Below are 60948 nucleotides of genomic sequence, written 5' to 3'. Positions count from 1 at the left end.
CGTATGAGCAGAGCAGACCGTTATTGGTGATTTTTAAATGTTTTTTTGGTTGGATATTAATAGTAACACATGAACTGAACAAATTGGGGTACTGAGAAGAAAAAATAAATGATACTAAACATAATAAGAGGTGTTTTATTTCATTATAAATATATATGTATATTTACGTTTGAGCATTATAATATAGCCGCTATTTCTTAGTTATATTGCATGAAAAACATTGGGATAAAATAAACTCACAAGGTATAGAAAAAAGTTATTAAGCAAACATTCTTTTGGATAAATCAAATTTGTTTCACAGGATGTCGTCATATAGTCGTATTAAACCATTTGACGTTACAGCGGAAGCTAGCAGTCTTCCAGCTTTGTGGGAAACGTGGAAAAGTGACTTGGAGTGTTTTTTCCTGGCACATAATATCGAGGCACAGCGGGACAAACGGGCCCAGTTGGCCTACCTTGGTGGTCCGGCCCTTCAAGAACTGCTACGGCATTTGCCTGGGACAAATCAAGTACCTCATGTGGCTGTCGACCCACCGTACTATGATGTGGCCATCAAATGCCTGGATGACTATTTTGAGCCATTTCGCCGTAAGACGTATGAGCGGCATATCTTCCATCAGATTGTTCAACAACCGGAAGAAAGATTTGCGGATTTTGTTTTGCGGTTGCGGAAGCAGATTGCTAGATGCAATTACGACGCATGTGTAACAGATGAGTTGATTGCCGACCGCATCACACAAGGCTGCAAGTCACAGGAGTTAAGAACAAGACTTCTGCAGAAAGACCGGTCACTTGAAGAGATTATCGCGTTGGGTACAAGTTTGGCCGAATCGCAGGACCAATCGAAAAAATTGTCGAAACCCAACATCCAAAGCAGGCCGGAATTCGAAGTGAACGCTGTTGCAAAACCACCGTTTCGTCCTTTCCAGAAACGTAGGGCATACATTTCTCCAGGAAACCAGAATCGTACACAGCTTGGTCAACAGCCGAATAATCGCTTCACTTGCTACGGATGTGGACGCCGTGGACACGTGCAGGGAAGCAACGATTGCCCGGCGAAAGAAACAAAATGCGCGGCTTGTGGAAAACAAGGACACTGGGCGAAGAGATGTTATGGTACAAGGCAGGGATTCAAACGCCGGCCCATCGACAGTATTTCAGAACCAAAGGTCAAACGTATCCGGGCGATTCAGGAAGAAACCGAGGAAGGTCAAAGCACAGATTTCGTATTCTACGCGATGGGTCGGAACGTTTTCACGTTCAAGGTTGGAGGAGTTGACATACCGATGACGATTGATTCTGGCGCGGATGCCAACATTATAACAAGGAATGTCTGGGACCAAATGAAGGAGGCTGGAGTAAAGGTGATGAATGCCACAACTAAAATTGACAGGTCGCTGATCGCGTATGGAGCCGGAGAACCATTGAAGATGGCGGGAATGTTCCAAGCAGAGATTAAGGCAGTAAACAACAAAGTCGAAGCAAAGTTTTATGTCGTCGAAAACGGTCAGCGCTGCTTGTTGGGTGATCGCACCGCCAAGGATCTGCAGGTTCTCAAGGTTGGATACGACATTGAAGCGATCGAAACCAAGCGCCGTATTCCCTTTCCGAAGATTCGGGGAGTGAAGGTTGAAATACCTATCAACCAAGAAGTGCAACCAGTACAACAAGCGTATAGACGACCACCGATTGCGATGGAAGAAAAGATCGAAGAGAAGTTGCGATCACTTCTTGAGCTAGATATTATCGAGCGGGCTCCAGGTCCGTCACCGTGGGTGTCGCCAGTAGTACCCGTCCTCAAGGATTCTGGAGAAGTCCGACTGTGCATTGACATGCGTCGGGCCAATCAAGCGGTGCTCCGTGAAACTCATCCCTTACCGTTAGTGGATGAGCTCTTGTCATCGGTCTCCGGCGCAGTGCTCTTTTCGAAACTGGACATTAAGGAAGCGTACCATCAGGTCGAGTTGTCCGAAAGATCAAGACCCATAACGACTTTCATCACCAAGTATGGTCTCTACAGGTAGATGAGAACATATTGATTTTCTTTTGTTTTGTTGAATAAACTTGAATTTCCAAAGATAAGATCTTATTGAATTGTTTCTCTTAAAATGCGTAGGTACAAACGTCTAATGTTCGGGGTCAGCTGTGCACCTGAGCTATTTCAGAAAACAATGGAAACTATAACAGCTGGTCTCGATGGAGTTATTGTATACCTCGATGACGCTATTGTGTTTGGCTCAAATAAGACCGAGCATGATAGAAGACTCGCAGCGTTGCTGAAGCGTTTTTCGGAATACGATATTCTTCTTAACGAAAAAAAGTGCATCTATGGAGTTGAAAGCCTGGAATTCCTGGGTCACCAGCTTTCATCCGCAGGAGTTCGCCCAACTGAGAGCAGACTGTCCGTCATCCAGAAATTTCGGGAGCCGCAAAATGTTTCAGAACTTCGAAGTTTCCTCGGATTGATTTGTTATGTTGGCAAGTTCATTCCAAACCTCGCGTCTAAAACTGAACCACTCAGACATTTACTTCGATCAGGGGTACAATTCAGATGGACTACGACAGAAAGCTCCGTATTCCAGTCCATCAAGTCGGATATTTTCAAAATACATCATCTCGGATTCTTCAACCCCAAGGATCGAACCAAGTTAATGACAGATGCAAGTCCAACGGGGTTGGGTGCTGTACTCCTACAGGAAGATTCACAGGGAAGAAGTCGTGTGATTGCTTACGCCAGCAAAGCACTCACGGAGCTGGAAAAGAAGTACTTCCAAACAGAGCGGGAAGCTTTGTCGCTTGTTTGGGGCGTAGAAAAGTTTCGCTTATATCTGCTTGGAATAAAATTCACGTTGTTGAACGACTGCAAAGCGCTGAAATTCCTGTTCAACCCCAAGTCTCGCCCTTGCGCTCGGATCGAGAGGTGGGTTCTCAAGCTGCAGAACTACACATACGATGTTGAGTATATTCCAGGATCTGCTAATCTAGCAGACGTCTTCTCGCGGCTTTGCGAATTACCACCAGAACCTTTTGATGAAAAGGGAGAAAAGTGCATTCAAAGCATTGTAGCACAGTCTATTCCAAAAGCGATCACGTTGCAGGAAATCAAGGAAGAAACGACAAAAGATGAAGAACTTACGCAGATAATGGAATGTCTTCGGTCCGGTATAATGGATTGCATGTTCAAGGAGTACAAACCTTATGTGGACGAGCTTTGCAGTGCAGAAGGGGTTCTGTTAAGAGGCAATCGACTGGTAGTTCCTACGAAGTTACGTGAACGAGTGCTGGCGGTGGCACACGAAGCGCATCCGGGAATGGCCGCAATGAAGCGTCGTCTTCGCACGAAGGTCTGGTGGCCAGCGATGGACAAACAGGTTGAGATGAATGTGAAGAAATGTAAGGACTGCATCCTAGTATCTTCCTTGGGTCCACCGGAGCCAGTGAGAAGTACAACGATGCCTGATAAGCCATGGACCGACATAGCGGTTGACTTCATGGGTCCGCTACCCACGGGACACACGCTTTTTGTGATGGTGGACTACTTCAGTAGATTTACTGAGGCTATTGTCATGAAGCAAATAACGGCAAGGCGTACAGTTCAGGCGCTTCACGAAACGTTTAGTAGGTTTGGGATTCCTGAATCTATCAGGTCTGATAATGGACCTCAGTTTGTAAGTGAGGAAATGCGAGCATATTGTGATGAATACGGTATTATTCTACGGAAAACAACACCGTATTGGCCGCAAGCAAACGGCGAAGTCGAGCGAGCGAACAAGACGATTTTGAAACATCTGAAAATAAGCCAGCAATCGTCGAGCGCAGACTGGATGTGGGATCTTAGGTCGTTTCTGCTTATGTACAATTCCACTCCACATGCCACAACTGGGGTGGCTCCTTCTATTTTGATGTTCAAGCGTCTGTTGAGAGACAAGCTGCCATGTTTTGGCGAGCAGGCTTCATCAAAGGAAGAGGAGGAAGTAATGGATAGAGATAGAGCGAGAAAGGATAAGTATGCGGATTATGCCAACTGCAGGCGACACGCTAAGGTAACAGAAATAAGAGAAGGAGATACTGTTGTAGTTAAACGAACAGTTAAAGACAATAAACTGTCGACAACTTTCGCGCCTGAGGAATACACAGTGATCAAGCTTGTGGGGTCAGATGAAAACCCTCCATTCCAGGATCAATCAGCCATGCTGCCACTCCGGGACATGGACATCACGAATGAATCAGAGGAAGCGGGACCGCAGGAAACACAAGCGGACCAGAGCACAAGCCGATCAATGCGGATGTCGCGCAAACCAGCATACCTCAAGGATTACCATACTGACGCAGTTTTCGACGTTTAAAGTAGAGGGGGGATGTCAGGATCGGATTCGCCCTTTGCGAAAGAGCAGCAACACTGATCACCCCTATCAGAGAGAATCCAACGTGAACGCCGCCAGCGTCGCCGTCGGAGGACAGTGAGAACGGTAGAGGAATAGAAGATGGAGTACTGTTAGACTCGCTGTTAGAGAACGGGAAATAAAAGTGATTTGTATAAAAGTGCGTTTCTTGCGTTTAGGTTTTATTCTGAGATCCGACAATGTTTATGCTAGCGAAATTTACTAATATATTACACTACCGCAATGAAGGGAATAATTACCCTAAGCATAATTCACTATTTGTGATTAAAAAATTAATCAGCGTTCACAAACGCTAACAAAAGTTATATAGTATTTTCTATGTCCAAATTTCATCGAATACAGTCTTGATCTAACGCAAGGCAACTGAAAACAGGGCTGGGTGTAATGTGAGTGGTAGACTGCTATATCAGAATCAACTGTATCAACTTCCATTCACGCCGAAATCAATGGGACCAACAGGATGAAACAACTAGAACGAGCTATCCGATTTCCGAAAAGATTTCACGCGTGTGTTGTAATAATTGCAAGGATTCTCCACGAGCCGTCACATAATCGAATTGTGATGTTTGTTCTACTATAGCTGTTTCATCATGTGCACCGTTGATTCACAGAGAACAGACATCCAAGCTAGTACAAATTGTCTTTCGAACATTGTGTAAAAAGTCAAATATGTTTAGCGTTGAGAACACTAGCGTCACCTAAGCAGCATGTTGCTGCTTGTTGTCAGTGGTGAATACGCATTAGTATGGGACACGCTTGTATGGAAAAAATAAATCCTCGTTCCAGTCGACTTTTTAGATCCCATTTAGGTCCCATATGAGCTGTACAAAATTTCAGCGCAATCGGTGAAACTATAATTTAGCGCAAGTGGTTTAAAGTTTGCATAGGATTTACTATGGGAAAAGTTACACTTTCAGATAAAAAATCCCAGAGGTCGCCCTTTGTCTCCTTAATTCAAATCGATCAACGTTTCTTGTAGAAATAGTTATTTATGCAACAAGTTGCAAAATGATGATTTTTTCAGCACGAGTCGTACATTTATCCAACGAGGCTTGCCGAGTTGGATAAATACGACGAGTGCTGAAAAAATCGAGTTTTGCAACGAGTTGCATACAAAGTTTTTTGTAATTACAAAAAATACCCATTTAGTGCTATCTTTTCTAGCTACACAAACATGAACCTATTAGTAGTAACCACGTGCGCGCGCTAATGCTTGTCGGCGTAGTTTTTTGTTTGATCAGGTAGGCTCTGGTGTAGTAGGCGTCACCATGATCGAACTCCCGTTGTCAAACAGTTGTGTACAGGCAAAAGCAAAAGCAGATTTAGTAGCTGCCTCTACACTTGATTTGTAGATCGAATCCGAATTGAAATTGTCCTGATTCGGATTTGAGCTGCTCAGTAGATGTAGAGGCGGAGGTTGAATCTACGGAAGGCATGGTGGTAAGTAAAAAGTGCGTACGAGCAAAAGTGCCGAAAAGTGGTACTTTTCAGCACTCTTTAAGAGTGCCGAAAAGTAGTACTTTTCGGCACACTTGCATTGGGATTGAAAAGTAGGCCATTTCAGCATACTTCAGCCAACTGTAATGTTCTACTTTTCACAACGTAATTACAAAAAATCATTTATGAAACTTTCCTTCGAAGACCGCAAAACAATTGGATGATTGTGGAAAAAGTTATTGATTTATTACCGATTAGTGATCCAACGAACGGCTTTTTGTTTTGTTTTATCAGCAGCACTGCTGCTGCCGTTGTTGCATGGGGTGGCGGGAGGCATCACCACCCCCAGAAACAGCAGCAGCCAAGGCAGCAGCTACAGTGCTGCTAATAAAACAAAACAAAAAGCCGTTTGTTGGATCACTAATCGGTAATAAATCAATATCTTTTTTCAAAAGCATCCAATTGTTTTGCGGTCTTCGAAGGAAAGTTTCATAAATGATTTTTCTACAAGAAACGTTGATCGATTTGAATTAAGGAGACAAGGGGCGACCTCTGGGATTTTTTGTTTGAAAGTGTAACTTTTCCCATAGTAAATCCTATGCAAACTTTGAAACGCTTGCGCTAAATTATAGTTTCACCGATTGCGCTGATATTTTGCACAGTTCATATGGGACCTAAATGGAATCAAAAAAGTCGACTGGAGCGAGAATTTGATGTGTGTCCCATACTAATACGCATATCTAGATAAGTGTTTTTATATTCTCCACTGACAGTAGCGTGGGAACTTTGCGATAGCAGCGCCATCACGATGTTGCCACTTGTGTTGCCATTTCAAATGACCGTTAAGTTCCTTACACAGGTTTGGAACTAGACTTGGATGTCTGTTCTCTGTGGTTGACTGAAAGCCGTTGAACAATGGGCATCGTCATCATGATATAATGAAGTTGATTGAAAATGATATCGAATCAATACGTTAGTTTTCACATTTCCACTCAATTTCGGCATGCGATAATGGGCCAGATTTGATTGTAGCGCTGAATTTACAGGACACGGTAAATGGAATGGAATGGTGTGTTGTGGTTGATAGTAAAACGTTATTTTCATGCAACAATGTACATCCGTTTCAATCACATGGGATGGGTGATTGGATGGTCTTCACTCGAAAAGATACTGATGGCTTCTATTTCTTTTTAATATTTTTTTTTCTAAAAACAATAAATCACATTTATTTATTTTAACTTATTTTATTCTTACTCACAATTCTCAGCGTAAAAATGAGGCATTAAATTGTGTTTACTTAATCGATAAACGAGATTCAAGACAATGAACTGTTTGCTTTAATAATGTTGTGTTGTGCAGCGGAAAATGCTAATTTACAAGTAGCATGGATGCGAAACACCGAGCGCGGGATGACTTCCGAGAAGCTTAGCGCTGCCAACATAAAATTCAATTCAGTGTTGAACGAGGTGGGTGGAGATGTTGTTGGCAATGATCGTTAGGTTGCTATTGGTTGAACGTTCTATTGATATACCTAATTTGGCACTTTTAAATATCGTAAATTGTTTCCAGAAATTTGCGTTACAGGTGCCAATCAAACTTTACGTGTTCTTTATATGAGACAACGTGCAGTTTGTTTGATTCCGTTGGAATTTAGCGAAGACTAGAAATCATAGTGAGAAGAAGAGATTCGGGCAAGTGTGATTTGTTTTCTTCCCGTATTCGCCGGTGTCATGGGCCTTTTTCTTCTCGATTTCCGCGTGTAGTTCTGGGTGTTTGGCTCATGGCTTGGCTAGTTATTTTCCCACACTGGGGCAGGGCTGAAAATACATGGAAAAAACCTCTAGCTCGTCGAGATGTCGAGATCCTCATTTGGTGTCTTGTACTCATTTACCTAAACAGTTTTTTTCTTAAAAACAATTTTAAGTTAGTCAAACGTTTTGTCGTGAATGTCATGAATGGTCAAAATTGCATTCGGTTCATTAAATCCGGAGATATAACAGCTCAAATTTGGCTATCGGATGATTAGCGTTAGCGTTAGCGTAGTTACGGTGTACTTCGTAGATTGGATACTAACAACATTCATGTACTTTTTGCTAATCTTGCTCGGATTACTTTTCGGAACAAGGCCGGTGAGTTAACTTTGCTCCAATCTTATGCAAGAATACCAAAAGCACAAATGTCATTATTCCCGACCACGCCCATCTTTACCGTAACTTGGGATAGGGGAAGGAAATGTTGATGTAGCACTTATTTAACACCCAAAAGGCCAACGTCGTTTTTGGCATCAAATTTTTACATTGAAAAATTCATAACTCTGTTGAATTTTAACCAATCGTAATGAAATTTTGTGACAAGATCCAGTTTTTATTCTAGTTTTGATAAAATGGGACAAACAATTCAAAATCCGGATTGTTCCGGAATTATTCCGGATTCCCTTGGGGTACCAACGTTATGCCATTTGGGGTATTTGTACCAAAACTATTTTTTTCTCTATGAAACTACTTTGAAACATTGAGAAAAATTAAAACCTTATCGAAGCTGATTCGATCAGTAATTTTTTTGAATATTTGGAGTTCCTCTGGATGTTCCTAGACTCTCTGGAAGGTCTCCGGGGAACCTGTAGTAGAGGCCACTTGCAATTTCACTCCAAACCATATCATGCGACAGCTCTTTCTTCATGATTTTCCGTGAATAGGCTACTCATGGCTATAAAAAGGGTCATAGAACCAATGAACTTGTTGACCAGCTTACAGTAAAAAAATGAGAATTTTTGATGCATTTTTGAAAAGTTACAGCAAGTTGACCATTTTTTGAAAAGTGAAAATTTTGCCTGTCCCGATCATTTTGTCTGATTTTTAAAGGATTTTTTTTACCATGTTTTAGTCAAAATTTATGGTTTTCACAGCTGTAATCATCATATTAGGATCCACTCTTAAAAAATAAATTTATTCCGATTTGGATCGCAACAGGCTGAATAACGAACTATGGCCAAAATACCTGACTCCTGACTGGCCAAAACTGATGCTTCTACCCTATTTTTTTATCTGTATGAACGAGATTTTTAGCCCTAGGCTAGTTCATCCCGGGACCCACGCTTTACTTCCCTTCCGAAGGAAGAACTCACATTTTGCGAGTTTGTCGGGAGTGGGATTCGATCCCAGGTCCTCGGCGTGATAGTCAAGTGTTCTAACCATCACACCAGGTCCGCTCCTTCTACCCTATTTTGACTTACAACCTTTTCTCTTCATTTCATTTTTTTCACATATCAAGTTGAAGATTTCTGTATGTATGTACATAGTCCATCCTCCCCTAACTGATTTTCAGATTTTCCCGACGAAAACACAACAAATATGTACGGACACCGTGACGGCTAGCTGGATCCTGGAACTCATGTTTCAACGTGCACCCGATTGCATTTCTGGAGCTCGATTTGAAAAGGTCGTATGTGCTTTTGTCGATTAAAAATTCGATCAGTTGGATTCGCTTATTATATCAAAAACCGTTGAAATTGAACGAAGTTGATACATACAGCAGAATCATCACAAAACAGGCTTTCCGTTCCATCATTAAAAGTCTCCAAAATATCTTCCATATTGCTACAATAACTTAAATAAACTGATCGAATTTTATATCGAAAAATGTACATACGACCTTTTCAAATCGAGCTCCAGATTTAACACTTGTTTAATACACTTCAAAACTATGCACTTTTCACGAAAAGCTTCACCGTCCACGAGCCGAATAACGATTTAGTCGGCAAAATAAAATACATCGCGGAACTAAGAAAAAACAGTGGCAGCGATTTTAAAACGCAGCCGCTCGCGCGCACAGCTAGCTGCGATCTTTACGTGACAGATAATGTTTAATATGAAATTAAAGTGGTATGTGTGCATGGGGAAATTTTATTTATGTAATTGAATGCGAACGGCGTAAATTTTTGACCTTTGCGAAGCATAAACATTTGATAGGTCACAGTTCGTTTAAATTGTATGCTACTGAAGGGTAAATAGGTTAAATATTATTTTCCATGTTTGGCTTTTGCCTCCGCAATTGAGTGATAAATTTTCTCAAAATGCGCCATCGATTGCACATTTACACCTGCTGTCCCATGCTGGTCCTTGCTTCTGTGCACCTCCTGCAGTTGCCTCCGTAGATTGGGCTTGACCACACGGCTCACACTCAACAGCGGTGGTTTGGGGATTAATTCATCACACCGGTCCATCGCCACTGCTCGGTTACAAGATATGCACCGTAAATCTGTTATCGGTTTCAGCTTTGTTCCTGCAGCCTTTTCCGGTTCCACCGGGTGCGCTATTTTTAAGGTTTCAAACTGAACATGAAGCTGTTTTATTTTTTCGGCGTTTGTGTTGATTGTAGCTAGCAAGTTGTCCTGATTGGTCATCGATTGGATGGTTTCGCGTAGCATCAATACTTCCTCCTGAGTAGATTTGAGTTGGTTCTTCACGGCAGCCAAACTATCATTGCGATCATCACGTCGACGATGAGGAAGCTCATCCAATGGAATAAAACTGGCCCTATTGATGGCATCCGAACTGAAACGCATCGACTGGCGAATACGGGACTCAATGGCCACATCATCGGCTTTCTCTTGAAACAGTCGTTTAATTGAGTGCTCTATTTGGTCAAATCTAGTGCCAAATGTTTGCTCAATCAGAGCCATCCGGGCAGCTAATTGGGGCAACTCCTGAGTTACTACATTTGCATCTGCCGTCAAATCAAACGTTCTGTTCGGGGAATTAATTTCTTCTACCAGTGACTGATGTTTGAGTTCCAGCTCGTGCAGATTGGATTCGATGGAATTAATCTTTGCTGCCATATGGGAGTCCGTTGGCGGTACTACAGCGTCTGCTTCCTGTTTGTCGTAAGAGCTGAAAATATATGATACACATATTATTTAAAACAATGATTTCGGTAGGTGTTTTGTAAAAAATAGCAAATCAGTATAAATTGCAAGTTCAAAGAAAATAATTGAACATTAGTATCATAATAAATCAGTGAGAAAAAAATACTTCATACTATTATTGAAGAAAGTTTTAGAAAGTTGAATTTATTGCGTTTGTAATTGAAATTACACAGAGTCCGCACCTTGGTCAGCCACAATCAGCCCATCTTCTACTCTTCAGCCAGTCTCCTTCGCTCTTATACCCTACACCGCATTGGTGCAAAGGGATTTTTCACAGCCATACGCTGGAGAAATCAGTGCCAACTCAACAATAATTGTCATATATCAAAAAGCGGATAGGATGAGGCACAACATAACAGGTTAGTTTGCAGAGTTTGTATTTACTGTTTTAATTAGTTTTCTCAACTACAGCATTACCTCTATCATTTGGGATAATACTTCTCATGATGACCACGGGATGAATTACCCATAAAAGGTTAAAATCCCTGGTAATGAACAAACAACAACAACTTCTCATGATTGCGAAATTTTATTGGAAAAAGCGCAATCATTGCTTGTACGGATGAGACAATCCTTCGAGGTTAATTTAATAGGTTTATGAAGATTTGAAAAATGTGTATCATAAACCTATTTTACTTCACTACTGCTTTTTGTGCTTTTAGTAAAACTTTTTTCACTTAAACACTAGTTAAATTAAGAAAAAATACTTCACGGTTACTTGACTTTTCACGATCACGATCACGATCAATTCTGACTATACATGTCATTGGTTGCTCCTCCGTGATTGATCTGAACTGATACCAGTTGCACTGAGATCCAACTGAATAAGGTGCTGGGACATTCCACTTATTCTCAAAGTGCAATTTTAGTAGCTCATGCATATTTGATCAATAACGGCGCCGGCCAAGTCCTTATAGTCAGCTGGGAAGGGAAAGGAATGTTAGAGTGTACTGGTTGTTGCTACTAGAGACCGAGAGCACTCTGCGTCCCACAACCCGCACGGACTGGGGTATTTGTTAGACGGAAAGGATGGGAGATCTGGGAGTCACCGTTGGGTCGGTGATGCGATCCATGGATAGGGCTATTTATAGTGTTCGTGATAGATTGTGTGGTGAATAAGGTGAATAAGGTCAAGCGGCACAGCACGCTTTGGTTGCATAACTTATAGGCGTTATATATACACTGTGCTGTGAGTGGAAGTTGGAAGGGAGGGAAACGGCTTTTTTTTCAATTCGTTTCTGGTTCTAGCGATGGCTATGAACATATGAATATACATGAGTTGTATAGTGAGAGTGAGAGTGAGAGAAAGTGGATAGAAATATACAAAGTAGGATGAAAAGGACGGGCCAGGGATTGAACCCATGACCTTCTGCATACGAATCAGAAGCGGTAGCCACTAGACCACCAAGCCCGTCACACTTCACGGTTACTTGACTTTTGCAAACGAAAAATTAAAAATGAATAACTCCTTAAGAAATACTGGAATGGACGATTCCTTTCAATTCCTCTATACTTACCTGATACTATAATGTTCACAAAATCGATCACTTTACAACCTGACATACATGCACCAATGCGCGAACCAGTATAGGGTATTGGTTCCCTTATTAAGCATGTGGCTTCCATTTTCATCCTAAGAAAAGCAAAGGATTGAAGCGCGGTTTGTTTTGTTTCTTATTTTTGTATTTTTTGTTGGAAGTGAGCACCCATGAAAACAAAAAGAACGGAGTCAATCGGTGCCGTAATCGCTTGTTTTCGAATAGGATGAATATGGGAGCGTGAGATTACTGATGGCACGCATACCCTACCAAACCTGAATGTTTCCCTGCAACACACCGACCTAGATTTGTGCAGGGGCAGAGGACTCAACTGCAACAAGCGATTGCAATCGTCATTTCCTGTGTAGCTGGCCTGGCGATACTGGAGTAGCAACTACATGCGGATTCTCGAGTTTCGATTTTCGATATTCTTCTAAGAACTTATGTAGTAACTACTCCTAAAATGACTCCAATAAGTCTTTTAAGATTTTAGCCAAATATTCATGCAGGGGTTTTTAATGCATTCTCTTAGAATTCTTGGAAATTCTTCTCCATTTCCTAGTAGAAAATATTTTTCAGTTTTACAGAAACCATTTTCAAAACGAAATTTCGAGAAAAGGGTTTCTGGAAAAATTAATAACATTCTCCACATTTTCCAGGAAACAATTCAGAAGATACCTTTATCCTATCTCTCAATATGTATGGAAACCGATTTTGGAAATATTGTTCCGTAAAAAAATCCAAAAACCACAAAGTGAGAAAATGAATCCAGTTTCGTCCAGTTCATCGCTCTAGTTTTTCCTCCAGATATGATCAAGGATCAGCATGACCATGCTGAGAGTGACGGGTTCGATTCCCGGTCGGTTCAGGATCTTTTCGAAAAAGGAAATTTCCTTGACTTCCTTGGGCATAGAGTATCTTGGTGCCTCGTGTTCATGGCGATGGCACAAATTTCCCGAATGGAGGAGAACGTGCCTCTAGAGCCGACCTACTGATACCTGATACCTGATCTTGGTGCCTACCACACGGTATACACATGCAAAATGGTCATTGGCAGAGGAAGCTCTCAGTTAATAATAACTGTGGAAGTGCTCATTAGAGTGGGTCATCGTTTATATGGAAAGGTGAAAAATTCAATGGTATCCCGTCAGATCAAAGCTTTTTTGATACCATTTCAGGACCCAAATAAGTGTGCAAAATTTGGGCACGATCGGTTATGTCTACGTTTTGCGCATCGCGATTGAAGTTTGTATGGGGTTTTACATGGGAAAACACACTTTTTTACATTTCTCTCATAACAATCTCGAATTTTTGTAAAATCGTGTAACCGTTTAAGTGAAAATATAGCCTGGGGTGTCCTGAAAAACTTTGTCGAAGACCGCGAAGTGATCTGATGCTTATGAAAAAAGTTATAGCGTTGGCATTGCTTGCTGAAACAGTATGATTTTGTTGCTATTGTTATTCCTTAACATGTTAAAACATAAACACATGTATGTGGTTCGTTGGTTATAACTATTTTCACAAGCATCGGATCGCTTTGCGGTCTTCAACAAAGTTCTTCAGAACATCCTAGGCTATCAATTTACAGTATCGGTTAAAAAGTTTCAGACAAACTTTTTCAACTTATGGCTAAAATGCAAAAAAAGTATGTTTTCTCATACAAAATCCCATACAAATTTGAATAGCAATGCGCAAAGTGTAGACGCAACCGATCGGGCTCAAATTTTGCACAGATACTCAAGACCCGAAACGGAACGAAAAAAGCTTTGATCTGAGAAAACGAGAGATGAGAAGCATTCCTGGTGATGTTTCTCCAGAAGTTCATCGTACATAGTACATGTTGAATTTTCAAAATAATTATTCGGGGATCTTAGATGACTTCTTTAAGAAACTTCTCCTAGGATTTCTACATAAGAGCCGTCGCATTAAGACAGCAGTAGTGGAGTTTCGCCAAACACTCGCGTCTAGGGTTGTGCTATTTTAGTGATTCTTCGTTTCAGGAATTCTTCCGATCTTTTCCCCAACAATTGTTTGGGGGTTTCTCAAAGAATTTGTTCCATTCACTTCCAAAAATTCTATCTGACATCGATTCTTTCGTGATTTTTTCCAGCATGTAGTATCACCTTCCAGGAAACATATTCTAAAGAAATTTTTGGAAGTTTTTCAGAAAGGTAATCCTGGAGAATTACTTCAAAGATTTCATGAAAAAACATTAGGAGCTTAAACAATTTGCGTATAAATCCTTGTAAGAATTTCTTAATGATCCCTTGATAAAATCCTGGATGAATCCCTTGCAGATTTTTTGGAACTAATAGTAGATTTTTTGGACAAATTGTTGGAGGAATCCATGGAAGATGTTTTGGGTGAATCATTGGAAGAATTCCTGAAAGAATCATTCGATAATTTCCAGGACGAATCCTTTGAAATATTCTGGAAGAAACATTGGAAGAATTCCTGCAGAAACCCTTGGATGAATTCCTGGAGTAATCCTTGAAGGAATTGCTAGATGAATCCTTGAGGAATCCTTGTAAGAATTCCTGGCGAAATTCTTGGTGGATTTCTTGGAGAAATCCTTGAATCCTTAAATCCTTGAAGGAATTCCTAGAGGAATCCTTGAAAGAATCTCTGGACCAATCCTGAACAGAATTCCTGGAGTAATTTCTAATGAAATTTCTGCAAAAGGCTTTGCAGTAATTGTGAAGGAATCCTGGAGGAATCCGTGATGAAATGCCTGGAAGAACCCATGGAAGAATTCCTAGTGGAATCCTTGGAGGAATTTTCAGAGGAATCCTTGGAAGAATCCTTGAAAGAATCTGTTGAAAAATTCTTGAAGAAACCCGTGGAAGAATTCCTGGAGGAATCCTTGAAGGATTTTATGGAAAAATCCTTGGAGGAATTCCTGAAGGAATTCTTGAAAGGATTCTTGAAGGAATCTTTAATGAGCTCCTGGAGGAATCCTTGGAAGAAACTTAGGAGGAATTCCTGAAGAAATCCTTGCAGAAATTCCTGATGGATTACTTGAAAGATTTCCTGGATAAATCCGTGAAGGAATGTCTTGAAGAATCCTTGGAGGGATTTCTAGAGAAACTCCAAGAAGAGTCCGTGGAGGAATTCTTGAAGGAATCTATGGAGACATTTTTAGAGGAATCATTGAATCCTTGAGAAATCCTTTAGGAGGAATTTTTGGAGGAATTCCTAGAGAAATTTTTGATGGGATTCCTAAAGGAACCCAAGCAGCACACATGTCAGAAAGAAGTAGCGACAGCGCAGGTTTTTAGTTGTACAGGAGCTACAATTTTAACTCAAAAGCAGAATAACTTGTAAATGACTGATGTACAACCGAAAACCTGCGCTGTCGACACTCCTTTGTGACATGTGTGCTGCTTGGGATTTCTTAGAGGAATTCCTAGAGGAATCCTTGGAGGAATTCCTAGAGGAAGCCTTGTAAGAATTCCCGGAGGAGTGCTTGGAGGAATTCTTAGAGGAATCCTTAGAATTTCTACAACTTCTAGAGAAACCCTTGGAGGAATTCCTAGAGGAATCCGATATAGAATTCGTGGAGGAATTCTTGGGAAATTTTCAGGACGAATCCTAGGAAGAATTTTAGGAAAAATCTTTGGAAGAATTCCTTGAGAAAATCCTTATCAGAATTCCTCGAGGAGTCTTTCGAAGAGTTTCTGGAAGAGTTTTTGGGGGGAATTGCTGGAGTAACCCTTGAGGAATTTCTGCAAAAAAAAACTTTGGAGGAATTTCTGGTGGAATCCTTGAAAGATTTCCATAAAGAATCCTTGGAGGTATTCATGAAGGAATGCTTGAAAGAAATCCTGGACGCATCTTTAAAGGAGCTCCTGGAGGAATCCTTAAAGCAGGGATTCCCGAAGGAATTCTTGAAGGATTTCCTGGATTAATCCTTGGAGGAATTCATGTAGGGATACTTGAAGGAATTCCAGGATAAATCCTTGGAGAAATTCCTAGAGAAATCATTGGAGGAATTTCTAGAGGAATTCTTAAAGGAATTCTTGAAGAAATCCGTGGAGTCCGAGGTGGAATTCCGGGAGAAATCCATTAATGATTTCTTGCAGGAATCCTTGGAGGCATTTCTGGAATACTTGGAGGAATCCTTAATCCTTCAGCACGTACAACACTATCAAAAAACCTTGAAGGATTTTTTTGGAGAAATCCTTGAAAAAAAATCCTTGGAGGAATCGTTGAAAGGATTCCTGAAGAAATCCTTGAAGGGATTCCTGGAGGAATCCTTGAAGGGATTCCTGGAGGAATCCTTGAAGGGATTCCTGGAGGAATCCTTGAAGGGATTCCTGGAGGAATCCTTGAAGGGATTCCTGGAGGAATCCTTGAAGGGATTCCTGGAGGAATCCTTGAAGGGATTCCTGGAGGAATCCTTGAAGGGATTCCTGGAGGAATCCTTGAAGGGAGTCCTGGAGGAATCCTTGAAGGGATTCCTGGAGGAATCCTTGAAGGGAGTCCTGGAGGAATCCTTGAAGGGATTCCTGGAGGATTTCTTCAAGGGATTCCTGGAGGAACCCTTGAATAGATTCCGGCAGAAATCCTTGAAGAAATTCCTAGAGGAATCCTTGAAGGCATTCCTGCAGAAATCCTTGAAGGCATTCCTGGAGGAATCCTTCAAGGCATTCCTGGAAGAATCCTTGAAGGGATTCCTGGAGGAATCCTTGATGGCATTCCTGGAGGAATCCTTGAAGGCATTCCTGGAGGAATCCTTGAAGGCATTCCTGGAGGAATCCTTGAAGGAATTCCTGGAGGAATCCTTGAAGAGATTCTTGGAAGAATCCTTGAAGAGATTCTTGGAGGAATTCATGGAGCGATTCCTGGAGGAATCCTTGAAGAGATTCCTGGAGGAATCCTTGAAGAGATTCCTGGAGGAATCCTTGAAGGGATTCCTGGAGGAATCCTTGAAGGGATTCCTGGAGGAATACTTGAAGGGATTCGTGGAGAAATACGTGAAGGGATTCCTGGAGGAATACTTAAAGGGATTCCTGGAGGAATCCTTGAAGGGATTACTGGAGGAATACTTGAAGGGATTCCTGGAGGAATACTTGAAGGGATCCTGGAGCACTTCTTGAAGGAATTCCTGGGGGAATCCTTGAAGGGATTCCTGGAGGAACCCTTGAAGGGATTCCTGGAGAAATCCTTGAAAAAAATCCCTGGAGGAATCCTTGATGAGATTCCGGCAGAAATCCTTAAAGAAATTACTAAAGGAATCCTTGAAGGCATTCCTGGAGGATTCCTTGAAGGCATTCCTGGAGGAATCCTTGAAGGCATTCCTGGAGGAATCCTTGAAGGCATTCCTGGAGGAATCCTTGAAGGCATTCCTGGAGGAATCCTTGAAGGCATTTCTGGAGGAATCCTTGAAGAGATTCTTGGAAGAATCCTTGAAGAGATTCTTGGAGGAATTCATGGAGCGATTCCTGGAGGAATCCTTGAAGAGATTCCTGGAGGAATCCTTGAAGGGATTCCTGGAGGAATCCTTGAAGGGATTCCTGGAGGAATACTTGAAGGGATTCGTGGAGAAATACGTGAAGGGATTCCTGGAGGAATCCTTGAAGGCATTTCTGGAGGAATCCTTGAAGGCATTTCTGGAGCAATCTTTGAACGGGATTGCTAGAGAAATCCTTGAAGAGATTTTTGGAGGAATTCTTGAAGAGATTCTTGGAGGAATCCTTGAAGTGATTCTTGGAAGAATCCTAGAAGAGATTCTTGGAGGTGTTATAACCAAAAAAAAAGCAACGAGACGACTTCTAAATAAAACACATCTGTTTCGGTTAACAGTTAAAACGATACAGATTTATTTCACCTATTCGGGTACATCGCTAGTTCTGCCCTACTATTCTCTCACATAGAACTCATTTCTCTGAAAGGTGGTATTACACCACAACACCTCTTCCCTTTAGACAAAACTACATATATTCTGAAAGCTAAATGTTGACATTTAACTATATACACAAAGTTAACTAAGTCCTATCATTTATTTATTATGTCTTGCATAATCAGATCGCAAAATCAAATTCTAATATCCAAATATTAAAGAGTAGTTGTTGTTAAGTTATGTTTCACAATTAGAAGCTAATTATGTATACATTTTTTTTTACTTTTCACAACAAATCATGAATAAAATAAGCGCAATGTCTATGGATCGAGTAACACTTGGTGCAACTACCCTAGCAATGGAAATAAAGGAGCAAACAAAATACAATTACAAACTACGACACTTGCAACCACAAAACACACTGAATAACTACTATGTGCAGGTCCTTTGGTTTATGTGGGTGTCTAAAACCGTCTAAAACTGTCATCCAAAAGCAGCGGTGGTAATTGTTAATGAGTTTTTTTTTCGATATGCACTTCAAAACAGGTCGAATACTTCCACAATTTCAGCTTCGTTGAAAACGTTGAAACCAGACGAGGATGCACTTCGCACACAGTTGTCGTTCCGCTGCTGATCGGTCCACTCTCCTTTCATCTAAAGTCGCAGCTCTCACATCACTCTGAGCTTCGTGAGAACATGTAGGCTTTAGGGCCGATTTCTTCACCTCGGCTTAACTCGTAAGCCAAGCTTACCCATATAGTTAAACCTGGCTTAACGCCTAAGCCAGGGTGAAGAAATCGACCCTTAGTGTTGCACCCAAAGCTCATCATCTTTATCAAAGTCGGGTGTCGTTTGCACTCGGTTCGACGGCGTCGACGTCGTGCTAATACTCTGAGATTTCATTTCAGGTACTCATGCTCACCGCAAATAAATACAGCACATCAAAAGGCAAAATCCAGTAGACAAAAAATACTGCACAAATGGGAATCATTAGCGATTCAAAATGGCCTAGCAAGATGAAATGCAGAAATGCAAAAAATCTCACAAAACAGTCAATTAAAAAATTGTGCCTTTTTTACTCAAACCGAAACATAAATGCAGTCAGGGAAAAAAAGTAAATTGATGATTCAAATCAACCACCTGACCATCACAAAAAGGCTGAGCAATAAATAAAAGAAACATAAATAGATGCCGTCTTAAAATTAGGTAAACCGTATACCTCAATGTAAAACAAATAGCCCAAAAAAGACGCGAATAAAATCACACACAAAAAATGCAAAAAATAAAGTATTTGCACATACACACGCGTTAGTTTTACGAAAATAAAATAGGCTTAAAACTTTGGCTACTTGAAAAAAAAAACGTAACACCGTACAAAAATAAATTAAAAAAAAAATGTTGCTCACAAAACAATTGCACAAATTAAACAAAGCACGCTTTCCAAATGAATTAAAAAATGAGGATTTGGTGGCCAAGCCATCATTTTGATGGCAAATTTATTCTCGTACGCCACTGTTATAACCAAAAGAAGGAGCAACGAGACGACTTCTAAATAAAACACATCTGTTTCGTTTAACAGTTAAAACGATACAGATTTATTTCACCTATTCGGGTACATCGCTAGTTCTGCCCTACTATTCTCTCACATAGAACTCATTTCTCTGAAAGGTGGTATTACACCACAACAGGAGGAATCCTTGAAGAGATTCCTGGAGATATCCTTGAAGAGATTCTTGGACGAATCCTTGAATAAATACCTGGAAGGATCATTGAAGGGATTCCTGGAGGAATCCTTGAAGGGATTTCTGGAGGAATCCTTGAAGGGATTCCTGGAGGAATCCTTGAAGGGACTCCTGGAGGAATCCTTGAAGGGATTCCTGGAGGAATCCTTGAAGGGATTCCTGGAGGAATCCTTGAAGGGATTCCTGGAGGAATCCTTGAAGGGATTCCTGGAGGAATCCTTGAAGGGATTCCTGGAGGAATCCTTGAAGGGATTCCTGGAGGAATCCTTGAAGGGATTCCTGGAGGAATCCTTGAAGGGATTCCTGGAGGAATCCTTGAAGGGATTCCTGGAGGAATCCTTGAAGGGATTCCTGGAGGAATCCTTGAAGGGATTCCTGGAGGAATCCTTGAAGGGATTCCTGGAGGAATCCTTGAAGGGATTCCTGGAGGAATCCTTGAAGGGATTCCTGGAGGAATCCTTGAAGGGATTCCTGGAGGAATCCTTGAAGGGATTCCTGGAGGAATCCTTGAAGGGATTCCTGGAGGAATCCTTGAAGGGATTCCTGGAGGAATCCTTGAAGGGATTCCTGGAGGAATCCTTGAAGGGATTCCTGGAGGAATCCTTGAAGGGATTCCTGGAGGAATCCTTGAAGGGATTCCTGGAGGAATCCTTGAAGGGATTCCTGGAGGAATCCTTGAAGGGATTCCTGGAGGAATCCTTGAAGGGATTCCTGGAGGAATCCTTGAAGGGATTCCTGGAGGAATCCTTGAAGGGATTCCTGGAGGAATCCTTGAAGGGATTCCTGGAGGAATCCTTGAAGGGATTCCTGGAGGAATCCTTGAAGGGATTCCTGGAGGAATCCTTTAAGGGATTCCTGGAGGAATCCTTGAAGGGATTCCTGGAGGAATCCTTGAAGGGATTCCTGGAGGTATCCTTGAAGGGATTCCTGGAGGAATCCTTGAAGGGATTCCTGGAGGAATCCTTGAAGGGATTCCTGGAGGAATCCTTGAAGGGATTCCTGGAGGAATCCTTGAAGGGATTCCTGGAGGAATCCCTGAAGGGATTCCTGGAGGAATCCTTGAAGGGATTCCTGGAGGAATGCTTGAAGGGATTCCTGGAGGAATCCTTGAAGGGATTCCTGGAGGAATCCTTGAAGGGATTCCTGGAGGAATCCTTGAAGGGATTCCTGGAGGAATCCTTGAAGGGATTATTCCTGGAGGAATCCTTGAAGGGATTATTCCTGGAGGAATCCTTGAAGGGATTATTCCTGGAGGAATCCTTGAAGGGATTATTCCTGGAGGAATCCTTGAAGGGATTATTCCTGGAGGAATCCTTGAAGGGATTATTCCTGGAGGAATCCTTGAAGGGATTATTCCTGGAGGAATCCTTGAAGGGATTATTCCTGGAGGAATCCTTGAAGGGATTATTCCTGGAGGAATCCTTGAAGGGATTATTCCTGGAGGAATCCTTGAAGGGATTATTCCTGGAGGAATCCTTGAAGGGATTATTCCTGGAGGAATCCTTGAAGGGATTATTCCTGGAGGAATCCTTGAAGGGATTATTCCTGGAGGAATCCTTGAAGGGATTATTCCTGGAGGAATCCTTGAAGGGATTCCTGGAGGAATCCTTGAAAGGATTATTCCTGGAGGAATCCTTGAAGGGATTCCTGGAGGAATCCTTGAAGGGATTCCTGGAGGAATCCTTGAAGGGATTCCTGGAGGAATCCTTGAAGGGATTCCTGGAGGAATTCTTGAAGGGATTCCTGGAGGAATCCTTGAAGGGATTCCTGGAGGAATCCTTGAAGGGATTCCTGGAGGAATCCTTGAAGGGATTCCTGGAGGAATCCTTGAAGGGATTCCTGGAGGAATCCTTGAAGGGATTCCTGGAGGAATCCTTGAAGGGATTCCTGGAGGAATCCTTGAAGGGATTCCTGGAGGAATCCTTGAAGGGATTCCTGGAGGAATCCTTGAAGGGATTCCTGGAGGAATCCTTGAAGGGATTCCTGGAGGAATCCTTGAAGGGATTCCTGGAGGAATCCTTGAAGGGATTCCTGGAGGAATCCTTGAAGGGATTCCTGGAGGAATCCTTGAAGGGATTCCTGGAGGAATCCTTGAAGGGATTCCTGGAGGAATCCTTGAGGGGATTCCTGGAGGAATCCTTGAAGGGATTCCTGGAGGAATCCTTGAAGGGATTCCTGGAGGAATCCTTGAAGGGATTCCTGGAGGAATCCTTGAAGGGATTCCTGGAGGAATCCTTGAAGGGATTCCTGGAGGAATCCTTGAAGGGATTCCTGGAGGAATCCTTGAAGGGATTCCTGAAGGGATTCCTGGAGGAATCCTTGAAGGGATTCCTGGAGGAATCCTTGAAGGGATTCCTGGAGGAATCCTTGAAGGGATTCCTGGAGGAATCCTTGAAGGGATTATTCCTGGAGGAATCCTTGAAGGGATTATTCCTGGAGGAATCCTTGAAGGGATTATTCCTGGAGGAATCCTTGAAGGGATTATTCCTGGAGGAATCCTTGAAGGGATTCCTGGAGGAATCCTTGAAGGGATTCCTGGAGGAATCCTTGAAGGGATTCCTGGAGGAATCCTTGAAGGGATTATTCCTGGAGGAATCCTTGAAGGGATTCCTGGAGGAATCCTTGAAGGGATTCCTGGAGGAATCCTTGAAGGGATTCCTGGAGGAATCCTTGAAGGGATTCCTGGAGGAATCCTTGAAGGGATTCCTGGAGGAATCCTTGAAGGGATTCCTGGAGGAATCCTTGAAGGGATTCCTGGAGGAATCCTTGAAGGGATTCCTGGAGGAATCCTTGAAGGGATTCCTGGAGGTATCCTTGAAGGGATTCCCGGAGGAATCCTTGAAGGGATTCCCGGAGGAATCCTTGAAGGGATTCCCGGAGGAATCCTTGAAGGGATTCCTGGAGGAATCCTTGAAGGGATTCCTGGAGGCAAGGGCGTAGCCAGCTTTTCGGCCAGGGGGGGGGCGAGCACCCTTACACTGAAAACCACTTTGCAGTAACAAGGAGTTCAAATACTTCATCATTCAAAAAATAAAAAATAAAAGTGAAGTATGAAATATGGGTGATTAACAGGAATGGTGCAATGGAAGAATCGTATATGATTATAATCCTGAGGAATTCCTCAAGATATTGCTTAAGGAATTTCTTAACAAATGCCATCATGAAATTGAATTTATCCAGCAGTTTCTCCAGAAATTTCTTTAATATTTTTCCAGGTTATTTTAATGTAGATATTCCAGCAGAAATTACCTTCGGAAAACTTGTAGTAATTCCGTTGGGAATACCTTCAGAAATTTCTTCAATAATTCCTCCAGAAGATTTATTACGAATTTCACCATGCATTCTTTTGGGAATTTCCCCAGTAATTCTTTACAAATATCATTCTCAATTCCACCAGAAATCCGTTTGAGAAGCTCTAGAAAATACTTTAAGAATTTCTCCGGGAATTCTTTCAAAAATTCCAATCAAACTAAGATTCCTTTCCTTGAGGAATGCCCTAAGAAATTTTTGGAGAAATTTCTTCGAAAAATCCTTTAATGAATTCCTTCGGAATTACCGGAAAAAATTCTTTGAAAATTTCTAAAGGAATTCCTTTGGAAATTCCTGGAGGAATGTCTTTGGAAGTTGCTAGAGGAATGCGTTCGGAAATTTTTGAAGGAATCAATTAAAAAATAATTTCAGGTATTTATTTCGAAAATCCTTGAGGAATTCAACCGGAAATTCCTTGACACATTATTCAGAAATTTCTGGAGGAATTCCTTCATTTCTAAAGCTACTTGAGAAATTCCATAAGACATTCGAGAGTTCTTCTACGATTTCCTTAAGAAGATTCTTCGGGAAATCCTTGAGGAATTTCTTTGAAATAGATTTAGAATATTCCTTGAGGAACTCCATCGGAGTTTTCGTGAGGAATTCTTCCGAAAATTCTTTGAGGAATACCTTCAAAAATTCTTGGGGGAATTCATCCGGAAATTTCAGTGAAAACTGATTCCCAAATTCCTGAAGCAATTCTTTCGAAAATATTGAAAAAATTCCACTAAAAGTCTCATGAGATATCCCTTCTGAAATTCCACAAGAAATTTCTTTAAAAATCTTTCAAAACTTCCTTGAAAAAATATTTCGGAAATTCCTGAAGAATTGCTTTTTGTGATTTTTTATTTCCTAGAGGAACTCATTCGGAAATTCTTTGAAGAATTCCTTTAAAAATGCCTTGATAAGGAAAATTCGGAAATTGTTAAAGGAGTTCGTTTGGAAATTTTTTTGACATATGTCTGAAATGTCTTATGGAATATCTTCGGAAATTTCGTGAGCAATTGTTTGATAAGTTCGTTGAGGAATTTTTTCGTTTTTTTTTATAAATCTTTACGAAATTCCTTAAGGAATTCCAGTGAAAGATCCTTGAGAAGTTTCTTCGGAAATTCCTCAAGAAATTCCTTCAAAAATGTATTGCGGAACTCCTACGAAAACTTGAGAAACTTCTTCAAACATTCCTTCAGAAACACGTTTGGGGATTATGTGAGAAAATCCTAAGGAAATTTTTTGAGGACAACCGTCAACATTTTTTGGAGGAATTCATTCGGAAATTTTTGGAGGTATTTCAAGGCAAATCCATAAGAAATTTCTTTGGAAATTCCGGGAGGGATTTCTTTGGAAATTCGTAGAGGAATTCCTTCGGAAATTCAGGAGAAAATCCTTTGAAAATTCCAGAAGAAATTCCTTTGAAAATTCCTGGAGGAATTCCTACGGAAATTCCTGGACAAACTCCTCCGGAAAATCATGGAGGAATTCTTCGGGAAAATCCTGGAGGAATTCCCTCGGAAATTCTTGGAGGAATTCCTTCGAGAATTCGTGGAGGATTTCCTTTGGGAATTCCTGGAGATTTTTTTTCGGAAATTCCTGGAGTGATTCCTTCGGAAATACCTGGAGAAATTCCTTCCTGAAATTTCTGGAGGAATTCCTTCGGAAATTTATGAAGGAATTTCTTCAGAAAATCCTTGAGCGATTCCTTCGCAAAAGTCTTGGAGGAATTCCTTCTGAAATTTATGGAGGAACTCTTTCGGAAATTCGTGAAGGAATTCCTGGAAAAATTCTTTTGAAAATTCCTGGTGAAATTCTTTCGGACATTCATGAAAGAATTCCTTCGGAAATTCCGGCAGGAAATCCCTTGAAAATTCCAGGTGAATTCCTTTGAAAATCCCTGGAGGAATTCCACCGGAAATTACTGCAGGAATTCCCTCGGAAATTCCAGAAGGAATTCCTTCGGAAATTGCTGGAAAATTTCCTTCGGAAATTCCTGAAGGAATTCCTTCGAAAATTTATGAAGGAATTCCTTCGGAAATTGCAGAAGGAATTTCTTTGAAAATTCCTGGAGGAACTCCTTCGGAAATTCCTGGAGAAATGCCTTTGAAAATTCGTGGAAGAATTTCTTCAGAAATTCGTGAATGAATTCTTTCGGAAAATGTTTGGAGCAATTCCTTCGGAAATTCATGGAGGAACTCCTTCGGAAAATGCTATAGGATTTCCTTCGCAAAATTCCTGGAGGAATTCCTTCGGAAATTCATGGAGGAATTCCTTCGGTATTTCCTGGAGGAATTCCTCCGGAAATTCCTCGAGGGATTTCTTCGGAAATTCGTGGAGGGATTCCGTCGGAAAATTTCTGGAGGAATTCCTTTGGAAATTCATGTAGGAATGCCTTCGGAAAATTCTTTAGAAATTCCTTCACAAAATTCCTGGAGGAATTCATTCGGAAATTCATGGAGGAATTCCTTCGGACATTCATAGAGGAATTCCTTCGGAAATTCCAGGAGGACATCCTTTAAAAATTCCAAGAGCAATTCCTTTGAAAATTCCTATATGAATTTCTTCTGAAATTCTTGGAGGAATTCCTCCGAAAATTCCTTGAGGAATTTCTTCGGAAATTCGTAGAGGAAATTCCGTCGGAAAATTTCTGGAGGAATTCTTTCGGAAATTCATGGAGGCATTCCTTCGGAAAATCCTTTAGAAATTCCTTGGCAAAATTCCTGGAGGAATTTGTTCGGCAATTCATGGAGGAATTCCTTCGCAAATTCATGGATGGACATTCATGAAGGAATTCCTTCGGAATTCTGGAGGAAATCTTTTGAAAATTCCAGGAGGAGTTCCCTTGAAAATTCCTGAAAGAATTCCTGCGGAAATTCCTGGAGGAATTCCTCCGGAAATTCCTAGAGTAATTCCTCCAGAAATTTGTGGAGGAATTTTTCCGAAATTTCCTGGAGGAATTTCTCCGGAAGTTCCTGGAGGATTCATCTCGGAAATTCCTGGAGGAATTTTCTCGGAAATACATGGAGGAATTCATTCGGAAAATCCTGAAGGAATTCCTCCAGGAATTTCCGAAATAATTGCTCCACGAATTTCAGAAGGAATGCATCCAAGAGATTCCGGAGGGATTTCTCCAGGAATTTCCGAAGAAATTTTCCTAAGAATTTCCGAAAGAATTCCTGCAGGAATTTCCAAATGAATTCCTCCATGAATCTTCAAACGAAATCGTCCAGCAATTTCCGAAGGAATTCCTTCCGGAATTTCCGAAAGATTTCCTCCAGGAATTTTTAAAGGAATTCCTCCATGAATTTTCGAGGGAATTCCTCTTAGAATTTCCAAAAATAAAATCCAAAAAGACTTCGAAAAAAATTCTCCAGGAATTTCCGAAGGAATACCTCCAGGAATTTCCGAAGAAATTATTCCAGCAAATTCCGAAGGAATCCCTCCTGGAATTTTCAAAGGAATTCGCCCAGTAATTTCCAAAGGAATTCCTCCATGAATCTTCAAACGAATTCGTCCAGCAATTTCCGAAGGAATTCCTCCCGGAATTTCCGAAAGAATTCCTCCAGGAATTTTTGAAGGAATTCCTAACGGAATTTGTAAAGGAATTCCTCCATGAATTTTCGAGGGAATTCCTCTTGGAATTTCCAAAAATAAAATCCAAAAAGACTTCGAAAAAATTTCTCCAGAAATTTCCGAAGAAATACCTCCAGGAATTTCCGAAGGAATTCTTCCAGTAATTTCCGAAGAAATTCTTCCAGTAATTTCCGAAGAAATTATTCCAGCAATTTCCGAAGGAATCCCTCCTGGAATTTTCAAAGGAATTCGTCCAGTAATTTCCGAAGGAATTCCTCCAGGAATCATAAAAAGCATTTTTTTTTTAGAAGTTTAGAATGATTTTTTCCAGGAATGTCCTAAGGAATTCATCCAAGGATTTTCTCAGGAATTTCTCTATAGATATCTGAAAGAATTCCTTCAGAAATTTCCGGAGGTATTCATCCAAGATTTTTCGAGGGAACTCCCTAAGGAATTTTCGAAGGAATTCCTCCAGAAATTTCCGAAGGAATTCCTTCAGGAATTTCCGAACGAATTCCTTCAGGAATTTCCGAAGGAATTTCTTCAGGAATTTCCGAAGGAATTCTTCCAGAAATTTGTGAAGGGATTCCTCCAAGAATTTTGGAAGGAATTTCTTCTGGAATTTTTTAAGGAATTCCTCCAGGATTTTTTGAAGGAATTGCTTCAGGAATTTCCGAAGCAATTCCTCCCGGAATTTTCGAATGAATTCCTACAGGAATTCCTAAAGAAACTCCGTCTGGAATTTTCGAATGAATTCCTCTAGGAATCTTCAAAGGAATGCGTCCAGCAATTTCCGAAAGTATACATCCAAGATTTTTCGAAGGACCTCGCCAAGGAATTTTCGATGGAATTCCTCTAGTAATTTCCGAACGAAGTCCTTCAGGAATTTTCGATGGAATTTCTCCAGAAACTTCCGAAGGAATTCTTCCAGGATTTTTCGAAGGGATTCCTCCAAGAATTTTGGAAAGAATTCCTCCAGGAATTTCCAATGGAATACGTCCAGCAATTTCCGATTGAATTCCTTCCGGAATTTCCGAAAGAATTCCACCGGGAATTCCTGAAGGAATTTCTCCAGGAATTTCCGAATGAATTCCTTCAGGAATCTCCAAAGGAATTCGTCCAGCAATTTCCGAAGGAATTCCTCCCGAAATTTCTGAAAGAATTCCTCCAGGAATTTTTTGAATGAATTCCAAATGGAATTTCCGAAGGAATTCCTCCCGGAATTTCCGAAAGAATTCCTTCAGAAATTTTCCGAAGGAGTTCTGCTAAGAATTTCCGACGGTATTCCTCCTAGAATTTCCAAAAACAAAAAAATTAAAAAGAATTTCCGAAAATAATCCTCCAGGAATTTCTGAAGGAATTCCTCCAGGAATTTCCGAAGGAATTCCTCCAGGAATTTCCAAAAGAATTCGTCCAGCAATTTCCGAAGTGATTGCCGAACAAATTATTGCAGGAATTTCTGATGCAATTCCTCCTGGAATTTCCAATGAAATTCGTCCAGCAATTTCCGAAGGAATTCCTCCCGGAATTTCCAAAAGTATTCCTCAAGGAATTTCGAAAGAATTCCTCCTGGAATTTCCGAAGGAATTCCTCCAGGAATTCCGCTAGGAATTTCCGAAGGGATTCCTGCAAGAATTTCCAAAAAAAATCCAAAAAGTATTTCCGAAAAAAATCCTCCACGACTTTCCGAAGGAATTCCTCCAGGACTTTCCGGAGGAATTCCTCCAGAAATTTTCAATGACATTCGTCCAGCAATTTCCGAAGGAATTCTTCCAGGAATTTTCAAAAGCATTCCTCCAGGAAGTTTGGAATCATTTTGTCCAGGAATTTCGTAAGGAATTCACCTAAGGATTTCCTCACGAATTTCGTTATGGATTTCTGAGAGAATTCCTCCAGGAATCTCCAAAGGTATTCATCCAAGATTTTCCCAAGGAACTGCCCAAGAAATTTCCGAAGGAATTCCTTCAGGAATTTCCGATGGAATTCTTCCAGGAATTTGCGAAGGGATTCCTCCAGGAATTTTGGATGGAATTCCTTCAGGAATTTCCAAGGGAATTCCTCCAGGTATTTCCGAAGGAATACCCTCAGGAATTTTCGAAGATATTCCTCCAAGAATTTCCGAAGGAATTCCTGCATACCTTAAAAAAAATACGAGAATGCAGGAGAGTTTTATTTTTACTAGTCAAAAACAGCTCTGATCATTTAAGTTTTTCGGTTAAGTTAGAATATAGTTGCTCGGTCAGGGGGGGCCACGGCCCCCCTGCCCCCCCCCCCCCCTGGCTACGCCCTTGCCTGGAGGAATCCTTGAAGGGATTCCTGGAGGTATCCTTGAAGGGATTCCTGGAGGAATCCTTGAAGGCATTCCTGGTGGAATCCTTGAAGAGATTATTGGAGGATTCCTAGAGTGTGTGGGTCGCAACCCCCCAGGGGAATTCTTAGAAAACTCCTTGGGGGAATTCCTAGAAGAATCCTTGGAGGAACTCCTAGAACAATCCTTGGAGGAATTCCAAGACCAATCCTAGAAGAATTATTGGAGCAATTCCTAGAACAAACCTTGGAGAAATTCCTAGAAGAATCCTTAGAGGATTTCCTAGAACAAACCTTGAAAGAAATCGTAGGGGAATCCTAGAGGAATTCCTTCAGGCATCCTTGGGAGAATTTCTCAAGAAAATTTAAAAAAATGAAAATTTGTAAGGAGCGTAAGCTTTGGTCAGGCACCCCTCCCTCCACGTGATAAATTCAAGAAATCCGTGATGGAGTTTACTTAGGAACCTTTGCTAAAGCTCCTTTCATAAACCTGTAAGGAAATGCTGAACAAATCTTAAAAAGATTTTCATCATGAAACCCTAGATAAAAAGTTTGAAAAATCCACGCAAATAAGCGTCACAGAAGAATTCCTGGAGAAATCATAGAGGAAATTTCCAGACGAATCTCCATATTTTTTTAAAGGAGTCCTTTTAAGATTTGATAGTGGTATCATGGAAAAATTTCTGTTATAATTCTTTCAAAACTTACGCCATATGTGCGCATAGGTCTTGTTCCTGGAATGTCAATGCATACAAAAACTATTAATTCAGCGGTTTACGCTGTTTAGTAAATCCCCCTAATGATACTAGTTTTAAATCTATTTTAGTATAGACCACTACATAAGAACGAAATAAAATGCACCACATTCCATACGCACCTAGACGCGTTATCAGTCTTGACTCGTTCGTCGGAAGCATGGTGCGTGGCTTCATCACCTGGAAGTACGCCTGTCTGCCCAGGACTGTTGCTAATGTGGTTGCCATCTTTTCGCGGAAGTGAATCAATTTTCTCCGTGAGCATTCGAACGGAATCCCACAGTTTTTCCATTTCCAGTTTTAGTTCGCTCGCTCCGGCTGGGGGTGGCTCGTCGTCCATGGTTTGCTTCTTCAGCACGGGCTCTTCGATGAATTTTTCCAATCCTTCGATACGCCTCCGCAGCTCGTTCAAGCCTTTCTCGCAAGCATTGCTAGGCTTGAGGGAAATCTGCTGGACCCGTTCTTCCAGCTCCGAGACTGAGGGTGTGCAGACGTGGAATTGAACAATATGAAACGAAAGAATAGTTCAGATTGATAACCACATCATAAATTAAGTAAAATGTAAAAGACACGGACACCGTTTTCAGCCAGAGGCTGTACAGACTGAACGAAACTTAACACTAGACAACGGACACGATACATATTACGAGCACCAGTGGATACGAGGAAGAAACATTTCTTGCGAAAAGTATCATCACTCGGAGCGGGAATCGATCCCCTCACCCCATTGCATGTTACGTTTATATGCTTGGTGATGCTAACCGCACGGCTACGAGGCTCCACAAAAAATATTCAGGCTTATTCTGCGCGGCGTGTGAGGTGAGACGAGTCGAATGAGGTGACAAAAGTCGAACCGCCCCATTTGATTTACATTAGTCTTCGCACGTCACGTGAGACGAAACCGTCCGTCTCACCTCACACGCCGCGCAGAATAAGCCTGATTGTTTGTTTCAGACTGGTAAAAAAACAAAGTGTTTTGGCACACCCAGGTCTAAATTTTTACAGCATCAGTTTCATAGTTTAGGTAAAATTTGAGGATTGACATTTTGTCGACACTCTTAGATGAACGCTTTTCTATTAAACCCGTTGTACATGTACATATGTAGAAATTCTTACGAAGATTACCCAAACCAGCAGTAATTTTCGCCTAATATCGCATACCCTTATCCGAGAACATCGTCGACATGTTGCTCATTTGCGACTCGATGCGCTCCGGTTGGTCTATCGAATGGTGGCTGTTTCCGCCGTAGGGAACCACGATTCTTGATCCGGCTATGCGAATGCGGGTCGTCGCCACCCCCGGCGCATTGCAAGCATGGTCGTTGTCGTTGTCATTTTCGGGCCGATTCATTACGCGTTGGACGGTGAGACGTGTTTTGCTGCCATCCTTCAGAGCTTCGTCGAGCAGTTTCTGATTCACGAGGGTGTGCGAGTGGGACAGTTCAATTTCATCGGTTTCCGTCGTGGGCAAACCGAGACCACCAGTAGCCGTGTCACGTAGGGCCAGGATGTAGAGGATTCTGTGCAGCAGATTGAAGTTAACCGATCCGGGATGGGGACATCCTATGGCCAGGTCAATCAATTTAAGTAAATTTATACGATACGACGACATAGTGCCGATCGGTTGACGACTGACAAATTCGGAGAAATACTGAGAGAATTAAAGCTGTCGTTTTCGATGTGGTTTTCGAGGACTACTATGTTTTATGATTTAGTACACGATGTGAACTCAGGTTTCTAGCTCAGGTGGGTCTGGGCACGGTCACGGCATAAATATCACACGGTACAATATTTAGAAGATGATACATACTATTCAGTCTATGGTGATACACTCCGAAAATCTGGCAGTTTTTTGATGACGTAGTTCAAAACGTTCATAGGCGTGAACACAATGATCTTGTACCTACTCCACACCAATTTGATCAACGTAAAACGATACGAACGATGTCACATGTTTACATCCAACATTGATGTTTACATAGGTTACCTTAGGTTACTAGCCTGCCTTGTGATCTGTCGTGGGTCTGGGTAAACTTTAGATTGATTCGTCGGTTTGCCAGCGATTTTGTCAGCAATGCCTTTACCCGTTTTGCCATTAACATATTTTTTTTATTCTCTCGATAACACTTAACAACACTACTATGATCATTCATTCATTCATTTATCTAGTACTAGCTGACCCGGCAAACCTTGTATTGCCCATTTTAAATGTGTCGGCGTAGTTTTTTTTTTACAATTATCTACCGCATTTAATATTAATTTTATTGTGCTGTTTTTGAAATTCTTCGCATCTCATGCATATTTTCGTATTGTCACATTTTTATAAAAATTAAATTTTGTAGTTGATTTTCCCAACTTTTTCTATATCTAAACATAGCCACCCTAAAGTCGAATTGAACCGTGCAAACATCATGCCGATCGTTCTAATATTTCATAGGGGAAATTACCTATTCTCGGCCGTTTTTTTTCTTTTCTTCTTTGGTGTTTTTTTGAACCCTATCGAACTCAGAGTTGGCCTTGGAGTTGGCCTCAAATCCTTCCCAACTAAGCTGAATGATATGGCAAAATTTCAGGCATTTTGGTTGACAAAAACCCCGCATGACGAAGAGAACAAACCTGCCGATAATACCCATTGTCACCCTATTTGTAGTCGTATGAGGTTTGCAAAATCATTTGTATATATAACTAGCTGTCCCGGCAAACTTTGTCTTGCCCGGTTGTGGTGGTTTGACAACTGTTGAGCTCAAAATAGCACCGCACTCTAGATTGATTTCATTTCGGTCGTGTTGATTTCCTTCCCAGCTTATAGAAAATCAGTTCTTTTTCAATTTTGTTACTTTTCTAGTTGATTTTCGTAACTTTTTATTACATATAAACACAGCCACCACGAATACGAATCGAACCGTGCAAGAGTCATGCTGATCAGTTCAGCCGTTCGTGACTTTTGTTGCCTCAAAGGGACTTCAAACTCATTTTTATATATATAGACTAGCTGTCCCGGCAAACTTTGTTTTGCCGTCTTGTGGTGGTTTGACAACTGTTGAGCTCAAAACAGCACCGCACTCTAGATTGATTTAATTTTGATCACGCTCAATTTGTTCCAAGCTCATGGAAAATCAGTACTTTATCAGGTTTGTTACTTGTGTAGTTGATTTTCGTTACTTTTTGTACATATAAACACAGCCACCACGAATACGAATCGAACCATGCAAGACTCATGCAGATCGGTCCACCCGTTCTTGAGTTTTGTTGCCTCAAAGGAACTTCAAACTCATTTTTATATATAGATAGAACTTCTATCAAAATATGCTTTTTACCTGAAAAATACACAGTTTGTGTTTGAACTGCCCGAACAAATTTTATCTATGGTTTCATTTTTGTTAAGAGAAGGCCACCCTTTCATAACAGTTTACAACTCCTGGAGAAATCTTTGGAGGAATCCCTGGATTCTCAGAATAATGCATGTATAAACTTCGGGGGGATGATATCCTAGAGAAATTGCTAGATAAATTGTCGTTTTAATTTCTGAACGAATTACTGGATCAATTTCTGCAAGAATTCCTGTGGTAATTTCTGCAGGAGTTCCTGGTGTAATTCCTGGTGGAATTCTTATAGGTATACCTGGAGGAGTTCCAGATTCAAATCCTGAAGAAATGCCTGGATGAATCCCTGGAGGAATCGCTATGAAAATCCCTGGAGGAACTCCTGAAATAATGCCTGGAGGTATTCCTAAAAATCCTGAAGGAATTCCTAGAGCGGTCCCTAGAGAAGCTCCTGAAGGAATGCTTATAGACATGCCTGTGCGAATTCCTGGAGGAATATCTAGAGAAATTTTTTGAGAAATCTTCAGAGGAATTCCTGGAGGAATTTCTGGAGGATTTTCTTGAAGAATCGCTCGAAAACTTTCAGGTAGAATACCTGGAAGAATCCTTTAAAGAATTTCTGAAGAAATTCCTCTATGAATTCCTAGTGGAATTTCTACAGGAATTCCATGAGGTATATCTAGAGAAACAACTGTAGGAATCACTGGAGGAATTCCTCGAGGAATCCTTGAGAAATCTCCAGAGGAACTCCTGGAGGAGTCCCTGCAGAAATTCCATTAGAAATTTCCAGAGGAATTCCATGAAAAATTTTTCGAGGAATATCTGGACGAATTATCGGAGGAATCATCAGAGGAATTCCTTGAGGAATTTCTGGTAAATACCTGGACCAATTCCTGAAAGAATTTCTGGAGGAAATGCTGGGGGGATTCCTGAAGGGTTCCCTTGAACCAATTCCTTGAGAAATCTCTGAAGGAATCCTTGGAGGAATACCTGTAGGAGAAATTTCTGGAAAAAATCCTCAAGCAAACCTTGAAAGAATTTCCGGAGGAATCTCTGGAAAAACTCCTGGAGAAATTAGTGAAGGAATTCTTGAAAGAATTTCAAAAATGAATCCCAGGAGGATTTTCTGGATCAATTCCTGGATCAATTCTTGGGGTAATTCCTGGAGGTATTCTTGGAGGCAATCCTGGACGAAATGCCTGGATGAAATTCAGAATTCCTAAGATAAATTCTGCAGGAACTCCTGAGTTCATATCTGCAGGTAATTCCTGGTAGAATTCGTAAAGGTATTCCTGGAGGAGTTCCAGAATTAAATCGTGAAGAAATACCTATCCCTGGAGGAATTACTAAAAAAAATCCTGGAGGAATTCCTAGAGCGATCCCTAGAGGATTCCTTAGAGAAGCTCCCGAAGGAATGTTTGGAGACATGCCTGTGCAAATTCCTAGAGGAATACCTAGAGAAATTCCTTGAGAAATCTTCAGAGGAACTCCTGGAGGAATTTTTGAAGGATTTTCTTGTAGAATCGCTGGAAATCTTTCAGGTAGAATCCCAGGAGGAATCCTTTGAAGTATTTCTGGAGAAATTTCTCTAGAAATTCCTAGTGGAATTTCTACAGTAATTTCATGAGGTATCTCTAAAGAAATAACTGAAGGAATCATTGGAGGAATTCCTCGAAGATTCCTTGAGAAATTTCTAAAGGAACTTCTGGAGGAATCCATGCAGAAATTCCATTAGGAATTTCCAGAGTATTTTCTAGAGGAATTCCAAGAAAAATTCTTCGAGGAATATCTGGATGAATTATTGGAGAAATCATCAGAGCAATTCCTGGAGAAATCTCTGGAAGAATCTTTAGAGGAATCCCTGAAAGATTTTCTGGTAAATATCTGGACCAATTCAAAAATGAATTCCTGGAGGAATTGTTTTCCTTCGCGATCTGGTAGTACCGATCCATCTCACCCACCGCGTGACTCATTGGTTCGAACTCAAGACGGATAGTATAAGTCGACTGATCAGTTACGATTTCCGCCAGCTCTTTTTTGATGTACCATTCGGCTTTCTTGCAATCGCATGTTCTCAGCAGTTCGCCCCCTAGGCCTGCATGAGATAGTTATCGTACAGCGGTTTGGCACGGGTCGTTATTACGCGTTTGGCGTCGTTGGACACATCCAGCATCTTCTTTCTGCCCTCGTTCTTCGGATTGCCACTTCCCACGAATCTGTTGCTGAACCGCTGGTTGAGTTGAAGAAACATTCCAGCTCGTCAATAATGGTCGTTGTGAGCCTGGTTTTTTGGCTTGTAAATAGGGTAAATGTACCAATAGTGGTGCTATTAGTAGCACCTTGTACTAAAATAATTTAATAAAATTGACAATACCACAAAATAAAAAGTCTGAAAACGTTATTCGGTAGTTTTTCACTTAAATTTACTAGGAAAAATGTAAAAACCATTGTTTATTTCAGTTTTTGCTAATAAATCACTTGCACCACTATAGGTACATGGTTCCTATTATGGAGGTACAATTTAACATTGGTTCCTATAGTGGCGCATCCCATTGAATTCTTATGGGATGCGCCACTATAGGAACTCTACCACCACTATAGGTGCAAAGGAGCAAAAAAGTTAAGGAAAATAATTATTTAAAATAGGTTTTCCGCCAAATCCTGAACACAAAATTGAATTAATATTATTAATTGGGTATGATGCATCTTTTAAAAATGTCATTTGCCAGCTTTTTGGTCGAAATAGTGCTAAATTGCCACTACCACCACTATTGGTACTACCTCCACTAAGGGAGCTTTTACCCTATAGATCTTTTAATGGTTATCAACAATTCTATTTTTTTTTAAGTATGCTTATACATATATCATCGAATGGCTAACAGTGATATCTTTTTCTAGCATCTATCGCTAATTGGATTGAATAGGGATTTGGCTTGTAACTCACCGCGGAACAGCCTTTTTTGCAAGCGTCCGAAATATCTCCACCGTCACATAGGCATGATACGCCAGTTTTTGCCTAGTTTGACGCAAAGCATCTTCTCGGCCAGTTTTGCCATTTTGTAGGGACCCGACACTTCGCATCAATCGGCCTGGTGGCACAGATCCAGCGTGCTCTCCACCTTCTGGTTGTAGTCGCTCTTCAGAAATCTAGTATCTTTAAGTGGGTCAACGCCAACCTTGACTATGGCCTAGTCATTCAGCAGGTCCCCCAGCTCCGATGGGATCCGCTGCATTTTGCACAACCGATTTAGTGCACACAGACCTAGGTGCGAGGCCAACTGAAGTAGGGCCACCGGACGCCTCTTGCCTTGCTCGTTGACCCACTTGCTTATGATCCCCAGCACCGGAACTCCTGGCAATGATCCCGCAGCAGCCCAATAATCATGCGTCACTTTTCCGCATTAGTAGCGATGTTTACCGATTGGTTTTACAGCGGGTCGGTGAAACGACGTACTAACCTGCGTCACTTGAATAACAGGTAGAACGCTACGGCTCCGACGGCCACCATAATTGAAGTTATTGCAATCATTTTCTCTTGGTCCGTAAGAGTCATGTTGTGTCACTATCTAATTATTTATGCTGAAGCTCTAGCTGTCCCGGCAAACTGCCTACTGTGTTTTTTGTCATACAGCTCCCTAGAGAAGTCCCCCGCAACTTCATCCGTATGGGAGCCCCCCGTTCCAAAGACCGGAGAGGTCTCACACCAAGCTAAGAACCTTCCCCGGTCCCAACAGCACCCACATACAAAATTTCACACCGATCGATTCAGTAGTTTCCGAATCCATAGCGGTCAGACAGACAGACAGACAGACAGACGGAAATTCATTTATATATATATATATATATATATATATATATATATAGATAGATAGATATATATAGATTACATCAAATTCAAGATAAAACTGAATCAACAATATTTCTCCATAATACACGGTTCGTGGCTACCGCTCTCCATCCTCGGTCGCGCCCGATGCTCGCCAAATCACGCTCCACCTGGTCCGCCCATCGTGCTCTCTGCGCTCCACGCCTTCTTGTGCCAACCGGATCAGTTGCAAACACCAGCTTTGCAGGGTTGTTGTCCGACATTCTTGCAACATGCCCTGCCCACCGTATCCTTCCGGCTTTGGCCACCTTCTGGATGCTGGGTTCGCCGTAAAGTGCAGCGAGCTCGTGGTTCATTCTTCTCCGCCACACACCGTTCTCCTGCACACCGCCGAAGATCGCCTTTAGCACGCGTCGCTCGAAAACCCCGAGTGCTTGCAGGTCCTCCTCGAGCATGGTCCATGTCTCGTGCCCGTAGAGGATTACCGGTCTTGTTAGCGTTTTGTACATGGTGCATTTGGTGCGTGGGTGAATCTTTTTCGACCGCAGTTTCTTCTGGAGCCCGTAGTAGGCCCGACTTCCGCTGATGATGCGCCTCCGAATTTCACGGCTCAGTTGTTGTCAGTCGTCAGTAAGGATCCGAGGTAGACGAATTCCTCCACCACCTCGAAAGTATCCCCGTCTATCGTAACATTACTACCCAGACGGATCCGGTCGTTTTCGGTTCCGCCTACCAGCATGTACTTTATTTATGAGGCATTCACCACCAGTCCGACCTTTGATGCTTCGCGTTTCAGGCGGGTGTACAGCTCTGCCACCGTTCCAAATGTTCTGGCAATAATGTCCATGTCGTCCGCAAAGCACACAAATTGTCCGGATTTTGTGAAAATCGTTCCCCGGCTGTTGAGCCCGGCTCGTCACATCACACCTTCCAGAGCGATGTTGAAGAGTAGGCATGAGAGTCCATCACCTTGTCGCAGTCCCCTTACGCAGTTTTGCACACCGTCCATCGTTGCTTTAATCAGTCTAGTCAGCTTCCCAGGAAAGCCGTTTTCGTCCATGATTCTCCATAGCTCTGCGCGGTCGTTACTGTCGTATGCCGCTTTGAAGTCGATGAACAGGTGATGCGTTAGGACCTGGTACTCACGGCATTTCTGGAGGATTTGCCGTACGGTAAAAATCTGGTCCGTTGTCAACCGGCCGTCGATGAAGCCGGCTTGGTAACTTCCCACGAACGCATTTGTTTTTGGTGACAGACGACGGAAGATGATGTGGGATAGCACTTTGTAGGCAGCATTCAAAATAGTGATCGCCCTGAAGTTCTCACATTCCAAATGGTCGCCTTTCTTGTGAATGGGGCTGGGGCAGATAACCCCTTCCTTCCACTCCTCCGGTAGCTGTTCGGTTTCCCAGATCCTGACTATCAGCCGATGCAGACAGGTGGCCAACTTTTCTGGGCCCATCTTGATGAGTTCAGCTGCGATACCATCCTTACCAGCTGCTTTGTTGGTTTTGAGCTGGTGAATGGTATCCTTAACTTCCCTCAGCGTGGGAGTTGGTTCATTTCCGTCCTCCGCTGCACTGGCGTCGTCGTTTCCTCCGTTGCCGTGGGCTCCCGTGCCTACGTTCTCCACGCCGTTCAGGTGCTGATCGAAGTGCTGCTTCCACCTTTCGATCACCTCACGTCCGTCCGTCAAGAGGCTTCCGTCTTTATCCCTGCATATTTCGGCTCGCGGCACGAAGCCATTGCGGGATGCGTTGAGCTTCTGATAGAACTTCCGTGTTTCTTGGGAACGGCACAGCAGTTCCATTTCTTCACACTCCGCTTCTTCCAGGCGGCGCTTTTTCTCCCGAAAGAGGCGGGTCTGCTGTTTCCGCTTCTGTTTATAACGTTCCACGTTCTGTCGAGTCCCATGCTGCAGCATTACCGCCCTCGCTGCATTCTTCTCCTCCAAAACCGTTCTGCACTCTTCGTCGAACCAATCGTTCCGTCGATTCCGTTCCACGTACCCGATGGTGCTCTCGGCTGCGTCGTTGATGGCTGCTTTCACTGTACTTCAGCAGTCCTCTAGAGGGGCCTCATCGAGCTCGCCCTCGTCTGGCAACGCGGCCTCGAGATTCTGCGCGTATGCTGAGGCGACATCCGTTTGCTTCAGTTACTCTAGGTTGTACCGTGGCGGTCGCCGGTACCGTACATTGTTGATGACGGAGAGTTTTGGGCGCAGTTTGACCATCACTAGATAGTGGTCGGAGTCGATGTTGGCGCCACGATAGGTCCTGACGTCGATAATGTCGGAGAAGTGCCGTCCGTCAATCAGAACGTGGTCGATTTGAGATTCCGTCTGCTGTGGTGATCTCCAGGTGTAACGATAAGGGAGGCTGTGTTGGAAAAAGGTGCTACGTATGGCCATATTTTAGGAGGCGGCGAAATCAATGAGTCGTTGGCCGTTTTCGTTCGTCTGCTGGTGGGTGCTAAACTTACCAATCGTCGGTCTGAATTCCTCCTCATGGCCTACCTGAGCGTTCAAATCACCTATGATGATCTTGACGTCGTGGCTTGGGCAGTGATCGTACTCGCGTTCGAGCTGCGCGTAAAATGCATCCTTGTCATCATCAGTACTTCCGGAGTGTGGGCTGTGCACGTTTATTATGCTGAAATTGAAGAATCGGCCTTTGATCCTCAACCTGCACATTCTTTCGTCGATCGGCCACCAACCGATCACGCGCCTCTGCATATCACCCATCACGATGAAAGCTGTTCCCAGCTCGCGTGTGTTGCCGCAACTCTGGTAGATGGTATGATTACCTCTAAACGTTCGCACCATGGATCCTGTCCAACACACTTCCTCTGCAGCGCTACGATGCCGAACCCGCGGTCCTTCAGTATATCGGCGAGTATGCGGGTGCTCCCGATGAAGTTGAGAGATCTGCAGTTCCACGTACCGAGCTTCCAATCGCAAGTCCTTTTTGTTCGCTGGGGTCGTTGCCGTTGGTCTCGGTTCGTATTATTCTGTTGCTGATTTTCCGTTACAATGTTTTTTTTTTACGGCTGGCTCGTAGGGCCTGACACCAACCCCCTACTTTCCGGAGGACCATAGTGCACAGTTGAGCTTAGAGTCCTTCCCTGGCACTCGGACGTAGATCAGCCGCCCCTAACATGGGGATCAGACGCTGTTGTGAGCCGCTCCTCCTGGAGAACAGACGCTTAGGTTTGCCGAAGCAAACCCCCCCCCCTTCCCTGTCATCGTACGACCAAAGTTCCCATCGGGGTTGGTTACCCGATCTTCCCTAAGGTTGCTCATAGTTTCCGGCCGGTACCGCGTGGAGGTAGGGATAGGAGTTGCTGGGCAGAGGCTAGTGGATCACAATGGGATCTGAAGTGCGCAGCATACCCAGCCTTTACCGTGTACTATGATCATAGAAATATGAAAACAAAATCGTTGGTAACACATATCCCAGAATGACACACTTCTAGGCATCATCCTGAACCCGGATCGCTTTATTAACAAAGCCTTCGAAATAGTAGTTTACGCAACAAGGTGCAGAATGACGATTTTTACATCACTAGTCGTACTACTACGTAATTACTACGAGTGCTGTAAAAATCGAATTCTGCATCGAGTTGCGTACATCATTTTTTGCAAGTTCAAAAACTACCGCTTGAGGATAGTTTTCATCCAAATTTTTCAACAAACTGCACACTGATGCTCATAGCCATGTTTGAGAAAATCTGATCGTAGCAGGTTATACTGTGCAGTTTTTCAAAACGGCGTCCAGAAAGCATCAAGAAGTTGGTCAAAACTGATAACAGTGCTGTAATGGTTCATTACGCAACGCAAATCAGTGTTGTAATGAACCATTACAGCACTGTTATTTGATGTGGGAAAGTAGGCCTTTTCCTGTCAGATTTGCGTGAGGTAAAACAGCCTATTACGATGAGAAATTGCAAAAACAATTTTTCAACCTATGTCAATACGTGGGAAATTTCTCGCATGCATCGCTTCACAAACCGTTTTCTTCGATCGCAACGAGAACAAAATATTGATTCTACCGCGATAGTATACCTGAAACCATGGATGGGAAATGCCTAGAATTTCATGGACAAACTGCCATGCCATTTTTCAATTCCACCATTCCCAGTGCGAATTACCGTCACTCATTTATAATGTTGACTAATTATGTGAAATCAATTCTATCATCAGGGATGGGATCATTCATTTGCAATCATTTACATTCACTTCTTGGTATTCAGCGTGACCATACTAGGTGGGAGTCGTTCGATTCCCGGTCGGTCCAAGAACTTTTCGTAAAGGAAATTTCCTTGATTTCCTTGAGCATAGAGTGCTTTGCAACGGCCACACGATATACATACACATGCATGCAACATGATCATTGGCAGAAGAAGCTCTCAGTTTAAAACTGTGAAGTGCTCATAGAACACTCAACTTTTTTCTATCTGTATTAACGAGATTTTTAGCCCTAGGCTAGTTCATCTCGGGACCCGAGCTTTACTTCCCTTCCGAAGGAAGAACCCACATTTTGTGAGTTTGTTGGGAGTGGGATTCGATCCCAGGTTCTGTACAAAGGCTTTGTCAAAGTGGGTACGTTACACTAAGAAGGAGAAGTATTATTGGCAATGAAATTTGCAAATCACAGAGTGACATTTCCCATCCCTGAGACGTATCCAACGTATCCAACGGTGATTGAAGAAACATCAGTGATACGAGGAAACTAGTAAACATTCACAACTGTTCCATTTCCGGAACTAATACATTAGATACATGCTGCTGAACATCGGATGCAATAGCAATTTGTAGTAGGCTGTGCTTAGGATGACATAAGATGAACGAAGAATAAATATCACTTCTGTATCAGACCTCAAGCTACAAGCAGTGGCGACAGAGGATGATATTCCGAAATCTCGTGAAGTAGGCGAAGTGGGACCATCTCGACAGAGCTTCTATTTTGGGCACATTTTCGCAATAACTGCGAATGCAATTTGGGCTTTTCGAGCCCGTAAGAAGTTGTTATATTATATTAACTTTTTTTCTCGATCAGCCTAGGTAGATGTGTAGTGTCGGTACCGATTGTCTCAATTGGCTAAGATGTCACGCCGAGGACCTGGGATCGAATCCCACTCCCGACAAACTCACAAAATGTGAAATCTTCCCTCGGAAGGGAAGTAAAGCGTGGGTCCCGAGATGAACTAGCCTAGGGCACTGGTACCCTAAGAAGTTTGGGCTATAAAGAGGGTAACGTAAAACGGGGTATTTTTGATAATGCGGGTAATTTTGATAGTGCGACAGGCATCGTAAAGTTTATCTTATAACTATGATTCCTTCAACCAGTTAAGAAAAAGGTAAACGTAGATCAATAAGAGTCTTTTCTTTGAAAAAATAGTGGAAACGAAGTCGCATAGCAGATTGTTTGAAGAGGTTGACAAATGACAAAAATATCAAAAAGTTATATATAAACTAGGTTCTAATCAAAATACGTGTAAGATGAACTTTCATATGTATCCAGCTTTTTACGCTATGATGAGGGGTCATTCAATTTTGACAATTCTTGCCGACAGCCCTTGCAGCATCAAAGGTCATCAGAGTAGCCAAAAGTTTCAGTAGAAAGAGACCGATATAGCCACAAAATCATCAAGTTATTAATAGAATACGGTCGATAAATCAGTATATGATGTACCGTTAATCATATATTTTTACAAAGATAATGATTTTTGATAGCAAAATTCACTGTGTTTTCACTCAGTACTTCGAAAATTCATTTTTATACGTAGAATTTAGTAAAAAATCGATGTTTTGATACAAAAAAAAAAATATCTGATATATTTCACAAGGCTTCTCTCATCATGATCATACACCTAAGATTTCAATCTGTGATTATTTTTCAAGAAAACTAAGAAAATCTGTTTCTCGCTCATATGAAAATCTAAAAGTCACCTTAAATATTTAAGATTATAGAATTTTTCAATTGCAATTGGTAACTGATACCCCAGTACTTGTTTTAAATATATAAAACTAGAGCCACTAGAGGGAATTCTGTTGTATGGAAAAAATGTTGAGAAAATTCGTTGAAAAGCTATCAAAGTTACCCCATTTTACGGTATCAAGTTCGCGAGAACAGGTCTTTCTCCTGGGCAGTTGAGGTGGAGCTAAGGGAGCTTCCAGAAAGTTCCCCGATAGGCCAAAACAGGGGAATGCAAAGAGCTTCAGGGGCGTTTTAAGGAATTGTTTTAGGGGATTTGAGGACCTTTTTAAGAGGCGTTCTGTCAAGATTTGTTGGCGTTTTAATGGGATTACGGGGAATTCAGGAGCATTTCAATAGCATTAAGGTAGTTTCAGGAACATTTTAAGGGGCTCCAAGGGCAATTCAATTAAACTCAGGTGCGTTTAAAGGGCGTTGCAAGGGGTTTGAAGCGCGCTTCACGGTATTTCAGAGTCTGATTGATTGATTGATTTGATTTAGCTTTATTTGAGAGACTTTCAGCCCTTGGATGGTTCGTCTCTCCCTTTTCAGAGTCTTTTTAGAGTCATCTAAGAGAGTTTCAAAGTGTTTCAGGAACATTTTAGGGACGTTCCTAAAGGTTTTAGGGGCGTTTAATAGCATTTTAGGGTAGTTTCAAGGGGGTTTCAAGTGCGTTTCAAGGTTATGGACCCCTTGCGTCCAGTGGAGCTTCAGAGGCATTTCAAATTGATTATGTTTATTTCAAGGGTGTATCAATGGGATACGGGCGTTGAGGCATTTTAGGACAGGATCGTATTGGGGGGTTTCAAGAACACCTTTAAATCAAAGGGTATTTCAGGGGCGACCCGTCCGAAAATTCTTTCGACTGTCCGACTTCCTCTCCCCCCTCCGTCCTGCTTTTTTTTCATATACTCAATAAATGGAGTGTCCCCCCGCTCCCCGCAAATTGTTGGTCGTCATATATGAGTGACCCCTAACATGGACAGTACAACAACCATGCGCCTCCATGTGTGCCTCAATCTCGTTGGAAACACTTGGCTGGTAACAAAATCTCCAGAAAACCTTAATTGCAAGCACGAAAAACCGAAAGTTGCCCATTTTCATTGTGAAATCAAAAGATTTTTCGTATGTGTGGCGGCCTACCTTCTAGAAGAATGTTTGATGCAAATGCATCTTGACGCCATTCACCTTAGTAATGATCAAGACCCATTCAGGAACGATTTTATGAGTTGGGCCATTTTACCCCATCTTGGCATTTTGGGCTTTGTTCCCCTACCCTACAAGGTTACATTCCTATTTGCAGCAAAGTCTATCCCATAATTGTTCTCCGTCCCTTCCATGCACAATTCGTGGTCAAACAGTCAATACTTAGCTAATAACACTGTGCTATTTTTCACACTTCATAATTACAGGCAAAGCGACGGCTTATTTGTGTATTCAATGATGTTCGCTGACATTCCAAGACAGTCATGAGAAGGCACATGACCTTTGATGTTTCTGTGCGAATTTATGCTCCCTCGGTGTTGTGGAACGAAACTTCCAACCTGCTTCCAACAAAACATTTTCCAAATTTCACGTGATGAGTTCAAAGAGCGATTTTCAAAATCATGATGCCAGCCAACGCAACCATCCGATCCAGTCAGCGCAGCAAAATAATGAAGCGCATGGGATCGGTAACACGTTTGCCACTGTATCATCCGAGACGCGGAGGTAAAGTGAGCAAACAACTTAGCATTCCGTTTACACTATATGGTTAGCTAAACAACGCGTTGTGTTGACTGGGCTAACCAAGCTGCGGCAAACGTCGTCGTCGTCGTGAGACAGTAGAACGGTCAAGCTGGTTCAGTGTAGGGTAAGGTAGGGTAAGTTGACATATTACAAACTTCCGTCGTTTTCAATGATAAATAGCCTCATTTGTTGAGCATTTAAAGTGGTAACAGAAACTAAACAATATTTGCATCATACTTCAACAGAAATATTCACGAAACTAATACATTTTCATCGATTTTTAGCGATTTAAACAACTGGTTCGTAAAACAGACCGATGCCATGTGGTAAGATGCCACTTGATGACAACATTCAAACATCACACTTATACTATGGACATCATATTTGAATGACCCATAACATGGATAGCGTAGGCATAAACAACCATGCGCCTCCATCAATTTCTTAAGAACCACTTAAAATCACCAGAAAACCTTAACCTTCCGTAACTCGCGCGGTTCGCCATAACCATCAGCACCACGCTAATGCTGAGTACAAAAAGCGAGATTTTTCAACGTGTTATTCAAAGCGTGATCGTTCGAAGGTTAATTGCAAGCAAGAAAAATCGGAAGTTACCAATTTTCATTATGAAGTCAAAAGATTTCCCATGGGTTTAGTGGGAATGATTCAATGAGTTGGGCCATTTTATCCCATCAGTGCATTTTGGGCTGAGCTCCCCTATAAGAAGGCCGATCACAAACAAGCAGGGATCGAACTGCACGGGCGATGCTGCAGCACACTGGCCGTGATGGACCAAAACAAACCACACTGATTCATCTTCGGTACGCCTTTACGCAGCTTTGTTGTTTTGGAATTGCTGGAGCAGGCATCTCTTCATTTAGTTGCGTATTGATTTAAATTCTTTATAGGGTTGAATAAGAAGATGTTTGAGCCGAAGTTTGGTATATAGTAGAGAGGATTTACTTCATACCAACATTTTCATGTTTCGTATAGCTAGATCAGCTAAAGCTGTACATTTCTATCCGAATACACGTATATCGTATAATACTTTATTATTTTTCCCATTATACTGTTTTTTTAAACAATGACGCCAGCTTAAAACTCATCACGCCGCCGAACTTAGAATTTCCCCAATAATCTTCAGAAAATAATCGATTTAAGTTTAAACGCTCCCAAAATGAATGCATGTCATTCATTGCCGAACAAACAAAATATTTCGTTCAATGATCCTATTGAGATTTTAGTTACTTTTTAGTCACTTATATATCATCATATAAAAATCCTAGCAAATATCATATTCTTCACACAAGGTGTATAAAGCATGCAATGACAGCATGCATGCTTTTCCCCGCGTGACGTCATAACGACGTTCGTTTATAATTGAGGGGGTAGAAGCAAGTGTAAGTGACAAAAACCCACTTTCGAGTAAATGAGGTTTAAAACTTTTCGTCAATTTTTCATTTACATACAAAATGTGAGGAATTTCAAAATCAACCCAATTTTCTCCGATTTATTATAAGTTTTTTTTAATCATCGTAAAAATAATCTTAAAAAAGTTCCTGAAAGCTTGAAATCTGAAGAATTCAGGTGCAAATAATTCAATTCATGCCATAACTTAAGAATTATTTAGGCAGCATCCATTTATTACGTAACGCTAAAATTGATATTTTTGCGACCCTCCCCTCCCCCTCCGTAACGCTTTTTTGTATGGAAATCCAAAAATTTTTGTATGGGCCGTAACGCTTGGCCATACTACCCCCCTCCCCTAAGAGCGTTACGTAATTTGTGGACTGCGCCTTATGGATTTTTTTATTTATTATGGAACGTTTAATTGTCTGCCGCACTACATACGAGTGCGCAATTGGGTTCTTTAGGGGTATCCAGATTATTGCATAATCGGAATCTCCGTCCAAAAATTAGTCGAAATCCAAAATTTCATCATTTTTGGTGCCCGGAAACTATTTTTAAAATGCATTTAAAATTTGTATGGGGAAAATTTTTTGTTCGGGGCGGACTGTCACTTTATCGATTGAACTGTCATTCTATCCACGGAAATTAAAACTGTTTTGTTTATTTAACCATCAAAACAAAGGAATTGGAACGCAATAAAATCACCTTATACTCAGAAAAATGAACTCTTTCGATTAGGCTAAACAAAATGGCAATATTTAATTCACTAAACAGCCCAATTACAAGTTACTACACTAAAACCTCAATTTATGCACATGGCTGGGGGTGCATAAATTAAAAAAGGCATAAAATGAGGGAAATTTGTTCATAAAAAAAACTCCTCCATAACGCTTCCTTAACGCCTCTGAATCCCGCCGAAAATGCTCTGAAACTTCCTGAAATGCCTCGAAAATCCACCTAAAACCCCCTCGGACCCCATGTAACGCACCTGCGACGCTCCAACACCCCCGAAATCTCCTCCGTAACGCCTCTGAATCCCAAACCCCAAAATTCCTCTTAATAAGACGCTCCGAAAACCCCCGAAAACGCCTCCGTAAGGCCTCTGAATCCCGCCAAAAATGCTCTGAAACTTCCTGAAATGCCTCCAAAATTCCTCTAAAATCCCCTCGGACCCAATGTAACGCATCTGAACCCCCAAAAACGCCTGCCTAACGCCTCCGAATCCATCTAAGACCCACTTGCACTCGTTTAACGCACGTGGGATCCTCGGAAATCCCCGAAAACGTACCAGTAACGCCTCCAAACCCCGTCGAAAATCCTCTGAAACTCTCTGCAATGCTTTCGAAAACCCCCTCAGATCCTCGAAAACCCCCCGGAGATCTCCTGGTACCTCGCGGAAACCCCTGGGAACCCCCTGAAACTCCCCCGTGACTTCCATTTGCTCATCCTTATAAACACCCTTTAGCCGCGTTGCAATAGTTACCGTCATTATTAAATATTCTTATGCTTAATATTGGTTCTGAGTAGCTTTCCCTTAATTTATGCAGGTCATAAAAAAGGTGCATAAATTAAAAAGTGCATAAAAATAACATGCATAAATTGAGGTTTTAGTGTATTTACATTCTCATATGCAAAATATAGTTTGTTAAAATGTTTCGCTATATGAGATGTAAAAGAGCGAAATATTGAAATCTCATTTTTAACGCCGCCGCCGCCGCCGACGACCAAAAATGATGTTTTATTGCGCATTTCCCACCCCACTGGACCCCTTTCACAGTTAGTATAAGTGCGGGATCGTGAATAAAACTGCGATTTTGTATCGAATCGTGTCGGTGTCTTATGCGCACTTATGCATTACAAAGTGCTGAATAAGTGCGCAGAAGACACCGAAACGATTCGATGCAAAATCGCAGTTTTATTCACGATCCCGCACTTATACTAACTGCGAAAGGGGTCCAGTTGGGTGGGAACTGCGCAATAACCGCAGCGCACATCTCTGCCGAAGCACCAAAGCAAGCATCACAGCGGTGCCAGACATCAAGAAACAAGTAGTTAATTGAATGAAATTTGGTCACTACAAATACGATGTTTTTTTTCAATCAGAATATGGTCGTTTCTTGGCTTAACATCTTGGTAATCGAACTTCTACGCAAATCGATCAATAATTTCATTTTCCAACGCCATTTCTTTTAAAATATTTGATTTGGTTTTCATCTAAACATGCTGCTACCGCTCAAGCTTTACGAACTATCATCCAGTTCGGCAGCACTGATTTGCCAATCAGCTGTGAATGTATGCGAGTGCAAAACGTGGGGAGCGGGCATAGACGATTCGTCGCGCCGCACATTGTTGTGACTTCTCCTTTGCGAGAGAGAAAAACAATCACAATGATACTGTCACCTGCTAGGGAAAGGGAGTGCGTTAGTGGGTGAGTGCAGAATGCTCTACGATAAGAAAATGTGAGAGTGGTTGTGGATTTGCTGTAAATACTGTTGAGATGAAAAAGGGGCCACCCGGTGGACCGCGATGAGATGAAAATTTTACAGTGTGCTGAAGATAGGTGCGAGTGGCTCGCGATTTGTGATCGCAATTAAATCAAATATTGAAGATAAATCCCATTCTAGTGCATCGTAGGATCAACAGTGGAAGTGAGCACGTGTGTTAAAGGTTTGTATCATTAAGTTTGAAGCGTATACATTGCGCTGTGAGTGATTTTTCATGTTGCACATCCTTAATGAGACTAAGATAGGCACAAATACCATACATAACCAATTGTCCAGATTGCCCAAGTAATCTATAAGCAAGTACAGAATAAGTACCAAGTATTGGGTAGTACACTGATCGCAAAAAAAAATTCTTGGCCTATCTCGATGCGTGGAAAATTCAGGCAAGGAATCGCTCAAGAAATAATAAAGCTTCACTTTATTCCGGATCCTAGTACGGAGCTGAAACGGAACGTCAAATCAAATAAGGGTTGCCGTGTTAAATTTCTTGACCATTCCGGTCACGGAAAAATAATGCACTGAACGAAAATTACTTGAGCGATTCCGTTTGTAGCGCATAACTCGCATATATGATTCCTGCTATTGCTGGTGGTCAACGTTGGTTCGCCCAACGTTATACCGCCATGAATCTTGGATGTTGAGTCTTTGGAGTCTTCGAACGTAAAATGCTGCGAATAATACTCGACGATAAACTGAAGAATAGCATCTGGAGGCGCCGCATGAACTACGAATTGTACAGAGATGGGTAAAGTAAATCGCATAAACACTGCAGGCTGCGGTGGGTTGAACACGTAGCTCGAATGCCGAAGAAACATATTCAGCAGTGTACATTGAGCATTGGGCGATTATGATTTCGTGACGATATTTTTTAATGAAATTTGTTCTAAGTGTTACATCTGTTTCTCGGTGTAGGAAGGCGACCGCATACAAGTTGGCTTTTTGCAGTTAAGGTGGACCTAAGGCCTCTAAACGTTCTGTTTAGGGCGAATGGACACAATTGTCTCTGGACCAGGGGTTCCCAACCTTTTTGAGGTGGCGACCCCCTTTAAAAATTGTCAAAACATCCGGGGCCCAATGAAAATTTTTAGAAAAAAAAATGAATTAAATAAACGAAACTGAGTTATTTGGGTACCGTACAGTGGCGTGGCCAGAAATTTACTGTGGGAGGGATTTTCGACGATCAATGATACTTTTTTTTTCATTTGACACTAACATTTCGTAAACAATAATGTACATGTAACCATGTACATTTTGAGTGGTAGCTTAAAAACAGCGGCGCAGCCGAAAAATTTTTCCTTCTGAGGGCGTATTATACTGAAAAATTGTTCCTCAAATTGTGGCTCTTGAGGTTTTTTGGTAACATCTCCCCTCCCCCCTGGACTGGCTTCACGGCCCCCTAGGAGGCTGCGGACCAACGGTTGGGACCCGGTGCTCTGGACCAAGACCAGTTGTGGTGAATTCTTCATTCGGCTCGGAGGGTCAATTCACACATACCAATCAACTCAGTTCGACGAATTGATGTGATGTCTGATGTGTATAGTGTATGTATGTATGAGTGTATGAATGTCTGTGTACAAAAACAGTCACTTAAGTTCAGATCGGTTGAGGCGTTCTGGAGTAACGGTTATTTGAGTGATTTGGACTAGCACCGATGGAACTCACCATACAGGGTGAGGCAAAAAAATCCGTGTCTTTCTTCTCAGAATAGCTCTCCATTGATAGTTGCTGAAATAAGCGTAGCTGCATCTTTTGAAGGGTACTGTACCACCATTGGCACGTGCGCGATTCGGGGATAACGACTGGACATTTCTGGGCTGGGCTCCATCGCACGGAGCTAAAAGGCGTTGAAGATGTGCGCCACACTTTCCTTAGACATTTAACAAAACATGAGTGGGCGTCGAATTCTTCCGATCTAAAATTTATACACTATTCTGTATCGTCTACTCTTGAGTACAGGACCTGCGCTACACAGCATAGTACGTTGGATCGTTTGAAAGATTGTTTGACCAAAGCATTGGCGTAGCTAGCTTTTTCTTTTCTCTCACTCACTCTTCTAAATAAACACGAGAAATAGAAGGATGAAAGAGGGGGCACAGGCCTCGCTACCCTACCCTCTACTCTACCTTTTACCCTACCCTCAACCCTACCTTCTAGCATACCCTCTCACATTACCCTCTACCCTAACAGTCTACCTTACCCTCTACCCTACCTTCTACTCTTTCCTCCATCCTAACCTTCTACCCTACCTTCTACCCTAACCCTCTATTCTACCTTTTACCCTACCCTCTACCATACCTTCCACCCTCTAACGTAACCCTCAACCCTACCTTCTTCCCTAACCTCTACTCTAACCATGTACCCTACCTTCTACCCTAACCTTCTATCCTACTCTACTCTACCCTCTACCCTAACCCTCTACCTCACTCTCAACGCTTATCATCTACCCTACCCTCTACCCTTCCTTTTAACCTACCTTCTACCTTACTCTCTACCCTACTCTCTACCCTACCCTCTATACTAACCCTCTACCCTACCATCTAACATAACCCTCTACCCTACCTTCCACCCCAACCCTCTACCCTACCCTCTACTCTACCTTCTACCCTACTCTCTACCCTACGATCTACCCCAACCCTCTACCCTACCCTCTATCCTACCTTCTATCCTAACCGTATCATATGTTTCACTTGTTACTTGTTCCCGAATACCTAAAACTCCAATGTACGCATCAGGAGCGTGAATTGGGAGAGTGCTATTTGGAAATTAATGCGTAAATGGGGGGAGCGTTATTTGGGAATTAGTGCGGAAATCGGGGGGCGCAAATTGAGTTTGGCGTAAAAAAGTGAGCTTAAATTGGGGTTTTAGTGTATAGAGGGAATCGGCTTAATACGCGTCACCGGGGTAAAACGATAATAAAAATTTTCATATGATACATTAATCGATAGCATTTACAATTTTCTTACTTCACAATTAATAAAACTTGGAAATTTACAAACTGATAAAATATTAAAATTAAAAAACGTTTTAATTTAAGCCATTTTTCTTGTAAAAATGCGGAAACTTTTTTCGCAGATTTGGAGTTCAAAATGGAACAAAATTGCAAAACAGGATATGAAATCCTCTTTGCTCACTCGCGAAATTTATGATTTGCGCCAAAAATGTGTCGTATTATGTGTAAAAACGCGTATTTTAGGGTCCAAAATCGCGAGTACGCTTGGGGCAAAATGCGCCGGCCTTCGCCGTAATTGCAAAACAGCCATAGGCGTTTAAATTATGATTGCAGTAACACAGAGACGAATATCAGAACCTTTCAAATGTGCATCGTTTGCGTTTATTAGCTTCCGCACTAGTGTCGAGTAAACGCCGTGATGCATGCAACACCCAAATCACGTTATTTTTTGGCGTGTTATATTTAGCGGCGCATTTTTCCTGTACGTGTGGCGCGATATACCCCGAAAAATAAAAAACACGTATTTTACAACCATTTTTTTTTTAAATCATAGTTTGGCTTCTACATTTTTATTTGATTTAACGTTTTCAATAATTAAAGGGTGTGTCGTTAATTATTGTGCCACCCTACTTTCAACTGATTCGCAAATTGTCTACAGTTAACGAAATGAAACCAAATTTTTACAGTAGTTCAGTATAGGGTAATTCATGTATTTTGGACAGGCTGAGGACAACGTCCCCTAGCTTCCTTAGAAGCAATTGATTATTTTGCAAAGTTACCAATACGCTTATAATATGATTGTGCTTTGCGTTCCTGATGACAAAAACCTTAACGAAAGCATTTTAAGCTGAGAAAATCGCAATTTCCGATCGCCTGTAAGAATTGCATTTTGGACACCGAATATATGTTTTGGACACCCTCATGCATATATAATTTGGACAGGGCAATTATCTCAATGTTTAGCCATGAATACTACTAAATCATGGAAATAGCATAGACTAACACATATTTTATTGCAAATAATCAAATTTCTCAGCTTAACAGGCAACTTTTTTGATAACTATTACAGTTTTTGTTGAAATCGAGGAAATATCGCCAGACCCACAGAATACGCCTCCAAGTATGCAATCGCACAGCATCCCCATGTAGTTCGTCAGATGACCAAAATATATTTACAGTAGAAAACTTGTAATGTATTTTGGACAACACCTATTTTAAGCGTTCTAGATGAATGTTAAGAGATTGGCTGCCTAATGCTTCTTTATTGAACATGTTTCAAAGCAATAAGGCTTTTAAATTTCTTACAATTATTAATTCAACGATTTTGAGGTGAATATTGTATGTGACTGTGAAGTGTATGTCGTCTTGCATACCTGTGCATTTGAGGGGTTTTAGTGAAATAATTTACATTTTCGATAATTTTGAAGAAAATACCTAATTGTTAAGCGTATTTTCAACGTAAGTCATTAGAATAGGGTCTGTTTGATCCATTAATCGATATTGAGAAGTATCTACTTTTATAAGCTCTCCGGAACAAGGCATACATCGCCGTGCATGTCCAAATTATATACATGTCCAAATTATATTTTTTACCCTATATATGTATTTCAACTTTTTGGTATCGGTTCAAATTTAGGATGCGTTTTAGTTGAAATTCACGACATTTTCGATTGACGCCCTTCATGTGGACATGTTCAGGTTCCACTTGAAACAAATAATTAAAGCTCTCTGGTTTGTTTATGCGCATCATGCCTGGTTTTCACCCAGCTCCAAGCTTATGTTTCACTGACAACCGTTCCTGAAACCTATTGACGAACATTAAGGTGATCCGATAATGTATAATCATTAATTGTTCCAAGGCGCGATACCATGATTTTTGATTTTAGCATGTGATTGTACAACATCTTATTGAGATCTGTTAACTAAATTTATTCTACATCCACCGGAATCTCACTGATAACTGCTCAATTAGGCATATGTAAACCATAGACTATAAGGAGAAACTGTACAAAATTTGGTTGATTTTGGTGAAGTAGGAAAAAAGTTACGTTAGTTTGAAAATGGCACAATAATTATCGACTCACCCTTTAGACGAAAACATTGAACTTTAGGCTGCCAGCAACTAAAAAGGACATTACATATTGTGCATTTAATGGCTAAAATCGAGTTAATCCTTAGGGGTGCGTTATACCCGGATCTCCTCTATTAGGTATGGAGAAGATGCCCAGAATCCAAAAATGGCGACCATAACATCGGAGATGGCGGCCCAAAATTCAAGATGATAGTGGCTGTTTTGATGACATTTAGATGATGATGACATTTATGGCGATCAAATCATCCAAGATGAGTCCGAAAATCGAAGATGGTGGCTGTTTCGATGAGTTTAAGGGTCTTAAACTATTTAATGGCATTGTCCAGTTAGAATCCGGACGCAAAGTATAATTTATTGTGCCGCTCTCAATGATCATGACCCTCATTCTTTCAGAGCAGTCTGATCATGAGCCAGTTCTTTTGTAATGGTAAAAATTTCATCGTTTTTTTTTTGCAACGAGTGAAAAGTTATTTAAGATTGCAGACAAGAGAAGGAAAAAAATCTTGCACAAACACGATGAAAATTTGGCGTTGTCAGGTACGCCAATCGTGAAAAATGTTAATAGCTCCAAAACCATTATGAGTTGTTGGCCATGTCATGAGGAAGTGTCCCCCAGAAGATTAAAGTTTGCGTTCATCGATAAATCTGCTTGGAATTTCAAGATTTGGCAGGGAGTTCGAGCTCTGAGCATCGTTTACTTTCATCGTGATGATGATACCAAATGTGTTCAAAAATGACAGCCTCAAGAATCACGTACTCCTTTTCAAAAATGCATACGAGGGATCTGTAGATTGATACACATTATTGCCCTCTACTGGCATTTTACCAGATTTGTTGGTATATCGTAAAACATACTGGTAAAACTAGAAGGCACAAAATTTTGCAAATTGACAAATTGAAAGATGAAATTTGTGAAAACAAATCGCGCTCTGGTGGGATTTGAACCCACGACTCCGTATTCGCTAGACCGGTGCTTTAACCAACTAAGCCGCAGAACAGGAATAGAAAGCCAAACTGACTCCGAAGCCACACTGTGAACACTCCTTTTTCGCAAACCCATCTCTCTTTCGGCTTAGATGCCAATCCACAACACACTCGCGTTTGTGCCCACAAACTTCCATGGTGTTTTTCCATGATAGGAACATTACATTATTTTTGTATTGAGGGCTTAATCTTTTCAGTTTTTAATTCTATCTCTGAGATATAAGTGATTTTCTCCGACTGGATGCTAAATGGACATTGCTTTATGAGTATATTTGGTATGGGGAACATGTTTGGAGTCCAAAAACTGCATTCAAAATATCCTAGATGGCGGCCCAAAATTCAAGATGACGACTATATGGGGAGTTTGAGCCTCTAAAACCATGCAATATGGATAAATATGTTTGTTATGGGGAAGGTGTCCGGAATCCAAAAATGCTAATCAAAATATCCAAGATGACGGCACAATACCAAATATGGCGGCTCAACAATTGATTCAAGGAGTATAGAGTATAGGCTGATTTAAGGAGTATAGATAGAGTACAGACTTAAAAACCATGCAATATGCGTAATGTAATTGGAAAATACCCAGAGTTCAAAAATGGCAACCAATATATTAAAGATTGCGGCACAATATTCAAGATAAAGGCTTTTCCAAAGAGTATGTTTGTCTAATACAGTGGTGCTCAGGGTAGAACATACTATGTATTTAAGGACAAACGTATTGAAATCCCGTTCCAATAGTACATCAAAACTTCAGATGCACAAATCTCAAGAAGTAAGCTTCAAACAACAGTGCATTTTATTATTCTGTTCTTGCTCACTTGTAATAAGCTCAAAATATGTCTTTGCGCCATAGATCAAACAAGCCACGTCCCCGCTGTTGCTCCCGTCTCTGATTGAAGATTCTACAGGATTTTTACGTTATTGTGACGATCTACACTGCATTATCAACACAATTAGGTCACAAGTTTTCGTATACCGGACTATATGTTGTGCCCGTGTCCAAACTTCAACGAAATCTAAGAATTTGTTTTGGAATTGTATTGCGAAGATTATCCCGATTCAATATGGATGAAGTGAAGGCATGTAGAAAGTGCTCCCTATGTATCGATTTCAAAGCCGAACTGTTTACAGTCTGCGAAGGAGACTGTGCTGGTTCTTTCCATGCCAACTGCGTCAGTTTGAGTGAAGATGATTTGTGTGTAACGTCGTCCAACTTTATCTGGATGTGTGATGAGTGCCTGTATAATTTTCGGAGGAAGCGAGACGGCATTCGCTCCGAACTTACGATCAGCCATGATACGAATGACGACATCGACGTTCGAAAGGTGAATAATGAATTGGAACTCCTGAAACTAGCTGTGACTGATATTCAAAATACGCTATCGAAGATCGTACCGGGTACCTCTACAAGCGACGCAGCATCGATACTGCATTCAACTCCTATCCCGACGTCGTCAACGTCTGGCAAGCTTTTTGATGGCACCGATAAAACCGATCTAATTATCCCGCACACGAAGAGTAATGAGAGGCGCATCACTACAGATGAGAATGAGTTTTCGTTATTTTTAACGAACATCGATGAAAGTGCTACTGAGAGAGATATTCGATTGCTGGTCTCTCGCGTGCTTGATTCTTCTGAACCCGAACAAATGGATATTTCAAAACTAGTGTCGAAATGGAATTGTCGTAGATCATTAGAGTATGTTTCTTTCAAGGTAGTTTTAAATAAAAAATGGAAAGCCCGAGCATTGGATCCATCAACATGGCCGAGAAACATAAAATTCAGGGAATTTATCAGTAGACAAAACGAGACATGGAAACCTGTATAAGCTTTGTTAAACTGCTAAAATTTGTTCGATGTTGATTTTGTTGTTTGATGATTGATTGTATGTCACCGATTGATTTGAAATTATGAAAGCTGTAGGGTAAGACGGAGTTTTGATTGTATGTGTTGATTGTCGATTGTTTCATTTTTTTTTTTTTTTTGTATTTTGCTGTTTCGAAGTATTGTAATTTCCATAGTAGTAAGTCATTCAATAAGACCTTAAAGTCAGTTGAATTATAAGCAAATACATAAATAAGAAGCTCAGGTGCGCTGGTTTTGTTTACGAAGAGATTTGTGCCCTCGAAATCGTGAGTAGGTGTCAAAGTCGGCCATTGTGGCGGCCATTTTGGGATTCCAACAAGTCTGTCCTTAAACATATGTCTATTGGTATTCTACCGGTCGCTTCAGTATGGCCTCAAAAGTAGCCGTTTTCGAAAGAGTAACACACATTTGAACAAATTTCAAAACCAAAAAAAAACAAAACAAAACAAAATTAATCAAATAATAAAACAAAAAAAAAACTATTTTATTTTTCATCAAACTGCTGGGCATCTGCGGTCGTCGAAGGCCGCATGTGACCTGCGGGCCTCAGTTTGAGCGCCACTGGTCTATGACCATGCAATTTGAGTATATACATATTTGGTAGTGGGAAGATATCCGAAGTCCGAAAATGAAATCCAGAATAATCAAGATGTCGGATCAAAATTCCAGATAGCGTATGTTTTATGGTGTTTTAATTATCAAATCATGCACTATGGGTATTGGACTGGGTCAACAAGGTCGGTTTTTTTTTTGGAAAAAAGCTTTTTCATCTCCTTTCAGCATGCAAAAATACTGTGCAAAATTTGGGAGCGATTGGTTGCGTCCCCGTATTCCGCATTGCAATTGAAATTTGTATGGGATTCATTATGGGATAACGTTTTTTTTTTTGATCTTTTACTGACTTTTTGAAGAAAAATACCCTCTTCGGATGAGTGTAGTAATTAGTTATTGTACCATTTCAATCCGCCCTCTTTTGCTTATCCTTTGACAGATACGCGTATTTAGACTGCCAACTTGAAATCTTCCACTCAGTGTCAGTTATCCAGTGGTCGCTTATGAAAAAAGTTATACACTTAGCAATTCAGGCCAAAAATTGAAAAGCGAATTCACAGTTACTTCGAGAAATTCAATAGCCATAAAATCGAATCATCCTAATTGAACAATCCGAAAAATCAAGAACTTCTCCATGAATCATTGACGCGAGGCAGCAAAACTCGTCCATCCAGCAGAAGCGTAATGAACCGGGTCCAATACGGTGGCATCCTATCCTACAATTGCAACGTGGTCCATACGCAGGATAGCAGGCAACACGAAAATCGTGTTGTCTTGCGGCGGGAATAGCCATCATTTGATTTAGGTATCAACCGGAACGTGCCCGGTCTCAAGGGGACACAAGTTCAACAGATGTCCCTCCGGCATAACCATGCACGCGAAAAAGATTCGCAGACCGTTGAAGGATTGTATCAACCGGGTAAAGGATCCAATTGAAGCAGGCTATGTGGATTGGAAGGCTAGTTTCAATCAGCGTGAGTGAGCTGAAAGTGGAAATGCGAACAAATGTGAATTGCCATTTGTACTGACATAGACAATGAATGTGATTCCGTGAAAAGGTGTCAGAATCACACGTTTCACGGAACCATATTCCAGTTGGTAAATTTAGTGACTCCTTATTCAATAACCGACATAACATAGTTTTGTGAGAAAATCACACCACCAGATTGATGATCGAACAGGGACATTTTTTCATATATGTGAACTATGATTTGCCCTCTCTTCAACTTTATTGGTTCCTCGCAAACAGCCAGTTCTATCCAAGTTTGAAAAATTCGTATTCAGTTTATTGCTTTCTAGTTGATTTTTGCGTTCGAAATTCTTTCTATCAGGGTTTCCCTTTTTTGGTTCCACATTAAACACCCATTCATCCATATTCAACAGGCTTTATTGATTTTCTAAGCTGAAAGGTAGCATCTCGATTTTCTAAATCCATCAGCGGACTTCCGCATCCAAAATCACTCTTCTGCTGATTTGCACTGCGCCTGGCGATGACGACCCAAAAAGTTTGAAATTCATTCTCACGATGGAACACCAACCAGAGCATGGTAGCAAACATATCACCCTTTTTTGACGATTTGATATCGCATGGCAGAGACAGCTCATGGCAATAGTATAAATTGCCTCTGTCAAAGGATATCCGACCGCTACCTACACCCTTCTGAAAAGTTCCAACACTCTCTTTTTTCTTGACGTCTGATGTGCTCTTGGTCCGGTCCACACTGAAGGTGAGGTGGATTTTTTTCAGCACTCTTTTGGAAGCTTCTTTGCCCACTCCTACGGGAATTGACTAGGAATTTCATTCGGCAATTCCTTTGGAAATTTATTAAGCAAATTTACCCTCTTAATATTTTTTGCGGTTTTCTTTGGGCAGTTCTGGTCTTGCGATTCTTTTGGAATTTTGATCGTTAACTCTTTTGGATTTTTTTTCTTCAATAATATTGAAAATCGATTTTGATTATTGTTATTGAAAATACCTACGGCATTACTTACTAACTTACTTCAGTGCTGAGCACCCGCGGTGGTGCAGAAGGCCGAATTGAAAGATCTCCATCCTGGGGATTGTCTGAGCCATGTGCCTCTGGATCTGCCTTTGCTGCGCTGCAATGTCCTGCTAGGTTCCAATATAACGGTTGCTTGCAGATTTCGTTTCCGCCCCTGCGTAGAGTGTGACCAACCCACCCCCACTTTCGCTCCCGAATTTCTGTCGCTATCGGCTTTTGATGACATCGACGGTGGAGCTCCACGTTGGAGATCAAATTGTGAGGCCACCATGCACGAATAATATACCGCAGGTATCTATTGTTGAAGACTTGCAGCCGTTGAGTGTTCTCCACTGATATAAACCAGGTTTCACTGGCGTATAGCAGCACAGATTTCAGGCAAGCACCTTTAGCAAGCAAGCACCTACTAGCTTTTATAACTAAACGTAATACGATGAAATTGATCCAAAAGCATTATTTAACCATTCAACAGTCACTTTGTTGTATTTTGTACAATAGTTTAAAAAAAACTCACCAGATCTACATAAATCAACGTGGTGCTGGTAGCGCTGACCAAATTCTGGAAGATTAAGGATTTTTATTCACTCTTGCATTATTTTGCTCTGATTTTTTTTTTTTTTTTGATAATGTCTACAGAACATTCAAAAGAAATTATTGCTGAACTCTTTTGGAAATTACGAACTCTTTTGAGGACTAAACTAGAATTTTCTGGTTGTTGTATGAGAAATTTTAACATTTATCTTCCAATACTATTCGCTGGAGGAATTCCCCCAGAAATTCTTGAAATAATTTAAATAAATCATCAGGTAATCCTGGAGAAGTTTTTGGGTATATCCCTGAAAAGATGATTAAAGGAAAATTATAATTTCCTAAGGAACTCCTGAATAAATTTTTGAAGAGAAGCTGAGAGGAATTTCTGAAGAAATCATTTGAGGAATTCCTGGATCAATCCCTGGAAGAATTTCCAGAGCAATCCCTGGAAGATTTGCAGGATAAATCTCAAATGAAACACATGGATGAATACCTGGAGCAATTTCTACAGGAATGCCTGGAGGAAGCCCTGGAACAATTCCTGAAAGTCTACCTGGAGGAATTCCTGTATTAATTGTGGGAGGAACACCTAGGAATATCAGTAGACATATCATCAGGAAATCCTAGATAAATTTCTGGCGGATTCCTTGGAGCAAATTCTGGAAAAAATTGCTGGAGGAATTCTGAGAGAAATCCCCAGAAAAATTTCAGAAGAAATATCATGAGGAATACTTAGAGAAATTTTAGAAAGAATCCTTGGCGGAATTCTTGGAGAATCCCCTGAAGGAATTGCTGGAGGAATCCCTGAAGCAGTTCCTGGGAAAATCTTTAGAGAAAATCCTGGAGGATTGCCTGGAAAAACTTTTGAACGAATTCCTGGCGTAATTCCTATAAGAATTCTTGGATGAGACCCAGCAAGAATTCCTGGAGAAATTTCTTACATGAATTCTTGGAGCAATCCCTGAAAAAAAAATTCATGAGGAATCTCCAGAGGAATTCTGGGAGGAATTGCTGGAAAAATGTATGTAAAAAAATCCATTGAAAAATTCCAGGAGGAATTCCTGGAAGACCCTTTGGAGGAATTTCTGGGAATATCTCTGGATGAATTTCTGGAGGAATGTCTGGAGTAATCCTTGAAACATTCCTGATAGTATTCCTGGAAAATTTCCTGCAGGAAGAATCACTGAAGAAATTTCTAGAGGGTTTCCTGAAAAAAATCTTAGAGGATTTCCTGAAGAAATTCCTTGAAGAATTGCTGACATAGTTTCTAGAGAATGTCCAGAAGCAAGTCCTGGAGAAATTCCTGGAGGAATTCCTGAAAAAAAAATCGCTGGTATTTTCTCGAGGAAGTCCTGTAAAAGTTCCCTTGAGGAATTCCT

The 60948-nt window shown here is 41.4% G+C and overlaps 3 protein-coding genes across 3 annotated transcripts; 2 read left to right on the top strand and 1 right to left on the bottom strand.

Moving 5' to 3' along the window:
* Positions 1-302: 302 nt before the first annotated feature.
* On the top strand, positions 303-2024 carry LOC134286313 (uncharacterized). Its single transcript, XM_062847917.1, has one exon. The coding sequence runs from the start codon at positions 303-305 to the stop codon at positions 2022-2024; it is 1722 nt and encodes a 573-aa protein (XP_062703901.1).
* A 627-nt stretch (positions 2025-2651) lies between these two features.
* Positions 2652-4346, top strand: LOC134286312 (uncharacterized protein K02A2.6-like). Its single transcript, XM_062847916.1, has one exon. The coding sequence runs from the start codon at positions 2652-2654 to the stop codon at positions 4344-4346; it is 1695 nt and encodes a 564-aa protein (XP_062703900.1).
* Positions 4347-9734: 5388 nt separating this feature from the next.
* Positions 9735-31510, bottom strand: LOC115266966 (uncharacterized). The gene is made up of 3 exons (XM_062848210.1): positions 30983-31510; positions 29944-30298; positions 9735-10729 (listed from the first exon to the last, which is right to left on the bottom strand). The coding sequence occupies exons 1-3, from the start codon at positions 31431-31433 to the stop codon at positions 9859-9861; spliced, it is 1677 nt and encodes a 558-aa protein (XP_062704194.1). The 5' UTR covers positions 31434-31510; the 3' UTR covers positions 9735-9858.
* Positions 31511-60948: the final 29438 nt, after the last annotated feature.

This window comes from Aedes albopictus, chromosome 2, assembly GCF_035046485.1.
Source record: "Aedes albopictus strain Foshan chromosome 2, AalbF5, whole genome shotgun sequence".
NCBI classification, from domain to species: Eukaryota; Metazoa; Arthropoda; class Insecta; order Diptera; family Culicidae; genus Aedes; species Aedes albopictus.
Note: the sequence above shows the minus strand (reverse complement) of the source record. Positions and strands in the feature narration are given on the sequence as shown.

Bases quoted from the DNA above. Each gene is read 5' to 3' on its own strand.
- LOC134286313 (XM_062847917.1), top strand. From the start codon at position 303: ATGTCGTCATATAGTCGTATTAAACCATTTGACGTTACAGCGGAAGCT.
- LOC134286312 (XM_062847916.1), top strand. From the start codon at position 2,652: ATGACAGATGCAAGTCCAACGGGGTTGGGTGCTGTACTCCTACAGGAA.
- LOC115266966 (XM_062848210.1), bottom strand. From the start codon at position 31,433: ATGTCGTCGTATCGTATAAATTTACTTAAATTGATTGACCTGGCCATA. The intron at 30,299-30,982 runs GTATGCGATATT...GCACACCCTCAG, and splicing joins GACGATGTTCTCGGATAAGG to TCTCGGAGCTGGAAGAACGG. The intron at 10,730-29,943 runs GTGCGTATGGAA...ATATATTTTCAG, and splicing joins AAGACTGATAACGCGTCTAG to CTCTTACGACAAACAGGAAG.